Genomic DNA, 71672 nt, shown 5'->3' with positions numbered 1-71672 from the left:
TTGTTATAATGTTTGAGTCACTCAGATAGATTGCATAAGCCATGGCAAAAAGTGTAGAATTGAGGAAAATTAACATTAAAACTGCAATTTCTCAGCCCCATGGCAAAATGTGTAGAAGAATTTAAGGAAATTAGCTTTAAAACTGAATGTTCTCTCTCTCAGCCTGTCAAGATTGACAAGTTGTGTAGAATTGCAGAAAACTAGTTGTAAAACTGTAAAATTCTCTGGATCACATAGTTACTTTTGGACAACAAGTCAGGAATATTATATGAAACCAGCCTATGATGTTCTTCTTTTCTACCAAACAACTTCTCACCTTCTTGCTGTAAATGCATGCTGAGCCTTGTATGAGCAGCGCTGCCTCTGCAAAGTTCAGAGTGGTTTTGCCCCCATCGAACGAGATGCACATCTCATCCAACTGCCAGACCAGAGAGACAATATGACAGTGGTAAGTGCAGTGTATATCAATGTGTGAGAGGACAAGCTTTCTTAACAGTCTACTCCAGCCTTGGTCTGTGTGATTTTCAACCCGCTTAGTGACTCAATTCAAGGCTGTTTGTGTGTTGACACACAACATTGTTGTTGATACAGTACTTTAAGTCTATTTTGTTTACATGATTTGCCCCATAATGCATGTCACGGGCTCATTCCTACCTCCTCTAGATAATCTGCCAACTCCGAGGCCACATCTATGTCCCAGTTTTTCGTGAGCTCCCGGATAGGCTGCAACAAATGGGTGAATCGAGTCTCCACTGTGTCCATGGCTCCCCTTAAAATGAGAGATCAAATCATGTCAGATTTGAATCGGTGTTATTTTTAGAAAAGCTAACACTTTATTCAGTAGCTATCTACAAAATAGATTGGTTGACATTTAGCTATCTTGCTAGCGAACGTTTAAATTCACAGAAAAGTCTAATTTGGTTTATATAGTTGCTAACGGACTAACCGGGGCTGCAGGTAGCCAAGTTTAGAGTGTTGGACTAGTAACCGAAAGGTTGCAAGATCGAATCCACGAGCTCACAAAGTAAAAATCTCTCGTTCTTCCCCTGGACAAGGCAGTTGAAAATAAGAATTTATATAACTGACTTGCCTAGTAAAATACAAAAAATAACCTACTAGTAGTACTGACGTATACACCATTACGGTAACGTTAGCCAGCTACCAAAATGTTTTAACACAGACATACATTAAATGATATTACACTCACAATCACTGTAGGCGTTGATTCACAAAATGCGACGGTGACCCAAATAAAAAATGTAATATGTGTTGATAAACTTGAGCCCTTTCAAAAAATCCGCGCGTCCACCATTTTATTTTATATTAGCGCGAGATTTTCTTATTCGCCGAATAGTTTCCTCTCTGACGTCAGCGTCAACAGAGCCAGGGTTTATGCGGTTTGCTGCCATCTACTGGCGGAAGTACCACTAAAAAACAACCTGTACCCTTTTTTTGTATTTCACCTTTACTTATCCAGGTAGGCTAGTTGAGAACAAGTTCTCATTTACAACTGCGACCTGGCCAAGATAAAGCAAAGCAGTGCGACACAAACAACAACACAGAGTTACACATGGAATAAACAAGCGTACACAATAGAAAAAAAGAAAGTATATATACAGTGTGTGCAAATGGCGTGAGGAGGTAAGGCAATAAATAGGCCATAGTAGCAAGTAATTACAATTTAGCAAATTAACACTGGAGTGATAGATGTGCAGATGATGATGTGCAAGTAGAAATACTGGTGTGCAAAAGAGCAGAAAAGTAAATCAAAACAATATGGTGATGTGGTAGGTAGATTGGATGGGATATTTACAGATGGGCTATGTACAGCTACAGCGATACGTTAGCTGCTCGGATAGCTGATGTTTAAAGTTAGTGAGGGAAACATAAATCAGCGATTTGTGCAATTCGTTCCAGTCATTGGCAGCAGAGAACTGGAAGGCAAGGCGGCCAAAGGGGATGTTGGCTTTGGGGATGACTAGTGAGATATACCTGCTGGAGCGCGTGCTACGGCTGGGTGTTATGGTGACCAGTGAGCTGAGATAACGTGGGGCTTTACCTAGTAAAGATTTATAGGTGACCTGGAGCCAGTGGGTCTGGCGATGAATATGTAGCGAGGGCCAGCCGATTAGAGCATACAGGTCGCAGTGGTGGGTGGTATATGGGGCTTTGGTGACAAAACGGATGGCACTGTGATAGACTGCATCCAGTTTGCTGAGTATAGTGTTGGAGGCTATTTTGTAAATGGCATCGCCGAAGTCAAGGATCGGTAGGATAGTCCGTTTTACTAGGGTATGTTTGGCGGCGTGAGTGAAGGACCCTTCTCACCGAAAGATGGAGCACTTGGATTTTATATTTACAAACCATCCTTGAATAAGTGTGATGATGTTCGATGATTGTGGCCAGTAAGGCTGCGTTTACACAGATAGCTCAAATCTGATATTTTTCATAATCAGATCAAATATCTTGTCAATCATTTGAACATGTTTATATCAGAATTTGGCAGCCTGTGGAAACGCAGCCTTAGTTATCGTTTTGGATCAAAGGAGTGTAACGGATGTGAAATGGCTAGCTAGTTAGCGGGTACGCGCTACTAGCGTTTCAATCAGTTACGTCACTTGCTCTGAAACCTAGAAGTAGTGTTGCACCTTGCTCTGCAAGGGCCGCGGCTTTTGTGGAGCGATGGGTAACGACGCTTCGTGGGTGACTGTTGTTGATGTGTGCAGAAGGTCCCTGGTTCGCGCCCGTGTCGGGGCGAGGGGACGGTTTAAAGTTATACTGTTACAGGAGCACCTGTGTGTCATATTAAACTTATGATGTTTTATCGAAATACCAAAACATCAGCCAATGTGTTGTCTCTCTTGTCGTGATGTGTGTTTTGTCCTATATTTATATATATATTTTGTATTATTTTTAATCCCAGGCCCCATCCCCGCAGGAGGCCTTTTGCAATTTGGGAGACCATCATTGTAAATAAGAATTTGTTCTTAACTGACTTGCCTAGTTAAATAAAGGTTAAATTACATTTTAAAAATATCAGCAATGCAACATTTCGTTTTATGCAAAACTTCTCCAGTTGATGTATACATTTTCAACTTTTATTGGACAAATTCACAATGTTATTTGACTTTGCCTCTAGCATGTGCTCTATATAAACCATGCATCAAAAACATTTATTGTGGATCAGTTTTTAACCAGTGGTGGGGAAACTATTCTAAAAATATAGTTTACCAAGCTACCAATTAGGCCTACTTCACACTGCAAGAAGTAAAGCAACTAAAGTCACTACATTAAAACTACTTCGTGAAAAATTGTCATATCTAAACATGAAATGTCAGACTACAAATTTTAAAAACAGATTACTCGGGAGTCAGCTGTCACAGAACATGTAATTTAGCCTATTGCAAAACACGGTTCATGTGAGAATTAGTCAGGTTTGATGCCAAAGTAGTAAGACAATTTTTGCTTTTTAACTCATATTTTATTTTTGTTAAAAAGGCTAATTAACTACTGAAAAAATACTAAGATTTTAATTCGCTCAATACCACCAAGCGCCTGCAAAATGTAGTGAAATTACTTGTTGAACTAGTCTACATGTAGTACGCTAATCGCCACTCCCCAACACTGTTAACCCTTGCGTTAAATTCTACGTCGGGCAGAAATGTGTGTTTGAACCCATACTTTTGTACATAGCACAGAGAATGGATAATGCACCCATAACCTTTTTCAACTACTTACTATATAGGGACCGCCAGCATACCCCCAAGTGATAGCGATAGGCTAGACTAGCCTATGGTGCCCAAGCATTGTCCACAGAACCATAATACCTTTTCGACACACATATATATAGTGATGCCCTTCAGGGCCTTTATAACAGTCTATGTGAGTTATATTCTCCTTTCAGGCTTGACCTTGACACAATGACCTCTCTGTGGCTTCCCTAGGCCTATTGCATGTTTGACCCTTGCAGATGAAGCCAGCAGGAGGCCTATTTGTCAAAGGCTATCAAGGATCCAGGCCTAATTGCTAAGTAAGGTCATACATTTGTCAAATAGCATGCACTTGTTGTGTAAAGTGATTTGAGGCCCTGGACCTGCTCGTCTTCCCTGCTGCGTCAGCACCCCATCCATCTCTCTCCTCTGGGGCGGCAGTCCCAGCGGACAGCGCGCCCATTTTGACTAGGACCCTACATCTTTAATGACCATCATTAATCAATGTTATACCTGCATAACATCACGTGTTAGTCACCAACAAAGACTCGGTATATTCAAAGGCAAACAAATAAGGTGGTTAATTAAAAAGTGAGTTAGACTAATTATTCGGGCACAATCCCATTTAAATGGGATTTGCGTGTTTATTGTAGCCTATAGCAACAGGCGGGTTAGGGTTTAGAACTGGACACTTCATGATTTCTATGAAAATGACGTTTCTTCGAAAGGATTTTCTTGGAATTTTGTATCTCTCTCCCGCTCTCCCACTCGCTCTCTTTCTTCCATTCGCTCTCACACACACACGCACGCAATTGTATTCATGAGGTGCAGCTGGCTTGGCAGTTGGCACTACCTTAAAAATGGTTGCGCTCTACACCACGTGACGCGATTCCTGGAAAGTTCTTGGAAATCGGTATTTTGTGTGTAGCTGTGGGTTTAATGGGGATTTGGTTATTAAAAACACATACCGAAGGAAAGAGATTCAACGCCGCGGAAAAGACTGTCATTGGGATCTGTACCAAAAAACAAGACATTCTGCATGGTATTTTAAATCTTAACATTACCAGCAGTGAGCGCGTCGTGGCGACTTGCCTCGGTCGCGAGACGTTGTCATTGCCTGTTTTGCACCACGGGTTGGAAAAATATTCGGAGTTAGTTTGCCATCTCGCCAAAATGACAACTGATTGATTAGCCCGCCAGAACATAAATAATACGACATGGAAATCCCTAACTATGTAATCTGTCATCTTTCAGTGTGATCGACATGGCTAAACTAGCTAGCTGTTCCCTGGAAGTGTATAGCTAACGAGCGGTTTTGTGTTTTGTTTATTCATCTTAGTCCCATTTTCTTTAGGGAGAAGTGGTTTTGAATTATCATCGGTAGTCGTTTGGTGCTGGATCCACTCGCAAATAGGTGAGATTTCATTCATATAACTATCTTTTCAAAGTATATTTACTTTGTAAACTAACTAGTCAACATTAGATAGCTAAACTGTAATGTTAGAAATTTGTTGTGAACATACGCAATAGTCGATGGCACGTGCTTTATTGGCTTTGAAACAGTGGTTATTTAAAAACGTTGCACATTTACACGACCACAATGGAAGCTTTAATGTAGCCTACACAAAATAATCAATGAAACATTGCTACAATAGACACGCTGCAAACACCGAACAAGGCTGATGGGGATTTATCTGTTTTCAGTATCCCCTGCCCTGCATATAGTGAGTTAACTGCCATTGCAATTTCCGAGAAGTAGTCGATTTCGCAGAACGTTCCGTAATCTGTTTTTATTTATTTATATTTGAATGCAGACGACAAACGTTTCCTAATCTTTCATCTACACGCAGCAATTGTAATACCTCGAGCATTTAAGTGAACGGTAAACATCGAGCCTATTGCACATTGTTTTATTGAAGATTTATCAAGTGACAATTAGGCTTTTCAGTGTGCACCTTGTTTCGTGCTCCCTTACTTTCCATGTTAAAAAAAAAAATGCTTTTGCAAACGTAACCCCATTCATATACATCAACTACCTTTAGCGCCTACTGAAGTATCTTCTGGCAAGGGAGTTGGATCCCCGACGCTCGTTCTGAACGTTAAAACGCGTCACATGCTGTACGATTTGGAAACATCTTTCATATCAGCAAGAAATTCAATTACTACACGCCTTTTTATAGGGTTCTCACACGGCTATATTTCCATGTTACAGGGGTACCAGTACCGAGTTGATGTGGAGGCTGTACGAAGTAATTGAGGTAGATGTATATGTTACTTAGGGGTAAAATTACTAGTCAACAGGAGAGGTGTGTGTGTGTATGTATGTATGTATATATATATATATATATAGTTTGTGTTGCGTTAGTGCAGAGGTGGGTCAATGCAGATGGATGGCTATTTGGCTTGGGGGTAGAAGCTCTTCGGGGTACGGTTGGTGCATCGTTACCGCTTGCGGTGCGGTAGCAGAGCGAACAGTCCATGACTCGGGTGGCTGGAGTCGAGCACCTAACGGATATGTTATAGTGTAAAGTTAGCTGTTATCTAGCACGAATGTCAGTGACTTAACTGCATTAATTTACGTGTGTTGTATTTATTAATTTACAGGACGATACATACAATTCAAGAAGAAACTTGCTGAAGAAACTGGTTTTGCGACTGTGGGGAAACTGCCTGTCTTCTGTGGAATATTTTTTGCATTTGTCGATGACTTTTGGCCTACGGCTGGGCAATTTCGGGTGGTTCCCCAATGACCTGCCACTCACCCGAATCCACGGAGACCATCGAAAACGAGAGAAGAACGGATACCGAGTCACGAGTTTTAGATTCCGACGAGACACGCATCGCTCAGACCATGAAAGACCTTAAAAATACAGGTGAGTGCATGTCCTCATTTTATAGTTTTAGATTACATCTACACACATTTCGACATTATTACTAATGTTCCTATTTTCAGCGTTCTAGTACAATTTTACTAGTACCGTTCCATACATACGAGCATGACAGAATGTCAATAGCATTTATGAATTACATATAAACGAGAGAGCTTAACTTTCAAAATATGTTTTGGTAATAAAACTCAAAAGTCATGTATCTATGGTCCTGAAAACGAGTGATTGTAAAGCAAACTAGTTTGAAAGTAACCTTATCTACATGCTCGTGCCCATATCTAGCACGATATGCATGCGGTCATGCAGTACGCACTGTTTGTACTCATTATGCATGGTTGAAAATGACAACTAAACAAAGCACACTTGGTATTTCATCGTACAATGAATGCATTTCACCCGTATTTATCCGAACAGTAACTTGTTTAGTGTCTTGAAATTCGTAGTAATTCGTGCACGAGGTACTGTTAGACACTGCACTCTGTTTTCAAGTCGCAGAATGTATATTAAGTTTTGTTATAGGCTATTGTGAGTTGAAGACGACTTTTCTTTTTTTACAATTAGACGCATTCAAATGAGAATTTTCAGAACATGTCTATGAATTAATACAATTTGCCTTCATTCATATGTTCGGCATTGATGTACATTTTTCTTAAATTACAAGAGTTGTGTTAATTTACTTTCTAATGAAACGTATGTTTCACTTCAAATGCTGTTAATGGATTTATAGAATTGCCATTATGGGAATACTGTGGAGGGGATCAGTCTTATTTTTAAGAGATGCACAAAAAACTGGTCCAATGCTGTGCTCTTAAATTGGAGGTGTTCATTTATTAGGCAGAGGTGTGGGCTATTCAAAGAGAAATTATCTTTAATGTATTATCATTAAAGAGAAGAAAAAAAATGTAACTTCATATTCATCTCCAGCAACATCAACATATGTGAAAATAAGTATTTCCAATGACATCCCCAATTATTAGTAGGCATTGCTTACTAATTGGTTTATGTCATTGGAAACACTTTTTTTTTAACTAAAAACATAAAGTGCACTTTTCACATGTTGGTGAGGAATATGAAGTATAATTATTTATTTTCTGAGCAAAGCACATAGCACAGCTTCCCCTTTATTTATTTTATTGCCTTAGTCACAGTAATAAAGAAACGCATAGTTGCGTGTTATCGCTTTTCAACATTAAAGTTATCTCAAGTATAAATAGAGTACACACACTAAAGCGGGGATCATCAACTCGATTCAGCTGCGAGCCGATTTTATAAAACATTTTCTTGAATGGATGGTCGGGGGCCAGAAACATAGTTACATATTAGTTGACTGCAAATTGACCTCAAGAAGCCCAAACAGATATTTGACTAAAACATAATAATTAAAAACTTTGCATATGATCATGTTTCTCTATACATGGGAATAAATCACTTGGTGCTGAGTTCCTGTTTTTACTGTCTTTTATGTCCAATAAATTCTATACATAATATGTATACTGAACAAAAAATATATGCAACAATTTCAAATAACTGAGTTACATTTAAGGAAGTCAGTCAATTGAAATAAATTCATTAGGCCCTAATCTATGGATTTCACATTAATGGACAGGGGTGTAGCCATGGGTGGGCCGGACCCCAAGTGGGTGGGCCAATATCCTCCCAGGCCCACCCATGTCAAAGGGTGTCTACTTTGAAGAATCTGAAATATATTTAGATTTGTTTAACACTTTTTGGTTACTACATGATTCCATATGTGTTATTTCATAGTTTTCATGTCTTCACTATTATTCTACAATATAGTAAAAATAAAGTCCCTTGACTGAGATCTCCAAACTTTTGACTGTGTATACAGACCCCTTTGACTTTTTCCAGATGTTACATTACAGCCTTATTCTAAAATTGATGGAAGTAACAATCTACACGCACTACCCCATAATGACAAAGCAAAAACAGCGAAACATTTTTTGTTGTTGAAATATCACATTTACATAAGTATTCAGACCCTTGTTAAAGGGTATTACAGCCACGATTCTTCTTGGGTATGACACTACAAGCTTGGCACACCTGTATTTGTGAGTTCCTCCCATTCTTCTCTGCAGATCCTCTCAAGCGCTGTCAGGTTGGATGGGGAGCAACGCAGCACAGCTATTTCCAAGTCTCTCCAGAGATGTTCGATCAAGTTCAAATCCGGGCTCTGACTGGGCCACTCAAGGACACTCAGACTTGTCCTGAAGCCACTCCCGTGTTGTCTTGGCTGTGTGCTTAGGGTTGTTATCCTGTTAGAAGATTAACTTTAGCCCCAGTCTGAGGTCCTGAGTGCTCTGGAACAGGTTTTCATCAAGGATCTCTCTATACTTTGCCTCGATCCTGACTAGTCTCCCAGTCCCTGCCGCTCAAAAACATCCCCACAGCATTATGCTGCCACCACCATGCTTCACCATAGGGATGGTGCCAGGTTTCCTCCAAACGAGATGCTCGGCATTCAAGTACAGGAGAATTTCTAACCTCCACAAATCCAAACTTAAGAGTTTTTGTGTTAAGGGGGGGGTGGCGATAGCTGATGCAGTGTACACAAACTGCAGAGATTCCCCTCATACATTTTACTGCAAAAGTCACTACAGAAATTGGGAATTTAACATGTTAACCCAGTGGAATTTGTTTTAAAATTTCTGTGGACAGTATAGAGATTTTTTTTTTTTTTAGGGTAAAGGCTTAGTTTCAGGTTTAGTATTATAGTTTCTGACTGCGCATGTTCGTGCATGACATCTTGATTTGGATTACCGTCTGTTATCATTAAAAGGGATCTTGTTTTGTTTGAGTAGCCCAGTGTTTTGTCCTGTCTCCTTGTGCTAATGCATGTGTGTTTCTCTCCTAACAGGCTGGTACTGGGGCAGCCTGACTGCCAACGAAGCCAAAGAGATTCTCCAGGATGCATCGGAGGGCACCTTCCTGCTGCGAGACAGCTCCCAGAGGGACTACCTGTTCACCATCTCTGCCATGACCTCCGCCGGCCCAACCAACTTGCGCATCGAGTACAAGGAGGGGAAGTTTAAACTGGACTCGGTGGTGCTGATCAAGCCCAAGCTCAAACAGTTTGACAGTGTGGTGCACCTGGTGGAACACTACGTGCAGCTGTCCAGGACTACCAGTAAAAGGCCGTTGTCAGGGGCGTCGCAGTCCCTGGCCCCACCCAACGGGACAGTTCAGCTGCTCCTGACCAAGCCTGTGTACACTGCCACGCCCTCTCTACAGCACCTGTCCCGGATCGCCATCAACAACGCCACCAGGCAGGTGCAGGAGCTGCCTTTACCCAACAGGCTAAAGAACTACCTGACGGACTACAGCTACAATGTATAGTAGGACTACAAATCCCAGATGTGGTGTGGGATATAGAGCACTGCACCTGCCATGTAGTGGCTGTCAGACTATCACCCAGTCTGAAGTCTACCTTTAGCCCCAACCACTAGACATGGCTTGATGGCCCCCGTACTTCTGGAAGGATTGATGTTGCGCAATATGGTTAGAGCCAAGTCAGTCAACTAGTCCTCAGGAAGCTAGGTGGAATTTCTCCCATATTACTACACCCTTCCAGTTCATTTAGAGCTACAGTTGTTCATCAAAAAGGGCTTAGAAGTTGGGAGCTAAGGGTTGATTTCAGACCCGGGTCATGTTCATAATCTCTGAAACTGCTACAATTTTTTTTGTTCAAGTGGTGGTATACCCTGCCTGCAGACCAGCTCAGGTAACAGTGTTTCAGACCCTTCTGAACGAGACCCAGGAGGGGTGGCAGTTAGCACACTTCTTTTTTTTTTCTCCTTCTTGTTTCAAAGCTTTGTTACTTTTCATAATCTTCCTCATGTCTGTGACATGAGCATCTGACACGGTGTCCACTTTCATTCTGAATTATGTTTTAGTTTGTTCATATTCTATTTTTTTTGTACTGTAATCATAAGGTGCGGTGCTGGGGTGTCGCACTACATGTAGGGGAACTAACTACTACATTTTTCAGTGGCTTGGAGGTAGTTTCAAATCTTGGTAGTATTTTCAGTGGTTAATTACTTTTTTTTTTTTTTTTCATGTAGCTAACTACTGGAACTACACACAACCCCTTTTTTGTGTAAAATTGGCCAGAATTTCTCTTTTTGCATCAGACCTACTTAACTATCACTTGAAAGCGTTTTGGTGTTTAGGGCTGAATATTTGACTCCAGGGTGATTTTTCACGTAGTAGTTTGGATGTAGTGAACACATTTTTCAAAATCACTTTCGTTAAGTAAGCTATAAGTGTAGCTTCTTCCAGTGCGACGTACTTGGTAAACTATTTTCAGACTAGCTTCCCCAACACTGAGAATTATAATATTTTTTTTCTCACTCCGTTCAGATTTTGGTTTTGATAAAGCACAAGCAATTTACAGGCTTCAAATCTGACGTTGGTTTCTCTCACACTGTCTCACTCTGCCTCCTCCTGCTAAGAGGTTAAAAATAATTGCTTTTAGGAAGTGCTCAAACCTGGATGTTGCTCCCACTACGCATCAAGTATTCTGTGAAACATCTACTTCATCACTGCATTTTCATTCAATAGAAAATGCCCTTGAGCAAGTCAATGCTCACACCTCAGAACTAGACCTTGGTTAGACACCGGCTGTATCTAATGTCTAGCTATTACGGCTGTGTTAAGGAATTAGCTTTCCAAGCGCATATTGGATGTTTGCCCAGGGGTTTTCATTGGATCAACGTGAATCTTATTTTAATCAACAATTTTGGAAGTATTTATTGATTGTTCGACTGTGTTTCCTATAAAAGTTACAAATAAATCCTGAAAGCATGTTTTATCATAGCCTCTATTCTGCAATTTGGGAGGCAATAATGAATGTGATGCAGGGCTGTCATGGCGCTCCTGTGTATTGTTTGAGTCATTCTCTCAATTTATAAAAGGTTCAGTGTGAACAATTCTCGCAGAATATTCCAGAAATCACTCTTGATACTAGAGGTCGACAGATCATGATTTTTTTCAACGCCGATACCGATTTATTGGAGGACCCAAAAAAGCAGATGCCGATTATTATTTATTTATAATAATGACAATTACAACAATACTGAATTAACACTTAACTTATTATAATACATCAATAAAATCAATTTAGCCTCAAATAAATAATGAAACATGTTCAATTTGGTTTAAATAATGCAAAAACAGTTTGAGAAGAAAGTAAAAGTGCAATATGTGCCATGTAAAAAAGCTAACGTTTAAGTTCCTTGCTCAGAACATATGAAAGCTGGTGGTTCCTTTTAACATGAGTCTTCAATATTCCCAGGTAAGAAGTTTTAGGTTGTAATTATAGGACTATTTCTCTCTATACCATTTATATTTCATATACCTTTGACTATTGGATGTTCTTATAGGCACTTTAGTATTGCCAGTGTAACAGTATAGCGTCCGTCCCTCTCCTCGCTCGAACCAGGAACACATTGACAACAGCCACCCTCGAAGCATCGTTACCCATCGCTCCACAAAAGCCGCGGCCCTTGCAGAGCAAGGGGAACAACTACTCCCAAGTCTCAGAGCGAGTGACGTCACCGATTTGAAACGCTATTAGCGCACACCCCGCTAACTAGCTAACCATTTCACATCAGTTACACCAGCCTAATCTCGGGAGTTGATAGGCTTGAAGTCAAAAACAGCTCAATAGTTGAAGCATTGCGAAGAGCTGCTGGCAAAACGCACGAAAGTGCTGTTTGAATTCATGCGTACGAGCCTGCTGCTGCCTACCATCTGTCAGTCAGACTGCTCTATCAAATATCAATCAGACTTAATTATAACATAACACACAGAAATACGAGCCTTTGGTCATTAATATGGTCGAATCCAGAAACTATCATCTCGACGACAAAACGTTTATTCTTTCAGTGAAATACGGAACCGTTCCGTATTTTATCTAATGGGTGGCATCACTAAGTCTAAATATTGCTATTACATTGTACAACCTTCAATGTTATGTCATAATTACATAAAATTCGGACAAGTTAGTTCGCAACGAGCCAGGCGGCCCAAACTGCTGCATATACCCTGACTCTGCGTGCAATGAACGCAAGAGAAGTGACACAATTTCACCTGGTTAATATTGCCTGCTAATCTGGATTACTTTTAGCTTAATATGCAGGTTTAAAAAATATGTACTTCTGTGTATTGATTTTAAGAAAGGCATTGATGTTTATGGTTAGGTACAGTCGTGCAACGATTGTGCTTTTTTCACAAATGCGCTTTTGTTAAATCATCCCCCGTTTGGCGAAGTTGGCTGTCTTTGTTAGGAAGAAATAGTCTTCACACAGTTCGCAACGAGCCAGGCGGCCCAAACTGCTGCATATACTCTGACTGTTGCAAGAGAAGTGACACAATTTCCCTAGTTAAATAAAGGTGTAAAAAAAAAAAAAAAAAATGCCAAATCGGTGTCCAAAAATACCGATTTCCGATTGTTATGAAAACTTGAAATGGGCCCTAATTAATCGGCCATTCCGATTAATCGGTCGACCTCCACTTGATACATGATCATGACATTTACTGTTTTCATAAGGTGCTTAAACAAGTGTAATGTTTTCTCTGAGGAAACCAGAAAAATAAAACTTAAGACTTCCTATCTCTGTGTGAAGGTTATTTTTAGTTTAAATTTAGCTGTATGCTCTGGGGCAAGAGGTTGGGTCGACTTTGAGGGGGCATAGGGATGAGGCCCCAGTCTATTGTTTTTGTTTGAAATTAAACATAATAGAACCTTCCCACCGGCCACTAAAACAATCGATTCCTGCTACTGAGACCTGGCTTGGCTCGCAACAAGCCGGCACACACAGCGCTGGTCTCTGTGGGTTAGTTGGTTGCATTCCTGCGGCTTCTACAGCAGGATGCGCCGTTTAGACTTGGCTGGGGCAGATAGAAATGGAGCGGATAGAATTTGATGCAAGACAGAGAATCATCAATCATGTCTGTTCTGCAGAAAATATTTCTGTAAATGAATGTTCTGTAATGTTGAGTTGTCCTGAAATAATATGCCCCTTAGCAGCAGATGCAAAATGCTGTTCAAAGGTGCAGATTGGAGCAGACTGAATTGAAGCAATTTCCTATGACTCAAAGAACTGAGTGCTTCAGTAGGCTATATGTTAAATTTCCACCTGCAGCATTGTTCAGCTTTATGTAGTGCATGTTGGATACATCCTTGCTCACAGTACAGTGGCTTACCCTCTGAAAGAACACACTGTGTGTGGGGCACAGGGGCTGCAGCCTGCTTGGCTCTGGGCCGTCCTAGCTAGCGCTGGTTTGATGAGATCAGGCTGGGTATTAGATCGTATTCTGCTTGTGGTGCAGAATGAGACTTAAATCCCTGTGCCCATGCCTACACTTTCTATAGGGACTGTTCATTCTGTAGCGGTCGCATGATGGAAAGGCCGGTAGTGTAGGGATGTGTTCTGCTGTACCTGCAGGTTATCACCTTCCTCAGTCCAAACACCATTATCCCCAGTAAGCGGGGAGAAAGGTTTAAATTTAGCAGGCTGGAAAACCTGCCTGTTTGGTAACACTACCTGAACACTCAATATGGACTGATTTTCTGTGCAGACAGTAGCAGAAATAATTTTTCTGAGAAATCTACTGGGTCCAAGAACAAACCTTGATAAGGGGCAAGTAGTGCTATTGGAGAGGCAGCTTTGGAATATGTCAATATGTGTTGCATTCATAACTGATTACTAACCAATTACATCTTGATAATGTGTGTGCCTTGTCTCTTTGTGTTATATACTTCAAGTCACCTGCAAAGCACATCTACTGTCAACTACTTTTATAATACATCACTAAGAGGCATAACACTTGCTTCATTACATGACAGAGGAACAGGTTATATAACAGGTTTGTTTTACAGAAATTGTCAATTTCCCTCCACATTGCTTCCTGCTTTCATAATCCGAGACAGCTGCAGACTTCAACAAAGTCTTGTTGTAATGGCTGAAACGGAAGAGCTACTGTATCAATCAGGACTCAAAGGTAAGACCGTTGATGATTGGTTGAATATGAAGAATACTTGGAACAAGGTTGTCAATTGTCATATCGACCATGGGTTAGGGCCAGGGTTTCCCCTGCTGAGCTGTAGGGAAGCTATCTGACACTCCCTGAAGGGAGAGTAAGTAGACCTACTAGAGCTGATGCCTGTCGTTGACTACAAAGCTCTCACCGGGTCACTAGGGCTTTTTTTTTCTCACTGTAAACCTGTCAGTCGCTTTCTGTTATCAATCACCGGTCCAACCTGTTCTGGTATCCGTTATTATTACTGGGATATTTAAAAGGCAAATACAGCATACTTATTCTTGTCATTCATATCCAAGTCTACCATGCAAATATGAAGCCTGGTAACAGCCTCAACAGATCAGTTGGGACATGAGTTTCAGAGCTGATCTTATATCTGGACATGGTTCAGTAATGCAGAACTGGGTGCAGCTAGACACATTTGAAAGTTTTATATTAATTGTGCAGTTCATCTCTATTATTGTAGTATTATAAACACCGTTAAGCACCAGAGATGCAGAAATGTTCCTTTGTCTCTGTTTGCATTCTTATGTAATTATGTTGGCTTGGCTCTGCAGCCATATAGGTTTTAGACTGGACACTGTTCTGAGAGTTAAAATGCTTTGCACTGGCACTGCACATTGCCACACGGATGGGACATGAGGTTTCAGATGTAACTGAAAATGGCAGGTCAGATTAACATGACAATGATGACATAGAGGCCTGCCTGTCAACATGGGTTTAACTCATTAACTGATGTCACATGGGATCCCATCAGGGATTTATACTCAAGGCTTCGGCTCCCTCACCTTATACCTTTCAAGCACAACTTACACTGTTTTTAGTTTAATAAGAATGAAAACGGTTTTGTTTTATTGTTGACACAGAAATCAGTCTAAAGCTGTTTATTTACACAGACAGCCCAGTTCTGATCATTTGCTCATAATTGGGCAAAAGACTCGAATTGGGCTGCCTGTTTAAAGGCAGCCATAAAAGCAAAAAATAATTGTAGTTTTTTTTGTAGAATCTATTTCTTATCAAATAGATCCAGTAGCAATGTTGTTTTTCAGAAGTAAAAGAAAAAAATTGACATTTAGTAAATGCATTGTTTGCAAGACAAACATGAGACATGTTAATTATGCCACAGACAGAATATTTTTGGGAAGAGCCATCAGAGAGGAAAGACCACTTGGCTCAAGTTTAGTCAGACATTACATAGCTGTGCCCCTGATGAGGAAGTAAACGGGCCGGCAATTGCATTGGAGAACGTTCCTCCGTGGCTGTTTCCGAAACCAAGTTTAGATGTGGATATGATTGAGGGCAGGAGAGAATGGGGTGGGGATGTTATTTGGTGTGTGGAGAGATATATAGATAATCGGTATTATTTGTTTTTAATAAGGATAGATACAGATGGTTCAAAGGATCCAGTCAGTGGTAGGGTGGGGGCTGGGGTGTATATCCCAGGTTTCAATGTTGGAGTATGTAAGCGGTTAACTGACTATGTGTCAGTGTATGCGGCCGAGTTGATGGCCATGATTCTAGGTTTGAGATGGGCGGAGGAGATGAAACCACTCAGAGAGGTGATCTGCTCTGATTCGGCTGCAGTGTTGAGTGGTGTGAAGACAGGCAGGTCAGATAGGGGAGACTTGTTTGTGGAGATGATGGTGCTGTTAATAGGATTGCAGAGGATGGGAGTGGTGGTAAGCTTTTGCTGGGTTACCGCCAATGTGGGTGTGGTGGCTAAATGAGATGGTCGATGTGGTGGATAAGAGTGCTGTGAGGAGAGCGGGGGTAGATATTCAGGTCCCGCTGGGCTGCAGGGAAGTTAAATCCTTGATCCGGGCAAAAGGGCTTGATTTTTGGCAAATGTAGCGGGATGCTAGTGGGTAATGGGAGGCAATTTTATCTTGTGCATGGGTCAGTAAAGGAAGAGGTGGAGAGAGAGGATTTAGGTGAGAGGATGATGTGTGGCGTAGACTACCGTCTGGGCACACGGATTTGAATGCCACGTTGTGGATGATAGGGAGACATGGAACAGGCCTGTGTGAGTGTTTAGTGGAGCAAACAGTGGAGCATGTGTTGATATTTTGTGAATTGTATGACGTAGATAGGGAGAGATTATGTGAAATGGTTAGAGAGGCTGGACGGGGTTGGGGTATGAGTGGTGTAGTGAGGGGAGGAAAGTGGTGTCTAGGGTTCTATGTTACTTTCTTAAAGGAACAGGACTAATGAAGCTAATTTTATGTAGTTAGGCTGTGACTGTCCTCACACTCCAGAACAATAAGTGGCGCTGTATGCGCCGTAAAAGTTGGGTGTGATCCGCCAACCCAATCCCAAAGAAGAGGAACTAAGCAGATGAGCGTGCCGAAAGTTATTGTAAAACAAGAGGAATGACAGTTGACATGAAATTAATCATGTAATAAGGTTAGTTTTTGTTCACGTTGTGACAACAAAAACAAGAAATCTTTGCGTATATGCTGCAGTTAACGTTAGCAGCAAACCAACGTCGCATGAAGGCGATCTAGCTGGCTAGCTGATGTAGCTAGCTAATGTTTGCCAATAAATATTGGCTATGGTGGGTTCATTTGACGAAATATATGTTTGTAGACATTATGTACGACTAGCTAGTTATTTCATGACAACTATGGACCCGAGGCACAAAGAAATACTCAGGAAACACCGGCTGGACCTGTCCAATCAAATTTTAATTGATGACACCATAGTTCAATTCCTGTACCAGGAGAACATTTTAACAGAGAGCCAGGTGGACGAGATTCAGTCCCAAATAGGCAACAAGAAGAAGACGTTGAGACTGCTGGATATCCTTCCCACCCGAGGTCCGCGGGCGTTTGGTACATTTCTGAATTCCCTGGAGGAAGAGTTTCCTTGGGTGAGAGACGAGCTACTCCAGAACTTGGAGCAACCCAACGTACCTGGGCAAAGTCCAACAGGTGAGACTGTTGCCAGGTGTTTGACGTCAAACTAACGTTAGGCTAGATTTTCAATGGCCATTTATTAGTACAGACAAAATACCATAGAAATATAATAGGTAGCTAGAACCAACCAACATAGTTCAAACCAGTGCTGGGCTTGGACTGATGGGTGCTGGTACTTATTTTTGAGTGCAGGTACTGTTTATGTTTAGGTGAACTCTGCAATACTTTTATGCTAATATTCTATAAGACGTGCAGGAACTCCAGTAGTAGAACATTTGAGGCTTCTGCCCAAGTCAAGCACTAGTAACCATAGAAATATAATTACTATAAAGAATTTAACAATATTAATGTATTATCTTTTGTAAAGCACTTTTTACTATACACTTTTAGATTATTCTTGTATAAAATAAATAAACTTGATAATATAAAGAACAGAAATGTTAAAATAAAATATAACCATATCATGAAAGCAACAATTAGATAGGAGGAAGGGTAAGCCAGCCCATAGAGATTAGTCTTAAAGGCCTGCTTTGAATTCCCCAACATGTTGACCAGTCCTGAGATTGTCAGGGAGTTTCAAAGGCATAGTGTGTGGGTGGAAAGGCCCTTAATTAATTCCCATAATTCTGTGGTTCTAACATTGGTTTGCAGTTTTATGCCTATTTCCCTAAAATGTATCTGTACAATAACTGCAATATGTCATGCATAGTACACAAAAAAGTGACTCTTCTTTGCACAAACATTCCATAATACCATTCTGGTTTGGCGTCAACATGGCATCCATCCAAAATTCTAACTCTTAAAAACATAGAAATCCATTGTATTCTGAGAAACTATAGAAAATAGCTTTGAAATTGAATGTTGCTCCTAATCACATTTTATCCTTCAAATGCTTTGTAAACTGGTGTAGACTAACTAGGGCTGTGACGATAATTGAATAAAATAACCGTCAGAACTGTTTAAATAGGCCTACATTCATTTTAGGATGAAAAGAAAAACAATTATTTTCATGTAGATACATTTGACCTAATAGCAGGAGTTTTCACTAATGATTATAATAAATTGTTTAGCTAAATTAGTCTATTAAACGTTCTACATCTCCTCCTCTTTCCAACGGTCCTTTGATGTTCCAGCAGCTAATCTGTTAGATGTGCAGGGGGTGTAGAGCTCTATAGGCTATGGTATTTCAGTACATTAATATTTATTTTATCCAATGCACATTTTCATTGCTTGCTAGTAAATAAATAAATTGGTGTTCTTTTAAAAAAAAAAAAGGTTGGATTTGTCTCAGTCAAGGTTGTTCTGGATCTGAGGCCTATAATGCGCTAATGTTGTGTCAAATGGACCATGTGCCAATTCTCTCCAACCTGGCATGGTATAATTTGATACGGAATCTTTTCTTAATTTATAGACTAATCAACGCTGATCAGGCCTGGTCCTGGACGAATTGCCACCCTCCTATCTCCACAAAGTAGAATAGTAGCCTAGGCTATACAGTGTCGGCCCCCAATGCACTTTTATGGATGCCCATGTTGTTAAAACTTCTTAGGGATCAAATCCCTTTAGCGGGATCGATTTGACAACATCCGGTGAAATGGCAGAGCGCCAAATTACTATAATTATTATACAAAATACTATAAATATTTAACTTTCATGAAATCACAAGTGTAATACATAAAAATAAAGCTTAACTACTTGTTAATCCAGCCACCATGTCAGATTTCAAAAAGACTTTACGGCGAAAGCAAACCATGCGATTATCTGGACAGCGCACCATCATACAAATGCATGACAAACATTTTTCAACTAGGGAGGTGCGGCACGAAAGTCAGAAATAACGATATAATTCATGCCTTACCTTTGAAGATCTTCTGTTGGCACTCCAATGTCCCAGAAACAACACAAATGGTCCTTTTGTTTGATATTTGCTTCTTTATATCCCCAAAGTGTCCATTTATTTGGCGTGTTTGATTCAGAAAAACGCCGGTTCCAACTTGCCCAACATGACTGCAAATTATCTAAGTTACCTGTAAACTTGGTCCAAACATTTCAAACAACTTTCCTAATCCAACTTTAGGTATCCTAAAACGTTAATAATCGATAAAATTTAAGACGGAATATACTGTGTTCAATAGCGGATAAAATCAAAGTGGAGAGCTTTTAAGTCACCGCCACTAATAAATTGAGCTTCTCAGTCTTTTTTCTTTTTTTACATACATTCACATTTTTAATAGTTCCTCACAGTATTTGAAAAATCTTTCCAAACACTCTCCCCCTTGATAATCATTGTCGCTGATAAATAGGCTATGGTCGTTGATTTGTTTCTATTTTAATGATGGTCAATTTCCACTTCATACAATAGCGTAGCTTGTCCCCTTCATATTTTCCTTGTCAATTCATTATCTTATAGCCTACTTTCAGAAAGCCTAAGGCAGGCCTACTGTAGTTTTATTAAATTTTTTACACGTTTTAAGGAAATTAGTAATATTTGCTCTTGTCTGGCATATGCTGTTGTCTTTTATTGACGGGTGCTTTTACAGGGATGTGCATGTGAGAGTTCACTGACTCCTATAGGCCTATATGTCCATTCAGAAAGTAGCCTGTCTGGACTCCAGCTCTTTAATATAGGCCTATAGAGTGGCACAGCGGTCTAAGGCACTGCATCTCAGTGCTAGAGACGACAGTACATACACCCTGGTTCGATTCCAGGTTTTATAATCGGCCGTGATTGGGTGTCCCATAGGCGGCAAACACTTGTCCCAGTGTCGTCCGGATTTGGCCGGTGTAGTCCGTCAATGTAAATAAGAATTTATTAATTGACTTACCTAGTTTAAATAAAAGTTACATTTAAAAATGTAAATAACAATCAAATGCTCCTGTCATGATTTTAATCTTGTAAAAATCAGATTTTCAGTAGCTTAGGCTATATTATTTCTCTCATTACGGCGTCCTCTTTGAAGAACATATGCCAATGCCACGACCTTCGAATGACCACAGGATCAGGGTTTGTGACATTATGCTAATAGTTCTGCAGAAGTGGGAGAGAATCCATCAGACTTGGTTTGAATGAAATAGGACTGTGTTAAAAAAAAAAAAATGATTTGCAGAAAAGTTGACACGGTAAATGCGACATCCTCTCCAACCTGGCATTTCTTAATTTGTTGATTAATATTTATACGTAATAACATGAATGATAATAACGAAGTGTAATGGCTTGTTTCAATAGGTTTTATTAAGACACATATCCATGTAAACAAGTGTGCAAACAGAATTGTGATCTCCCTTTTTTGAAACCCCCCTCATGAACTGTTATGACGATGTACAGTCGTGGCCAAAAGTTTTGAGAATGACACAAATATAAATTTTCACAAAGTCTGCTGCCTCAGTGTCTTTAGATATTTTTGTCAGATGTTACTATGGAATACTGAAGTATAACTACAAGCATTTCATAAGTGTCAACGGCTTTTATTGACAATTACATGAAGTTGATGCAAAGAGTCAATATTTGCAGTGTTAACCCTTCTTTTTCAAGACCTCTGCAATCCGCCCTGGCATGCTGTCAATTAACTTCTGGGCCACATCCTGACTGATGGCAGCCCGTTCTTGCATAATCAATGCTTGGAGTTTGTCAGAATTTGTGGGTTTTTGTTTGACCACCTGCCTCTTGAGGATTGCCCACAAGTTCTCAATGGGATTAAGGTCTGGGGAGTTTCCTGGCCATGGACCCAAAATATTGATGTTTTGTTACCCGAGCCACTTAGTTATCACTATTCCCTTATGGCAAGGCGCTCCATCATGCTGGACAAGGCATTTTTCGTCACCAAACTGTTCCTGGATGGTTGGGAGAAGTTGCTCTCGGAGGATGTGTTGGTACCATTCTTTATTCATGGCTGTGTTCTTAGGCAAAATTGTGAGTGAGCCCACTCCCTTGGCTGAGAAGCAACCCCACACATGAATGGTCTCAGGATGCTTTACTGTTGGCATGACACAGGACTGATGGTAGCGCCACCTTGTCTTCAACTGACAAGCTTTTTTCCAGATGCACCAAACAATCGGAAAGGGGATTCATCAGAGAAATTGACTTTACCCCAGTCCTCAGCAGTCCAATCCCTGTACCTTTTGCAGAATATCAGTCTGTCCCTGATGTTTTTCCTGGAGAGAAGTGGCTTCTTTCCTGCCCTTCTTGACACCAGGCCTTCCTCCAAAAGTCTTCGCCTCACTGTGCGTGCAGATGCACTCAAACCTGCCTGCTGCCATTCCTGAGCAAGCTCTGTACTGGTGGTGCCCCGATCCCGCAGCTGAATTAACTTTAGGAGACGGTCCTGGCACTTGCTGGACTTTCTTGGGTGCCCTAAAGCCTTCTTCACAACAATTGAACCGCTCTCCTTGAAGTTCTTGATGATTCGATAAATGGTTGATTTAGGTGCAATCTTACTGGCAGCAATATCCTTGTCTGTGAAAACCTTTTTGTGCAAAGCAATGATGACGGCACGTGTTTCCTTGCAGGTAACCATGGCTGACAGAGGAAGAACAATGATTCCAAGCACCACCCACCTTTTGAAGCTTCCAGTCTGTTATTCGAACTCAATCAGCATGACAGAGTGATCTCCAGCCTTGTCCTCGTCAACACTCACACCTGTGTTAACGAGAGAATCACTGACATGATGTCAGCTGGCCCTTTTGTGGCAGGGCTGAAATGCAGTGGAAATGTTTTTTGTGGATTCAGTTCATGGGCATGGCAAAGAGGGACTTTGCAATTAATTGCAATTCATCTGATCACTCATAACATTCTGGAGTATATGCAAATTGCCATCATACAAACTGAGGCAGCAGACTTTGTGAAAATTAATATTTGTGTCATTCTCAACTATTGGCCACGACTGTACATTGGCCTGGACAATTACCTTAACCTCAAATTCCAAGACTGTCACGGCCCAATGACTAATAATGAAATGCTTAGTTCTACTCAACAATGCAGATATATGCATTAACTCAGCAAAAAAAGAAACTTCCTCTCACTGTCAACTACGTTTATTTTCAGAAAACTGTCTGAGCACTGATGGAGGGATTGTGCGTTCCTGGTGTAACTCGGGCAGTTGTTGTTGCCATCCTGTACCTGTCCCACAGGTGTAATGTTAGGATGTACCAATCCTGTGCAGGTGTTACACGTGATCTGCCACTGCGAGGACGATCAGCTGTCCGTCCTGTAGCACTGTCTTAAGCGTCTCACAGTACGGACATTGCAATTTATTGCTGCAGTCCTCATGCCTCCTTGCAGCATGGATAAGGCACGTTCACACAGATTAGCAGGGACCCTAGGCATCTTTCTTTTGGTGTTTTTCAGTCAGTAGAAAGGGATCTTTAGTGTCCTAAGTTTTCATAACTGTGACCCTAATTGCCTACCGTCTGTAAGCTGTTAATGTCTTAACGACCGTTCCACAGTTGCATATTCATTAATTGTTTATGGGTCATTGAACAAGCATGGGAAACAGTGTTTAAACCCTTTACAATGAAGATCTGTGAAGTTATTTGGATTTTTACTAATTAACTTTGAAAGACAGGGTCCTGAAAAAGGGACGTTTCTTTTTTGCTGAGTTTATAACTATACAGAACAAAATTATAAATGCAACATGTAAAGTGTTGGTTCAATGTTTCATGAGCTGAAATTAAAGATCCCAGAAATTCTCCATGCGCACAAAAAGCTTATTTCTCTAAAATATTGTGCACAAACTTGTTTACTGTTAGTGAGCATTTCTCCTTTGCCAAGATAATCCATCCACCTGACAGGTGTGACATCATGAAGTTGAATAAACAGCATGATCGTTACACCGGTGCACCTTGTGCTGGAGACAGTAAAAGGCCACTCTAAAATGTGCAGTTTTGTCACACAATACATTGCCACAGATGTCTTAAGTTTTGAGGGAGTGTGAAATTGGCACCCTGACTGCAAGAATCTCCAGAGCTGTGGCCAGAATTTTATGTCAATTTCTCTACCATAAGCTGCTTCCAACGTTGTTTTAGAGAATTTCGCAGTACGTTCAACCGGCCTTACAACCGCAGACTCCCAAGTGGGTGGGCTGCGGCCCTGCCTGGTCATGTGAAATCCATAGATTAGGGCCTAATGAATTTATTTCAATTGACTGATTTCCTTGTATGAACTGTAACTTAGTAAAATTGTTGAAATTGTTGCATGTTGCGTTTATTTTTGTTCAGTGTAGTAATAAAGTGACAGATAATAAAGGGCCATACGCAGTGCAGGTCAAAAAGGGGAATGAAATAATAATATACATATTTACAACTGTAACAATGATAAATGTCTGAAGGGGGGTAGAATATCCATAGGGGGAGCAGCAGGTGGGTAGAAGGTCCATAGGGGGAGCAGCAGGGGGTAGGATGTCCATAGGGGGAGCAGCAGGTGGGTAGAAGGTCCATAGGGGGAGCAGCAGGTGGGTAGAAGGTCCATAGGGGGAGCAGCAGGTGGGTAGAAGGTCCATAGGGGGAGCAGCAGGGGGTAGAAGGTCCATAGGGGGAGCAGCAGGTGGGTAGAAGGTCCATAGGGGGGAGCAGCAGGTGGGTAGAAGGTCCATAGGGGGGAGCAGCAGGTGGGTAGAAGGTCCATAGGGGGGAGCAGCAGGTGGGTAGAAGGTCCATAGGGGGGAGCAGCAGGTGGGTAGAAGGTCCATAGGGGGGAGCAGCAGGTGGGTAGAAGGTCCATAGGGGGGAGCAGCAGGTGGGTAGAAGGTCCATAGGGGGGAGCAGCAGGTGGGTAGAAGGTCCATAGGGGGGAGCAGCAGGTGGGTAGAAGGTCCGTGGGGGGAGCAGCAGGTGGGTAGAAGGTCCGTGGGGGGAGCAGCAGGTGGGTAGAAGGTCCATAGGGGGGAGCAGCAGGTGGGTAGAAGGTCCGTGGGGGGAGCAGCAGGTGGGTAGAAGGTCCGTGGGGGGAGCAGCAGGTGGGTAGAAGGTCCGTGGGGGGAGCAGCAGGTGGGTAGAAGGTCCGTGGGGGGAGCAGCAGGTGGGTAGAAGGTCCGTGGGGGGAGCAGCAGGTGGGTAGAAGGTCCGTGGGGGGAGCAGCAGGTGGGTAGAAGGTCCGTGGGGGGAGCAGCAGGTGGGTAGAAGGTCCGTGGGGGGAGCAGCAGGTGGGTAGAAGGTCCGTGGGGGGAGCAGCAGGTGGGTAGAAGGTCCGTGGGGGGAGCAGCAGGTGGGTAGAAGGTCCGTGGGGGGAGCAGCAGGTGGGTAGAAGGTCCGTGGGGGGAGCAGCAGGTGGGTAGAAGGTCCGTGGGGGGAGCAGCAGGTGGGTAGAAGGTCCGTGGGGGGAGCAGCAGGTGGGTAGAAGGTCCGTGGGGGGAGCAGCAGGTGGGTAGAAGGTCCGTGGGGGGAGCAGCAGGTGGGTAGAAGGTCCGTGGGGGGAGCAGCAGGTGGGTAGAAGGTCCGTGGGGGGAGCAGCAGGTGGGTAGAAGGTCCGTGGGGGGAGCAGCAGGTGGGTAGAAGGTCCGTGGGGGGAGCAGCAGGTGGGTAGAAGGTCCGTGGGGGGAGCAGCAGGTGGGTAGAAGGTCCGTGGGGGGAGCAGCAGGTGGGTAGAAGGTCCGTGGGGGAGCAGCAGGTGGGTAGAAGGTCCGTGGGGGGAGCAGCAGGTGGGTAGAAGGTCCGTGGGGGGAGCAGCAGGTGGGTAGAAGGTCCGTGGGGGGAGCAGCAGGTGGGTAGAAGGTCCGTGGGGGGAGCAGCAGGTGGGTAGAAGGTCCGTGGGGGGAGCAGCAGGTGGGTAGAAGGTCCGTGGGGGGAGCAGCAGGTGGGTAGAAGGTCCGTGGGGGGAGCAGCAGGTGGGTAGAAGGTCCATGGGGGGAGCAGCAGGTGGGTAGAAGGTCCATGGGGGGAGCAGCAGGTGGGTAGAAGGTCCATGGGGGGAGCAGCAGGTGGGTAGAAGGTCCATGGGGGGAGCAGCAGGTGGGTAGAAGGTCCATGGGGGGAGCAGCAGGTGGGTAGAAGGTCCATGGGGGGAGCAGCAGGTGGGTAGAAGGTCCATGGGGGGAGCAGCAGGTGGGTAGAAGGTCCATGGGGGGAGCAGCAGGTGGGTAGAAGGTCCATGGGGGGAGCAGCAGGTGGGTAGAAGGTCCATGGGGGGAGCAGCAGGTGGGTAGAAGGTCCATGGGGGGAGCAGCAGGTGGGTAGAAGGTCCATGGGGGGAGCAGCAGGTGGGTAGAAGGTCCATGGGGGGAGCAGCAGGTGGGTAGAAGGTCCATGGGGGGAGCAGCAGGTGGGTAGAAGGTCCATGGGGGGAGCAGCAGGTGGGTAGAAGGTCCATGGGGGGAGCAGCAGGTGGGTAGAAGGTCCATGGGGGGAGCAGCAGGTGGGTAGAAGGTCCATGGGGGGAGCAGCAGGTGGGTAGAAGGTCCATGGGGGGAGCAGCAGGTGGGTAGAAGGTCCATGGGGGGAGCAGCAGGTGGGTAGAAGGTCCATGGGGGGAGCAGCAGGTGGGTAGAAGGTCCATGGGGGGAGCAGCAGGTGGGTAGAAGGTCCATGGGGGGAGCAGCAGGTGGGTAGAAGGTCCATGGGGGGAGCAGCAGGTGGGTAGAAGGTCCATGGGGGGAGCAGCAGGTGGGTAGAAGGTCCATGGGGGGAGCAGCAGGTGGGTAGAAGGTCCATGGGGGGAGCAGCAGGTGGGTAGAAGGTCCATGGGGGGAGCAGCAGGTGGGTAGAAGGTCCATGGGGGGAGCAGCAGGTGGGTAGAAGGTCCATGGGGGGAGCAGCAGGTGGGTAGAAGGTCCATGGGGGGAGCAGCAGGTGGGTAGAAGGTCCATGGGGGGAGCAGCAGGTGGGTAGAAGGTCCATGGGGGGAGCAGCAGGTGGGTAGAAGGTCCATGGGGGGAGCAGCAGGTGGGTAGAAGGTCCATGGGGGGAGCAGCAGGTGGGTAGAAGGTCCATGGGGGGAGCAGCAGGTGGGTAGAAGGTCCATGGGGGGAGCAGCAGGTGGGTAGAAGGTCCATGGGGGGAGCAGCAGGTGGGTAGAAGGTCCATGGGGGGAGCAGCAGGTGGGTAGAAGGTCCATGGGGGGAGCAGCAGGTGGGTAGAAGGTCCATGGGGGGAGCAGCAGGTGGGTAGAAGGTCCATGGGGGGAGCAGCAGGTGGGTAGAAGGTCCATGGGGGGAGCAGCAGGTGGGTAGAAGGTCCATGGGGGGAGCAGCAGGTGGGTAGAAGGTCCATGGGGGGAGCAGCAGGTGGGTAGAAGGTCCATGGGGGGAGCAGCAGGTGGGTAGAAGGTCCATGGGGGGAGCAGCAGGTGGGTAGAAGGTCCATGGGGGGAGCAGCAGGTGGGTAGAAGGTCCATGGGGGGAGCAGCAGGTGGGTAGAAGGTCCATGGGGGGAGCAGCAGGTGGGTAGAAGGTCCATGGGGGGAGCAGCAGGTGGGTAGAAGGTCCATGGGGGGAGCAGCAGGTGGGTAGAAGGTCCATGGGGGGAGCAGCAGGTGGGTAGAAGGTCCATGGGGGGAGCAGCAGGTGGGTAGAAGGTCCATGGGGGGAGCAGCAGGTGGGTAGAAGGTCCATGGGGGGAGCAGCAGGTGGGTAGAAGGTCCATGGGGGGAGCAGCAGGTGGGTAGAAGGTCCATGGGGGGAGCAGCAGGTGGGTAGGATGTCCATAGGGGGAGCAGCAGGTGGGTAGAAGGTCCATGGGGGGAGCAGCAGGTGGGTAGAAGGTCCATGGGGGGAGCAGCAGGGGGTAGAAGGTCCATAGGGGGGGAGCAGCAGGGGGTAGAAGGTCCATAGGGGGGGAGCAGCAGGTGGGTAGAAGGTCCATAGGGGGGAGCAGCAGGTGGGTAGAAGGTCCATAGGGGGGAGCAGCAGGTGGGTAGAAGGTCCATAGGGGGGAGCAGCAGGTGGGTAGAAGGTCCATAGGGGGGAGCAGCAGGTGGGTAGAAGGTCCATAGGGGGGAGCAGCAGGTGGGTAGAAGGTCCATAGGGGGGAGCAGCAGGTGGGTAGAAGGTCCATAGGGGGGAGCAGCAGGTGGGTAGAAGGTCCATAGGGGGGAGCAGCAGGTGGGTAGAAGGTCCATAGGGGGGAGCAGCAGGTGGGTAGAAGGTCCATAGGGGGGAGCAGCAGGTGGGTAGAAGGTCCATAGGGGGGAGCAGCAGGTGGGTAGAAGGTCCATAGGGGGGAGCAGCAGGTGGGTAGAAGGTCCATAGGGGGGAGCAGCAGGTGGGTAGAAGGTCCATAGGGGGGAGCAGCAGGTGGGTAGAAGGTCCATAGGGGGGAGCAGCAGGTGGGTAGAAGGTCCATGGGGGGAGCAGCAGGTGGGTAGAAGGTCCATAGGGGGGAGCAGCAGGTGGGTAGAAGGTCCATAGGGGGGAGCAGCAGGTGGGTAGAAGGTCCATGGGGGGAGCAGCAGGTGGGTAGAAGGTCCATGGGGGGAGCAGCCCTGTCCATGTGAATGGGGGTGTGCTCGGTAGTCCACAATCAGCTCCTTTGTCTTGCTGATGTTGAGGGATCTCCTGTGACCTCCCTATAGGCTGTCTCATCATCGTCGGTGATCAGGCCTACCACCGTGTCGTAGGCAAATTTAATGATGGTTTTGGAGTCGTGCACGGCCACGTAGTTGTGGGTGAACAGAGTACAGGAGGGGACTAAGCACCCACCCCTGTGGGGCCCCCCCATGTTGAGGGTCAGTGTGGCGGCTGTATTGTTGCCTACCCTCACCACCTGGGGGCGGCTTGTCAGGAAGTCCAGGATCTAGTTGCAGAGGAAGGTGTCCAGTTCCAGGGTCCTTAGCTTCATGATGAGCTTTGAGGGTACTATGGTGTTGAACGCTGAGATGGAGTCAATGAACAGCATTCTCACAGGTGTTTCTCTTGTCCAGGTGGGAAAGGGCAGTGTGGAGTGCGATAGAGATTGCATCATCTGTGGATCTGTTGGGGCGGTATGCAAATTGGAGTGGGTACAGTGTATCTGGGATGATGTTGTGTGCCATGACCACTCTTTCAAAGCATTTCATGGCTCTAGATGTGAGTGATATGGTGCTATAGTCATTTAGACAGGTTACCTTGGCATTATTGGGCACAGGGACTATGGTGGTCTGCTTGAAATGTAGGTATTACAGACTGGGTCAGGGATAGGTTGAAAAATGTAAGTGAGGACATTTGCCAGCTGGTCAGTGCATGCTATGAGAATGCGTCCTAGTAATTCTTCTGGCCCTGCCGCCTTGTGAATGTTAACCCATTTAAATGTCTTACTCACGTCGACCACGGAGAGCGTGATCTCAGTCATCCGGAACGGCTGGTGCTCTCATGCATGGTTCAGTGTTGCTTGTCTCGATGCAAGCATAGAAGGCATTTAGCTTGTCTGGTAGGCTTGTGTCACTGGGCAGCTCGCGGGTGAGTTTCCATTTGTAATCTGTGATAGTTTGCAAGGCCTGCAACATCTGACAAGCATCAGAGCCCGTGTAGTAGAATTCAATCTTAGTCCTGTGTTGACGCTTTGCCTGTTTGATGGTTCGTTGGAGGGCGTAACGGAATTTCTTGTAAGCGTCCAGATTTGTGTCCTCCTTGAAAGCGGCAGCTCTAGCCTTTAGCTCAGTGCGGATGTTGCCTGTAATCCATGGTTTCTGGTTCGATATGGACATATGGTCATGACCCCCTCATGACCATATGTCCATATCGAACCAGAAGCCATGGATTACAGGCAACATCCGCACTGAGCTAAAGGCTAGAGCTGCCGCTTTCAAGGAGGACACAAATCTGGACGCTTACAAGAAACGTTGTCGTTGTCGATGCACTTATTAATGAAGCTAGTGACTGCTGTGATAAACTCCTCAATGCTATCAGATAAATCCTGGAACATATTCCAGGCTGTGCTAGAAAAACATTCCTGTAGCTTAGCATCCGCTTCATCTGACCACTTCCGTATTGAGCATGTCACTGGTACTTAGTTTGAGTTTTTGGTTGTAAACAGGAATTAGGAGCATAGTTATAGTCAAATTTGCCAAATGGATAGCTTTGTTTGTGTTTCTGTGTGTAGATTAAAGGTGGTCTAGAGTTTGTTTTTTTTGTGTGTTTTTTTTCTCGCCTCTAGTTGCAAAGGTGACCGGCTGGTAGAAATTAGGTAAGATGGATTTCAGTTTTCACTGGTGACTAGGAGCGCCGCCTCTGGATGAGCATTATCTTGTTTGCTTATGGCCCTATACAGCTCGTTGAGTGTAGTCTTAGTGCCAGCATCGGCTTGTGGTGGTAAAATGATAGCTAGGAAAAATAGATAAACTCTCTTTGTAAATAGTATGTTCTACAGCTTATCATGAAGTATTCTAACTCAGGCGAGCAGAACCTCGAGACTTCCACTAATTGGAATCCTGCGTGACACCACATTTCTTCTATTATAAACGCGATAGACAGCACAGGCACAATTGCAACACATTAAATGACGCTTATAGAGTGGACTACTCTGTTCTAAAGCCATCCTAGATTGTCCACATGGCAACAGCATTACAACCTTAAAAGGTTGGCGCCAGAAATACGGCACAAACATCGTCTTTGGCACTTGATCAAGACGTGTAAACATCTCATTCTGGTGGATGTTTACTCTAGCTCTGTTTTGTTAAATCGATCCTCATGTTTTTCTCTTGCATGCAACTTTTTGTGAATAAAAGGTCAGTAAACTCACTATAAAACCATCCTGGAGGTCACTGGCATCCGTGTCCTTATCTGAAGGCCACTAATACCAAAACGCCATGGTTTCATTCATTAAAATGTTTTTTTAAAATGTATGGTAGTTGGTATCACCAACTATTCATGATTTATTTAAAAAATCCCAAATTCTATTTAATGGAATTTAACTACGTGGTTTCCAGTAGCAGCTAGCTACTGCCAAGAATGACGTTAGTATGTTAGTTGACTGTGTTGTAATGCCTGCAGACTAGTGACCCAATCAGTAATGAGGATCAGAGGACTGAGGGCCACTACTACTTTTGTATAGGGCTGGGTGACATCTAATTAATTAAAATTAATGTTTTAGCGCAATGTTTCAATTGTGTCACAAGAATCTATGTTTGTTTTTGAGTTTTCTGTGTCTTTTTGGTCTAGTCTCCTTTGCTCCTTCTGTGCTGTGTGCACTGTGTACCTTCCCACTCTCACAGACACCAAGCCCCTGCCACTTGCAACAAATGCGAAAGATAACTAATTCCTCTCTCACGACATGCAGTTTAAACTCGCTATAAGCATTTGAGGTTTGGTCCAACAGAATCGGTCATATTGACACCGAAACGCTCAGACATTATTTTACTGTAATAGATGACCTTTCTAACAATACCTTTTTTATGTCTCAACTACCAAAATGTAGAACAGAGCAGAACCTACTAAAATGAGAATATCAATGAGCATGTTTTGGGAAATGTATGCTCAGTTTCTGCCGCGTGTGGTATTGTGGTACCATGTACCGCTAGGAGCTTTTTAGCCACATACTTTTGTGTGCTAGCTGTCTAGTGTATGTGTTTTTATGAATGTGCAATGAGCAAAATACACATAAGGAATTGGCAACTCATTCTCATTCTGAGAAATAAGTATGTTCTTATCCCGGTAAGACACTTGATTTCAACATCTAAACAAAATGAACAGGCTGTTGTTCAAACAGTTGGAGACGGACCAGAGGGTGTGTTCATAACAGTTCAACTGTTCTACCTTGTTAGCAAGCAAACATATCCAAGTTGCCTAGACTTGAAATATGAAGCACATGGGCTTGTGCTTGGGAGAGTGTTACTTTTCTATAATGCCTGCTACAATAAATGTATTAGTGGATGTGCAGGGTTCTGGTTAAATTTGTTACAAAAAATTGCATTTTCATGAAAGTCAGAAAAATAAGCAGGTTAAAATATTAAAATGATTAGTGGGTCTTATGGTTGTGGAAGGCTTATAGTTAGCCTAGGTATACTTTCACAACCACTGAATTAATTTGATTATTCCTGACAGTTTGAAATAGTGTTTTTATCTTTAATTGTGCATCAAAGCTTATTTAGCGAAAACGTCGACGTACACAGTAAATCGTGAATCGGCCATAATAAAATAAAAATTAAGAAGATTTTTTGGGCCATATCGCCCAGCTATACTTTTGTATGAATTGTTTGGACAAAACAAATGATTTGTAGCTTTTTCTTTGGCACATACTAAACATTTCGACATTTCAACATGTGATGGTGTGGAACACATGTAGGCCTAACCATATACATTATAACTGGAAGCCTTCATTTTATTTTGAATGTACAGTATCTGTGCAGAAAAGGGAAGATGGCGAGGAAAAAGTCTGTTTTTGGGACTGTCTAAGGCGTGATTGTGTCGAGTTTCTCGCAGGCCTGGTTTCCCTGAAAGCTGTTTTCATTCTCAGCGCTAGCACTGAGGTCAGGCACACACTGCATCCTCCTTTCTAGGAAAAATATTTAATCAAAGCCATTTGTCTTTTCTCTCTCTCGCCCTCCTGTGCTGACCCCCTCCCAACTTTTCAGATTGTAATAAATAGACGTGGGGGGGATGGACAGGGAGGGGGAAGAAAGAGAAAAGAAGCTGCTCAGATTTCCTAGAAGCAGCAGCACAGAGAACTGAGTGCAAGTAGAGCGTTTCAGGTGGAGGAGAGAACGAGAGCCTTCACTTTCTAAAGGCTTTTATTCTACCTGATTGAACACAGTGGGGAGAGTCTGGCGTTCTGAAAAGGATCATTTAGCCTGAAAAGGATTTCATGCATTGTATACAGGCCTCTCTCACTGAATCATTTGGCCTAATTCACATAAATGTATGGATGAGCTCTGCGTTTATCCCCAGCTTCCCCCGCTCCTGTTATGATGGCAACAGGGGACATTGGTGGGTTGCCTTGGAAACCATGATGGTATTATCTGTTTTTCAATAACCCTTACCTCGTCTCTGCTTCACTCGCTGCCCAGTACACACACACACACACACACACACACACACACACACACAGGGTTGTATTAAATAAATGTTATTGCCATCAGTGTATTTGTTTGGATCACATGCTGTCACTACCTGTTCCCTCCTGCTCCTCTGCTGATGCAGTGACACAGAAGACATGCATCCCTCTATCAGCTCTCAGGTTACCATGGTCTCTGGTCTCCACCAGTAAGGGATTCCTGTAAGCACCTGATTGGATAGATGCTGGTACTATATGTCCTCTCATCATAACTTAACATGTCGTTAGAGCAGAAGTGGGCAATTCCAGTCCTCGAGGGCCTGATTGGTGTCACCGTTCTGCCCCAGCTAACACACCTGACTCCAATCACCTAATCATGATCTTCAGTTTAGAATGCATTTTGATGAATCAGCTGTGTCTGCTAGGGATGGAGAAAAAGTGTGACACCAATCAGGGTTGCCCACCCCTGCATTATAGCTTTACCTCTTCCTGCACTGCCTGCTAAGAGCCAATGCTGTGTAGGTTCTCTCTTACACAGAACAGTGTGTGACAGGAGAATTAGACTAGCTGTCTACCAGGGTTTCCATTAGGACAATTTGGTGCCGGACAACCTGACCGGCAAGATTTTTAATTTACCGGACATTTGAGAAATTTACCGCACGTCCCATAAATTTACCGGACATCCATATGTATTGGGGGCGTAATGCATTAGGGCGTTCAGACAAGGTGCTCAACACAGTTTTTTTTTGTTTATTGTAAATCATAACAGAATAGAAATGAGCCTGTAAATAGAAATGTGCATCTTCATCTCTGCTATAAATCAAATGAATATCATTAAAAAAATTAAATAACATTTAGCCTAGAAGAACAAGTCACCTACACCGTAATTAAACACAACTTCAAAGTATAATATAACTTTCGAAAGACCTGTCTTGATGGCTATTTGCATTAACATTTTAATTAATAAATACCAAAACACAGCGGTTTTCAAATACAATCTAGGCCTCTCATTTAATTTAGCATGAACGTTTTAATTAGGCCTAATCAACAAAGTGAAGAAATTATAAAACCGGCAATCATTGAGAGCTTACTTTACAATGTTCTTGTGAAATGAGGCCCGCGCCATGCATTTATGAAAGCACTTGTTTCCAAAGCTCAAATGATCTCTCTTTTTACAGTGCTTCTGGATGATGTTAAATGTTTATTGTAATTTGAAATGTCGTGACTTGTCATGTGTGACATGCTCTTTCCATGACGTAGACTGACCAGGTGAATCCAGGTGAAAGCTATGATCCCTTATTGATATCACTTGTTAAACCCACTTCAATCAGTGTTGAAGAGGAGACCGGTTAAAGAAGTATTTTTTTAAAGCCTTGGGACAATTGAGGCATGGATTGTGTGTGTGCGCCATTCAGAGGGTAAATGGGCAAGACAAAATATGTATGTGCTTTTGAATGAGGTATGGTACGCTGATAGGTTTTTCCCCGCTCAACGGTTTACCATGTGCATCAAGAATGGTCCACCAGTCAACTTGACACAACTGTGTGAAGCATTGGAGTCAACATGGGCCAGCATCCCTGTGGAACGCCTTTGACACCTTGGTCCTAATGTTTGGTGTACTTGGCTTAATGATAACAACTGTTTCCTAATATAGGCAGTTGGCTGCCTAGTGATTGCAACTCTCTGATGTGAATAGTTGGCAACGATGTTTTGTTACCAAGTGCTACTGAATAAGGTCAACTGGAGTGCACCAATTGCGCATGATACACAACATTATTCTAGTCTATCAATCCATTCCAAATCTTCACACTGTACAGTTGAAGTCGGAAGGTTACGTACACCTCAGCCAAATGCATTTAAACTCAGTTTTTCTCAATTCCTGACATTTAATCCTAGTAAAAATTCCCCGTCTTAGGTCAGTTAGGATCACCACTTCATTTTAAGAATGTGAAATGTCAGAATAATAGTAGAGTGATTTATTTAAGCTTTTATTTCTTTCATCACATTCCCAGTGGGTCAGAAGTTTACATGCACTCAATTAGTATTTGGTAGCATTGCCTTTAAATTGATTAACTTGGGTCAAACGTTTCGTGTAGCCTTCCACAATAAGTTGGGTGAATTTTGGCCCATTCCTCCTGACAAGGCTGGTGTAACTGAGTCAGGTTTGTAGGCCTCCTTGCTCACACATGCTTTTTCAGATCCGCCCACAAATTTTCTATGGGATTGAGGTCAGGGCTTTGTGATGCCCACTCCAATACCTTGACTTTGTTGTCCTTAAGCCATTTTGCCACAACTTTGTAAGTATGCTTGGGGTCATTGTCCATTTGGAAGACCCATTTGCAACCAAGCTTTAACTTCCTGACTGATGTCTTGAGATGTTGCTTCAATATATCCACATATTTTTCCTTCCTCATGATGCCATCTATTTTGTGAAGTGCACCAGTCCCTCCTGCAGCAAGGCACCCCCACAACATGATGCTGCCACCCCCGTGCTTCACGGTTGGGATGGTGTTCTTCGGCTTGCAAGCATCCCCCCTTTTCCTCCAAACATAACAATGGTCATTATGGCCAAACAGTTCTATTTTTGTTTCATCAGACCAGAGGACATTTCTCCAAAAAGTACGATCTTTGTCCCCATGTGCAGTTGGAAACTGTAGTCTGGCTTTTTTATGGTGGTTTTGGAGCAGTGGCTTCTTCCTTGCTGAGCGGCCTTTCAGGTTATGTCGACATAGGACTTGTTTAATTGTGGATAAAGATACTTTTGTACCTGTTTCCTCCAGCATCTTTACAAGGTCCTTTGCTGCTGTTCTGGGATTCAAGATATTTGTGGAGTGGTTGAAAACAAGTTTTAATGACTCCAACCTAAGTGTATGTAAACTTCCGACTTCAACTGTACATGACGAGGGCGGAATATGATGATCTTGCCTAAGGCGGCAGCAGAACTGCTAGGTTGGGGCCGGACTAACACAATTTGCCTCAAATTTACTTGCGTTTGTGCCAAACCTTGGCCTTCTCAAAGTGAGCCACTGCTGTTGGGAAGTCAACACTGTCAAACTCCTTGAAGCAGCTTGCGATGTGCATCAGCCTCGTTACTTTGTCCTCAAGAAGGCGCCATCTTTACTCTGTTTTGGAAAAAGAATCCCCTCTCGCCGGGCATACTGGAAACGGGGATAATCAACACTATCTTCACCAATTTTTATCCAATCAGGGTACACTTAGCTGAAGTCCCCTATGAGGACCTTGTGTCTTTTGCATGAGTAAAAATAAAGCACACTCTCGACAATTTCCAAGAAGCTTGAGGATTTATTAGCCTATGAAGTATATTTTCCTTTGAAGTTAGTGTAAATGGACTGGTATTTCCATCAATTAATTAAATCCTTTGCCAAAATAATGTTTTTTTTTTTCTTGTCCCGGACAATTTGGCCAGCAACATTATCCGCTTTTCATTTTTTTTATCTGCCAAAAGCCAGCATTAACCGACTAACGGAAACCTTGCCGCCTACCTTATCATGTACAGGAGGCTATGGCTAAATGGGAGCAGATTTGAAGATGTTTGACTAAAATGTTTCTTCTCCCATTGTTAGTCACCTGTTGCCATGGTGATCAGATATGACCATCGGGAACATTATCTAATCTAGATTGTCCTTTTTATCTCCTGTGCCATTGAAAACATGTTATTATCGTACACCGATTATCAAGACGACAACCTTCACAGTGGTACAACCCTGGCCAGCAAATAGATTGTAGTGTGTTTGTAGAAGTACCCTATCTATTTGGCATGTTTAGGGCATTGTAAAGTGAGAGTTAAAAATATATTATTGCTAAGTCATTGTAGCTTGTTCTTAGAAGGACCTTATCTAGGCTATTTGGCACGTTTAGCCAGGCCATGATAACGTGAGTTTAACTGTATTCTTCATTGTAGCTTGTTCTTAGGAGCTTATCTATTTGTCTCATGGAGGGTGTAGTGTGAGTTAAAGCTGTGAACATGGAAGGCATTGTATAGTGAGAGTTAACGCTGGGGCCATAGTCTGAGGCTTCCCTGACTGGGAGTAAAGAGGTGCGGCTGTGGCCTGATAAAGAGCAGTAAATTCATGCTGGGACAGGCCGAGAGGGAGAGCGCCTTGTGCTGCTGCCTTGTTTTCCTTGGTCGTGCGTTGCCAAGGGTGGCCCCCCCCCCTCTCCTTTAGTGCCTGCTGTCTGCTTTCCAGGAATCTTGGCAGGAGGAGTGTCTTCCCGTTCAAATGGTGAAACATTAAAGTCAGAGGCCCGCTGCTCCGCTCAGTGGTAGCCAGGCGACCAATCACACGGCCAGGACTAGGGCTGTGGCGGTCATGACTTTTTTGTCAGACAGTTATTGTCCTGCAAAAGACTTCCTGTCTCAAGGTTAATTGACCGTTAGTTAACATAAACAGGTTAAGCATCTCCAGGCCTCCACACATACAAGCTGCCCTTTTAAAATGTAGATGTACCAAATTATAATAAATACATTTAATATACACCATCGCAATAAATCCATTATTTATTTTAGTCCGGTCTAAAGAGAAACTATGATTTGAAGAAAATGAATTTCAGGTGAACAGAATGAGTTGAATAAAATAGAAAGGATATTTTTCCTATTACAGACCCAGTGCGCATGAGTGGCTATGGGGTGGCAGGTAGCCTAGTGGTTAGCGCATTGGGCCAGTAACCGAAAGGTTGCTGGATCGGATCCCCGAGCTGATAAGGTAAAAGTCTGTTATTCTGCCCTTGAGCAAGGCAGTTAACCCACTTTTCCCTGGGTGCCGACGACAGTTAAGGCAGCCCCCTGCACCTTTTTGGATTTCGAATGACCCATTATCTGGGACCAGGGAAGGGGGAAAAAATCATCTGTATGCACTCAAATAGTGAATGGAGGCCCTGTGCCTTCCCGCTGGTTTGTTTTGTAGGCTACTTCTGTTTTTATAGCAGAGCATGTGCTTAATATGAGCAGCTGAGAAGTAAATATAAGAAGTGATTTCACTCCTCCTTTAGCTTTAGTCAAAAGGTCATGGCGGTGACATTACAGGTGACATTTTTACCTGGACTCGTGGATTAGCGGCGGAAAAAGCTAGCACCATTAGCCAGGAGCAAGAGGACCCCCCCCCCTCCCAGGCCCAACAAATGCCAACCTCGCGCTCTGTCGAAGACATCCTTTCTGAGCTGAGATCCCAAAGTACAGAACTCGACATCAAATTAATTAACTCTCAGCTCAGTGTGATAGGGAGCAAGGTGACAATCCTGGAAAATGCTTTGCCTGACATCAACAACAAGATAACATCAACGCGGGGCGCCTGGATGAGGCAGAGGGGCGAATCCTATCCATGGAAAACTCACTCACAGATGCCATGGAAACAATAGCATATGCTAAAAAGAAAATGGAGCATCTGGAAGAGAACAGGACCTGGAAAACAGGGCGAAGGAATAATTGTGTTCTATTAAATCTGGGCGAAAAAGAAGAGGGAAACATGCCACTGATGCGCTACCTGCCAGACAAACTTCTAGTGGCTCCACCTGTCCACCGACAGGCCCATAGAACTCGAGAGAGCTCACCGAGCCCTGAGGCCCCTACCAGCAGCCAGACAACCACCGCGCCCAATCACCATACTTTTCCTGAGATTCACCGACAAGGAACGAGTCCTACAGGCGGCAAAAATCAACACCATTACAGTGGGAAACGCCAAACTCAATTTACACCAGGACCTGTCAGCTGGAATACGCCGAGAGTTTGACGAGGTGAAGAAATGCTCCATTGACCGAGGCATCTTTTAGGGGATTCAAATACCCATCGAGCTCAGGATTCTTCACCAAGGAGCCCTGCGACACTTCAAAACGCCCGAAGAGGCAAAACGTTTTTTGAAGGACAATCCTGGTCACTGAGAAATGGACCAATGACTAAAAGCGATTACTGCTATTACTGAAGGAGGTAAGACAACATATAGCCGCCATCCAAAGACACACCCGCCCCGCTAAATGTCATTATAGCCAGCTAATTTATATTTATTTTATTTTAGCTGAGAGGGATAGGCTCCACAGCAGAACCTAGGCCTACTAACGTTTCAGTGTACTTTTATTTCCTTTTTTTTATTTTTTATTATTTGTAGTTATCATTTTCACATAGGCATCCACCAGTGATAGGTCTGTAAATGTGTCGTAAGTTGACAAACTAACGAGAAGCTCAATGTGTACATTTTATTCTTATGGCCTTATCCTGTTGATATTACGTTTTAATAAAAACAAACAACTTATCCTATAGATCCCTCTTAAGGATTTGCCCCAACATTTCTGTTTTATTTGGTCCAAACGATTAGCCCTATGTCCTTTGGGCGAGGTATATGTAGGCTGGGCTATTGATTTTATTTTCTCCCGCTTTTTTAATGTGGTCTGGACGGGGGCTACGTTGTCATTTACTCAATGCGGGGCAGAGAGGATGAGGCGTTTCTTTGGTGGGGAGGGGGAGACGTTGTGCGTTGCTAACTGTTCCCGTTTTTTTCCGGAACACAGAATTGAGACTGAGCGGGGGGATAATAGATCCAACGGGATATGTCGTTGTTTGGGAACTCGTCTGGGGTGTTCAGAGATTGTTCTTTTATGTACACCATTTATTTTTATTTTGTGATCGCAGCTGTAATTATTATCCACCTTTACCCAGAGATGACTTGCACTAGAGTTCGATTACTGTTCGATGACGTTGACTAGTACCTTAAATCTATTGACATGGAACTGCCATGGTCTAGGTCATGCAATAAAACGGAAAAAGATACTATGTGCTCTAAAAAAGGAAAAGGCAGACATTGCACTATTACAAGAGACACACCTCTGTGATGCCAAACTCCGCAGAGCTTGGGTGGGACAGGTGTATTTCTCATCTTTCAAATCAAACAGTAGAGGTACAGCCATACTTATCCACAAGAATGTTCCGTTCATAATTGACAAAAACATATCTGATCCGGAGGGGAGATTTATTTGGTAACTTAGTAATTGGTTGCCCATACAGTGACCATCTTAAACATATACGTGTACAATCGGACCCATAGCACTTTCAGATCACGCCTTTGTCCACCTCCCCTTTGACCTCTGCAAAAACATCCCGAGGTCAAAGAGCTGGAAATTCAACACCTCCATGTTATCAAACAAAGCGTTCCATACATTGGTAACTACATGGATAGACAACTACACACAAGACAACAAAGATTCTCCTGTTTCTCCGGCCACAATGTGGGACGCTGCTAAAGCCACACTAAGAGGTGCATATGCTTCCTCTAAGAAAAAAGCAATGGAAGCACACAGGCTAGATCTTGAGAGGGAGCTGGAACGCTGTGGAAAAAGTACATAAACAATCCCCAGACAGCACCTCCTGGAGTCAACTTAAAGCAGCCAAACTGAACTTGGACTATACTCGGGAGATAAAAAAGAAAGTTTTCTTTACGAAACAGAAATACGATGAGTATAGCAATAGGCCTAGTAGATTGTTTGCTTACCAATTTAAAAAAAGAGCAGTCAGAGCAGTGCGTACAATCATGGCTATCTGAACAGCAGAGGACGAGGTCACATATGACCCAAAAAATATACATTTAACTTTTCATGATTTTTACTGCAAACTATATATTTCTGAGAGAGAACATACGAAGGCAGAACTCCATTCCTTCCTAGAGGGAATCTCACTACCTAAACTATCAGAGACCGACCAAGAAGATCTCAACTCCCCCTTCACTCCTGAGGAGGTCCTGGAGGCAATTACCTCCATGCCATCTAATAAGTCCCCAGGCCCAGATGGATTCCCCAGAGAGTTCTACAAAGCTTTTTGGCCCCAGCTTAGCCCTATTTTCATGCCAATGCTGGATGATTTTTGCAAAAACAGAGCTCTCCCAGACTCTATGCTCACATTAGTGTTGCTCAAAAAAGACAAGGACCCTCTATCCTGCTCGTCCTTCCAGCCCATAAGCTTGTTGGATTTCGACTACAAAATAATTACCAAATTGCTCGCCAAAAGACTAGACTAAACACTTCTTCCCAAAATAATAAAAGCGGACCAAACTGAATATATTAGAGATAGATACTCTTCTGATAACATTTGCCTTTTTTTATATTATAGATCAAGTAAATGCACAGGAGACCCCTGTCCTGCTGGGTTCACTGGATGCTGAGAAGGTGTTCGACAGGATGGAGTGGAGCTTTCTGTTCTCAGTCTTAGAAAAGTTCAATATGGGCTCAAACTTTATTAAATGGATCAAATCACTATACTCTCATCCAAATGCCATGGTGACTACTAACGGACTGAACTCTGACAGATTCCCTTTGGGGACGGGGCACAAGACAAGGGTGCTCGCTGTCCCCCCTGCTCTACTTGTTGGGGGCGGAGCCTCTGGCAGAGTTGATAAGGAGCAATCCAAGTATTATGGGTGTTTCTGCAGGCGGCCTGCAGCACAAGATTTCGCTTTACGTGGATGATGTCTCGCTCTACATATCCAACCCTGAGAAATCCCTCCCATTTTAGACACAATTGCTCAGTATGGCAAGTTTTCAGGATATAAAATAAATTTTAACAAATCCACTGTTTGCCCTCCTCAATCTTACTCACCAGCTCTATGAAGACACTCTCTGTCCATTCCAATGGAAGACACAGGGGTTTCAATACCTTGGGATCTTCGTAACACCAGATCTGAATAGCCTTTTAAAGGAATATTAGCTTCCACTCCTGGATTGAATCGAGAACGATCTCCAAACCTGGATCTCCCTCCCAATTAGCTTAGTCGGAAGAATTAATGTCATCCGTATGAACATCCTCCCTAGACTGAACTATTTATTTCAGATGCTCCCATGCTATCTCCCAGTTTCCTTTTTCAAAACAACTAACCAAAACAACTAACCAAAGCATCACAATTTATATGGGGCAATAAAAAACCTAGGATCAAGTTCTCCACTCGATCGAAAACCTGAATCTAAGGGTGGTCTTGCCCTTCCCTCCCTTCAATTGTACTACTGGTCTGCCCAAATCTGCAACATGCTAACATGGATCACAAACAGACAAGACTCAACGTGGATTCAGATAGAAGCCCAATCCTGTGGTTCATTGCCCCTAAGCTCAATTATATTCATTAATAACTTCAGTGAAGTGGGCAACACAGCCAAAACCTTTTGTGATTTACAGCACCCTACTAGGGTGGAGGGACTAAGAAATATCTGGGCATTTCCTCCCAAATATGTTCTCACTCGCCTATAGTATGCAACCCAGACTTGCCAAAAGCCCAGAGTGATGCCAACTTTAATCTTTGGCATCCTCTAGGAATCAGGACCTTTTCAGACCTATTTCATCAGAAAACCACTACACTGAAATCCTTTCAAGAGCTCTGCAGTGAATTCAATGTGCCAAGATCCATTTTTTTTTTTAAATATCTTCAAATTAGTAATTTCCTCATTTACTTCCAAGAGGAGGTTTAGAGCTCAGCTGAATGAAGTTGAAACCCTTCTTGCTACATACAGCACAATCCATTAAAGGCAAAATCTATCTATAGACTTCTTTCTGAGGAAAGGGGGCTCCTCCTTTACTCCTTTGAAAATAATCTGGGAAAAGGACCTTGGTCTGACTATCAGTGATGAGTTATGGGCGGAGGTTTGCGACAGGGTATACTGCTCCTCTACTAATGTAAAAATGAAAGAATCTAATTACACATTTTTGTACAAATTGTATTACACTCCAATGAGACTCCATAGAATGAAAACAGACATTTCTCCTAACTGTAAAAGATGTACCTCTGAAAGTGGAACCTATATGCATATATTTTGGAGCTGTAGAGAGAGTGCCAGATTTTGGCAATCTATACATACTGCTGCACAGAAAATACTAGATGTACAGTTTGATATGACACCGTGTATCTATCTTCTTAATGCCCAGCAGGACTTTGTTCTTGATCCTGACAGAGAAAATTTGTTTATGACTATTACGTACTTTGCTAAGAAATGTATTCTTCTATTGTGGGCCTCTAATACCTCTCCTACATTTAAAATGTGGATTGACCAGATTGTTGACTTTCTCCCTCTTGAAAAGCTCACTGATGACCTCCACAAGAGACAGCCCAAGTTTGATAGACTCTGGTCTCCACTACTCAACTATATTTCAAATTGGACAGAGTGAAGGGGGGGATTAGGGAAATGAGCAGATACATGTTGTGTAAGGTGTTGTAAAAACTAATTATTTGCTCGTCGTCTCAGCTAAGGCTGGAAATAGCTAATAAGAACCTTGATAGTGCTATTGCAAGTTATTTTTTATTGTTATTGTTTTTTAAAGTCTGTCATCTGTGAATGTGTTTTGTGGGTTGATTGAAAAACAAAAACTTAACTTTAAATTGAAAAAAAAAAATTATCCATTATTGTGGAGGCTACATTTTAAATGCAGCTGTTACAAACATACAGTACATTGTGCTGAATAGTTTAATAAGCTGCGTGTACGGCCAGAACTAGTTTAAATGGCCAACTGTGCCCAAATTGGCAACACACAGCTGCACTGGCTGCCATGAAGTCATTTTAACTAAGATAAAACCATTTTTAAAAGGCAGCACCAAACATTTGTGTCCTGACAAGGCATCGGAGTCACATGAGGACACGAGAAACTTTCCTGGAAACAGCCCTCTGCGCTAGAGGAGAAAATCATGATTGTTTTAGGCCTCCACACAGGGGTTACACACACACACACATTACTCCCACTCACTTTGTCTCTGTCGGTCTGTCTAGCCATGAACCAGGTAGTTTGGTGAGAATCCTGTACCTTTTTGGATTGTTTTCTTTGACTACTCAGGTTTTGGGTTCAGGCTTTTAGTCATCGTTCATCCCTTCGTTATTACGTTGCAGTGTAGGTGCTAATAACTGAGATAAAAATGGAATTGAACAAAATGAATGGAACTATTTGAACTTAGATGAATGGATCTGAGTTCGTTGGTTATTAAAATATGGAAACAGTGTGGTGATGTTGGGTTTTACTATGTAGAATGAACTAGGCATCGCTACACACCCCTTACCTACCGGGACTACTGTCCAATGGCCTCATACACTTCCAAATACTCTGGTTTATTTCAGTTACACGTCAGCATGCCCTGCCCCCCTCCTCATCAGTGTGTGAGAGAAGGTAAGGTTGGACCGCCTGCTCTTCTCAGAGGCGATTCCTAGAAAAGTGTTCAGTTTTTTTTCTCCCATAGCGCCTTATTTGGTTACAATCTCTCTTGCTCTCCCTCTCGACCTACTCTCTTTCTCTCTCTCTCTCTCTCTCTCCAGTGAAGGCCTATTTCTCAAAAGCTCCCAGCATCTTAACTGTTAGCCTAAGCGCCTTTCAGCAAATGGGTTTTCAGGGGGAAAAAGGTTTTGTTTAGTTGTAACAGCCGTCTCTCACACAGCCCTGTCAGAATCTCTCCCCTTTTGCCCTCCCTCTGAGTTTCTGTGTGTGTGTGTCCCCTTTGTTAGCGAACAGATGAAGGCCTGGCTTGGTTGGGCCGAACCGTTCTTGGCATGCATTAGGGAACATGATGTACTTCAGAGTCCTACTGTCTCACTTGTGACACTGTGTTAAAGGTGTTCCCGGGCGCTGTTACCCAGGTTTGAGTTGCTTAGCCTAGTGTGTCAGCTGCTAGCTATCCCACGAGGCCTCTTCTTCAATAGTAAGAAATGTTGATCAATGAAAGATCTTTGAAAAAGAAAGTATCATTATCAGATGCAGTGTCCTAGCAGGAGCATTAGAATGCCTACTCTCATTAACTGGCAGTGTCATGTTTGGCAGTTCCGTCAGCCACTCTTTTGGGAACTCGACACATGACCTCCCGTGACCTTTAGGAACTGGAACCCCCCTCCAGCTTATAGGAGTTAGTAGTATTAGCTCAAACTCTGTCGTTTCTTCTCAGCATGTTGGATTCCCAAAGCGGATGATGGCATGGATGGATGATCATGGGTGAAATCCTAATTGTCCCTCTGAGCTGCTTGGCCATATCATTTCAATAGGGGGACGGGGGTCAGTTTGTGTGTTGCCCTTATCGCGCCTCAGTGAGTTCTTAACTGTCCATTAATCGGATGACAGCCAGACATGTCATGGGCCTGGCCCTGTGTGTGTTGGGGAAATTTAAGATAGATAAGCATTGTGTTTAATTTTATTAATGTTTTCCTTTTGTGTAATATGCATGATTTTCAGTGTTTTTTAAAATTTGGGACACTCATTTGTGTTCTGGTTGATGGTCACTAGACTTGATACTGAATTATGGATTGTTCATATCTGATAGTGATTGACGCCAGACTGGAGGTATGAGGACAGAGGACGCTGATTGTTATTGTATTCTGGGACACTGATTCTGTAGCAGCTGATGTTGTGACTTCCTACAAGCCTCTCGGCAGGTGTTTACAGAACATTGGTGCTGTGAGATTAGAATATAAGGGCCTGCTTCTCTGCTGGAGGTGTCTCCCTGTTGCAACTGTATTAAACCACATTGATTTACTTTATCTGTAACTTTAATTCACCTGGAAAATCCCCATTTACCTGTGTGTGTGTGTGTGTGTGTGCGCGCGTAATCTGTGATGAGTTGATCCGACATGTACTTTACTCGCATGAAAAAGGTTGGATGGAAACCTGGTTTCGGATAGATGAATATTGTGGAGAGAAGAAGATTTGTGTTGGAAGAAGAGGGAGAGAAATGAACGTGGGGAGAAGTGTATAGCCCAGGTCTACAGAACTACAGGACAATTTTTTAAGAACACATGTATTTTTAAACCTGCCTGCTCTCCATCTCCCCACCTCCTCTCAGCCAGAGGAAGATGACCAAGTATTTGATGTGGTTTTGGTGTGACTCTATTATAAAAAGTGGTTTCCAGGAACAGCGGTTAAGTGTTCCTGATCTGCCCACCTCTGTTATGCAACACGTTTCAGATGAAAAACACCACAATATCTCGCTCTGTTTTCTTTTTTTTTTCTCCCTAACCCGGACGACGCTAAGCCAATTGTGCGTCGCCCAACGGACCTCCCGGTCGCGGCCGGCTGCGACAGAGCCTGGGCGCGAACCCAGAGACTCTGGTGGCGCAGCTAGCACTGCGATGCAGTGCTCTAGACCACTGCGCCACCCGGGAGGCCCCTCGCTCTGTTTTCTAGGCCTATCTCGCTCTCGTTCCCTCTCTCCTAAATGGAGGTCATTATCAGTCAACAAATTAGCTGATAGTATTGTTTTTTTCTTTCATGTCCAAAAAATGGACATGGAATTACGTAACGTCTAGTCTTATTTTCACAACCTATTGTTGTAACATTACGTCACAATAAATCAGCGACGTGGTTTTATTAAATGGAAATTGATACTGTCTCTCTCTCCCTCCACCCATTTCTCCCTCCACCTCGCTCTTCTTCCCATCTCTTTTCTCTGTGTTTCCCTCCTTCCCTTCCAAAGATGAGTGGAACATTCCAGAGGTGACGCTCCGAGCAGTCCCGTCCGACAGACAGTTGTCCCGGCTGGCATCACGTCTCGGTTCGGAGTGGGAGTCGGTTCTCCTCGACCTGGGCCTCTCCACGGGGGCGCTGTACCGTTGCCGTGCCGACCACCCTCTGAGCTTGCACGGGCAGGTGCTAGCAGGGCTGATCCAGTGGAGGCAGCGCCAGGGGAGGAGCGCTACAGTCCACAGGCTGCTCCAGAGCCTGAAGTCCACTGAAGTCCACCCCTCTACCCTGGACGAGGTGTTCCAGTGAGGGGAGAGGACACACTGTATCATGGATGAAATCCTAATTGGATGACAGCCATTAGCTCAGCCAGACCAGGGTTTCTGATAGGAAAATGTGGCGCATGTGACCGGCAGCTTTTTTTTACCAGACATTTGAGATCTGCCGGACCCATATGCATTGGATGCATAACCTGATTAGGGTGTCCAACCACAGTGCTCAGAATGACACACATCACGGTAATTCATATTAACAGAACATGCAAGTCGAGGATACAACAATGAAGTTATAAGTGTCCACATTTGCTTTTCCTCAGCCAACAAGACAACTAACAGCAACATCACTAGCCTGTCAATCTACTATCCCCCATAGTAGAATAGTTAACCTATTCTATTGGTCAGGTGGTTGAGAAATAGTCTATTCCAATCTGAATCTGGGACAGTTGTGAGATGGAGCCCAAAATCATACAACCAGTAGGCTTAGGCTACATAAAAAAACAACGTTAAAAACAATGAGAGTGACGCAACACAACAAAGTTTAGCTTATAATGCGGGGGAACTATTATTTCTTCACATGATAAGCTCAGCAATGTGCACAAGGCAGTAGGCTACTCATGAACGTTCCTTCCATAATGCAATTAGCGGGAAAACACCGTTGTCAAAAGGGCACCACACACTTGAGCAGTTTCATGTGACGGAGATGAAAAATGTCCATTAGAAATGTAGAAAGCGATGGAATAGGCTACTTTGAGGAAAGGTAAGACGTGCCTCATATGTATTAAAATGAAATGCATAGCGCCTCCAGCTCATTGCCAAGTGGTGTGTGTGTGACGCGGCAGCAGCTCAAAGGCTCTATATGCTGTACGGGTGTGATAAATAAGATGCATAACAAATATACTGTAGCCTACACATTTTGCCAACATAATTCCACTAAATTATGCGAAATAACCTAGAGAACGATAAATATGACCAGTCAAATGTATTTCCATCAATGAAGAGGCTAAAAAGCATTATTTCGCAATGGGATTTTTTCTTATTTTCCAGGACAATTGACCAGGGATATATTATTTCAGCTTTTCAACAACAACAAAAATGTATAGGCCAAGAGCCGGCTATTACCGGCTAACAGAAACCCTGAGCGAGATGTGTCATTGGCCTGGCCCTGTGTGTGTGTTGTAATAGGGACATGTAAGATTAATAAAGTTAATATTCAGTTTAGAGTAATTAACACAATGCTTAGCGTAATTATGTTTTTACCTTTTCTGTAATACACATGATTTCCAGTGTTTTATTTTGGGGAAACTCTTGTGTACTGTTTGATTGTCACTAGACTTGATACGAGAATAATCCGTAACGTTCAGTATCTCTTGATAGTGATTGATGCCAGACTGGAGGTACAAGGACAGAGGACACTGATTTGTTATTGTAAGATTAGAATAAGCCGATTTTGAAACCATGCAGGCCTACACACACTCCTAAAGACACGCCTTTTCTCAGTCACTCAGACCCTGAAAAGTAAACAAACACGATGGCGTTGCGACATTCACTCTGTGGAAAACAAATCCACTGATAGTATTTTAGTATATAGTATTGCATAACGTCTGGTCTTATTTTCACAACATATTGTTGTAACATTACGTCACAATGAATCAGGGACATTAATGGACCGCAACAATAGCCACTGCTGCAGTCAGTTTTTATCAAATGGAAATGCCTCAACAAGGTCAAGGCTGCATGCCCAACAAGCACTCTCCAGGATTTTTTCCCACGTGGAGCTGAAATTAAAGGCGTTTGTACATTAACTATATCCTTGTACTTTTTGTGTATGATTTGCCTTGAAAAAGCATCCTATATTTGTCTGCCTTTTTTTAAGATGTAACTGGAATGGGATTTGTTTTCCTCTTCAAATGGCATGCTATGATTGTACATTTCTCTGTGATTACTTCCTTTTTTATGTAGTACTTTATTGGTCTTGATGTCATGTTGCCATTTGTTAATGTAGGGCCATTTCACAAGATGTTTCATTTGCAAATGTTTAGTTGTAAAAACAAAGACCATACTGTTTCATCTGCAGGTGTCTTGCTGTTCATGACCGCAAGGTTAATGCCAAACAAATTCTCTAACTATAAAGTAAATGTGAGAACATTTTTTAAAGCACCCGTTCTTCTCTGACTTGCACGACGTGGGAGTTCTGTCTGCGCCTCGGCCAATGCTAGTATAATTCTTAATAGGATCATTTATGATAGGCTTAAGGTAATTCATAGCACAGTCAGATACACAAATGAATGTCTGTTACATTTTAATTTTTTTGTGAATGAAAAGCCACAGGGTTCCTGGGAAAGCTTTGAAGTACAACTCAAGTGCCGTCTTGGACTAGGGGACTCGCATACGTACACTTACACACCTCGCTGCAGGGAGGTTTCACATCTGTTTTTGTGCTAGCCTAGTTTCCCTGGCTCTGTGATTCTGGCCCAGAAACACACAGCCAGGGAAACTAGGCTAGCACAGGTAGGCAGCAATCAAATCAATCAAACTCTTTTTTTTTACAAAACACTAGTCACTGAGCAAGGCTCAAGGGGGAGAGGAAAGACTACCTACCTCTGTATTTGTATTTATTAGGCACCAGACTGAAAGTGGGAGGGACTACCTCCCCTGAACTTGTCCATTAATAAACACTTGTTTTTGGCTGTGCCCTAATGACTACGACCCAGTTGTGTGGCAGTCCTCTTGAGATATCTACATCCAACCCCCATCTTTTTCACCCTCCTTTTCTTTCACAGTCTCCGCTATCTGCTGGTCTGGTTGGCGAGTGGTGGCTGTGGAGGCGAAGGTCAGACACCCCACACAGCCTTTGTCCGCCGACACATCACGACCACAGAGGATCACAGGCCATGAACCACGTGGCCTGAGCGTAAATCCATCTCCTGGTTGGTTGAGACAAAGCCACGGTGACCTCTGACCTATCCAAGGGCATTCTAGGCCAGGGATCAACTGTGTCTACTACATTCCCGGATGCTCTTAGGAACGCTGCAGGCTGACATCACTCCAGCCAAGCATTTTGCCTTACATTTGTGTCAGTGCAGACGGAACAGGAGGAATGTTGGGTAACTCTGTGGGGGAGTTGTTAGATGGGAGTGTTGAATAATGGAAGACGTTTTGGCTGCTGTTGTCACAACACAGCACAAGCAGGTTACTACAATTTAGTCTTTAGTGACTTTGTGAAGAGGGTTGTGGCCCATACAGTATGTGAACGGTATTGTTAAAAAAAAATGTGCTCACCTCCCCCTCATAAAGTATAATTGTTGATGAGACAGTTGATGCCACACAGGGCTAACAGGACAGAAGGTTGAGGGATCGCGGATCACCACGGACAAGCTCACCCTTCCTGCCTGTATCGTTACATTACGATCAGGGCCAGCTGCAGACAACGATCAGCTATATTTATATAATGAATACAACATTTCCACCAACAGGTTTCTGTGCCAATGCACCACACAACCAATAAGCAATGCATAACTGCATACCAATTACCGACTTTGAACGCTCATTATGTTTTGCGTTTTCAACATCACAATCAAGTATGACGTACTCGATTGTGGGATTGACAATCTTGACAAACAGAAAATGTATCCAGACTCAGTATTGAAGGCTTGGTTTGACAGTCCGAATGTCATTAAACTGTTTGGTGTTTTGTAACAGATTAATCGAATGGCCGTTGCGCAGTTTGGATGCTGGAGTTATTTTTGAGGGGAGTGGATGAACGTGAGCAGGTAGCCTACATGAGACTTTTGAAGTAGCTTAATCAGATTAAAATATTTTTACTAGTGTTAATGCCACAAAAAAGTAATACATTTTTCAAAGTTAAATGACAAACTCAGCAAAAAAAGAAACGTCCCTTTTTCAGGACCCTGTCTTTCAAAGATAATTCATAAAAATCCAAATAACTTCACAGATCTTCATTGTAAACAGTTTAAACACTGTTTCCCATGCTTGTTCAATGAACCATAAACAATGAATGTACATGCACCTGTGGAACGGTCGTTAAGACACTAACAGCTTACAGACGGTAGGCAATTAACGCCACAGTTATGAACATTTAGGACTCTAAAGAGGCCTTTCTACTGACTCTGAAAAACACCAAAAGAAAGATGCCCAGGGTCCCTGCTCATCTGCGTGAACGTGCCTTAGGCATGCTGCAAGGGGGCATGAGGACTGCAGATGTGGCCAGGGCAATAAATTGCAATGTCCGTACTGTGAGATGCCTAAGACAGCGCTATAGGGAGACAGGACGGAGAGCTGATCGTCCTCGCAGTGGCAGACCACGTGTAACAACACCTGCACAGGATTGGTACATCCAAACATTACACCTGTGGGACAGGTACAGGATGGCAACACCAACTGCCCGAGTTACACCAGGAATGCTCAATCCCTCCATCAGTGCTCAGACTGTCTACAATAGGCTGAGACAGGCTGGACTGAGGGCTTGTAGGCCTGTTGTAAGGCAGGTCCTCACCAGACATCACCGGCAACAACGTCGCCTATGGGCACAAACCCACCGTTGCTGGACCAGACAGGACTGGCAAAAAGTGCTCTTCTCTGACGTTTATCTTCGAAGGAATGAGCGTTACACCGAGGCCTGTTCTCTGGAGCGGGACCGATTTGGAGCTGAAGGGTCCGTCATGGTCTGGGGCGGTGTGTCACAGCATCATCGGACTGAGCTTGTTGTCATTGCAGGCATTCTCAACGCTGTGCGTTACAGGGAAGACGTCCTCCTCCCTCATGTGGTACCCTTCCTGCAGGCTCATCCTGACATGACCCTCCAGCATGACAATGCCACCAGCCATACTGCTCGTTCTGTGCGGGATTTCCTGCAAGACAGGCATGTCAGTGTTCTGCCATGGCCAGCGAAGATCCCGGATCTCAATCCCATTGAGCACATCTGGGACCTGTTGGATCGGAGGGTGAGGGCTAGGGCAATTCTCCCCCAGAAATGTCCGGGAACTTGCAGGTGCCTTGGTGGAAAAGTGGGGTAACATCTCACAGCAAGAACTGGCAAATCTGGTGCAGTCCATAAGGAGGATATGCACTGCAGTACTTAATGCAGCTGGTGCAGCCCCCCCCCCCCCCCTTGTTCAGGGACACCATTTATGTTAGTCACATATGTGTGGAACTTGTTCAGTTTATGTCTCAGTTGTTGAATCTTGTTATGTTCATACAAGTATTTACACATGTTAAGTTTGCTGAAAATAAACGCAGTTGACAGTGAGAGGACGTTTCTTTTTTTGCTGAGTTTATTTAGGCTATATTGAACATTAGGTCGAGGAATAGCCGCTCTGATCGGAAAGGAGGCAGAACGCTTGTTAAGCTTTCCTGAAAGCTGTGCCTGCTGGGAGCGTAGGGCCCCACATAGGCCTATGCTAGGACGACTTGGGAGAATGATGATCGGCAGCAGACAACACATCATTATCAGAAGCAGAAATACTACTGTGCCTTAATATAATATGTTGAGAGTAAATCCACAACTGATCCAAATGGAATGAAAGGACTTTTGCACCATAATTCAAATTAATCAAATCACATTTTATTTGTTGCATGCTCTGTAAACAACATGTGTGGACTAAAAATTAAATGTTACATCCAACAATGCAGGGAGAATGGAAATAGATAAATAATAGAAAAGTAAAACCCTTAATAAGAAAAGATACACAATGAGTGACGATAACTTGGCTATATAAAAGGGGTACATTTTAGTCATTTAGCAGATGCACTTATCCAGAACAATTTACAGTAGTGAGTGGATACATTCTTTTTTTTCATACTGGTCCCCCGTGGGATTCGAACCCACAACCCTGGCGTTGCTAGCGCCATACTCTACCAACTGAGTCACACGGGTACCAGTACCAAATTGATGTGCAGGGGTATGAGGTAATTGAGGTAGATATGTACACATTACTAGGAATAAAGTGACCAATAGTGAACAGTAGCAGCAGCATATGTGATGAGTCAAAGTTTGTGCAAAAGGGGTCAATGCAGATAGTCCAGGTAGCTATTTGATGAACTATTTAACTAACTATACTGAACAAAAAGAAACACAACAATTTCAAAGATTTTGCTGAGTTACAGTTCATGTAAGGAAATCAGTCAATTATAAATGAAGCCCTAATCTATGGATTTCCCATGACTGGGCAGGGGCGCAGACAAGGGGGTGGCCTGGGAGGGCATAGGCCCACCCACTGGGGGAGCCAGGCCCAGCCAATCGGAATGAGTTTTTCCCCTCAAAAGGGCTTTATTGCAGACAAAAAATACTCCTCAGCTCCCCATCTTGACGATCCCGCAGATGTGGTTACACGTGGTTGGTAGTTGTGAGGCCGGTTGGACGTATTGCCAAATTCTCTAAAACGACAGTGGAGGCAGTTTATGGTAGAGAAATTAATATTAAATTCTCAGGTAACAGCTTTGGTGGACATTCCTGCAGTCAGCAGGCCAATTGCATGCTCCCTCAAAACTTGAGACATTTGTGGCATTGCTGTTTAATCAGCTTCTTGAAATGCTACACCTGTCAGGTGGATGGATTATCTTGACAAATGATAAAATGCTCACTAACAGGGATGTAAACAAATTAGTTCACAACATTTGTGAGAAATAAGCTTTGTGCGTATGGATCATTTCTGGGATTGTTTATTTCAGCTCATGAATCATGGGACCAAAACTTTACATGTTGTGTTTATATTTTTGTTCAGTATATTTAGCAATCTTGGGGGTTAAAGCTGTTCAGGCCAGGGCCATGTTGGTTCCAGACTTGGTGCATCGCTACAGCTTTCCATGCGGTAGCAGAGAGAACTGTATGACAAATGTCATTTTCACTGCAGTTTACAGCCTAGAGTAGAAATTTACTCAACTGTACTCACTTGAAAACAATAATGCAATTTATTCATTGGATTCTGGTGTTGTAGGGTAGTCTAGGTAGGATCATGTTATGGTCCCTAAACAAGATCAATAGGGGAGCTTTTTGAGCTGTGTTTCTTCCCTGTTCTTTCATGCGCAATGAAGCACATGGCCTCCACTGCCTATCAGCTATTCTTCTATCTTGTGTATTTATATAGAACATTTGGTTCAGATTTGAAGGATTTTACAGAGCCTTCGGAAAGTATTGTTACGTTACAGCCTTATTCTAAAATGGATAAAAATAATAATAATCCTCAGCAATCTACACACAATACCCAATAATGACAAAGCAAAAACAGGTTTTGTATTTAATTTTTTTGCAAATGTATAAAAAAATGAAAAACAAATACCTTATTTACGTGTGTATTCAGACCCTTTGCTATGAGACTCAATTTAGCTCAGGTGCATTCTGTTTCTGTTCATCATCCTTGAGATGTTGTAAATCCTGTTGTAAATCCTGTTGTAAATCCTGTTGTAAATCCTGTTGTAAATCCTGTTGTAAATCCTGTTGTAAATTCAATTGATTGGACATGATTTGGAAAGGCGCACACACCTCTCTATATAAGGTGTCACGGTTCATATCAGAGCAAAAACCAAGCCATGAGGTCGAAGGAATTGTCCGTAGAGCTCCGAGACAGGATTGGGTCGAGGCACATATCTGGGGAAGTGTACCAAAAATGTCTGCAGCATTGAAGGTCCCCAAGAACACAGTGGCCTCCATCATTCTTAAATGGAAGAAGTTTGGAACCACCAAGACTTCCTAGAGCTGTCCTCCCGGCCAAACTGAGCAATTGAGGGAGAAGGCTCTTGATCAGAGAGGTGACCAAGAACCTGATGGTCACTCTGACAGAGCTCTAGAGTTACTCTGTGGAGATGGGAGAACCTTCCAGAAGCACAACCATCTCTGCAGCACTCCACCAATCAGGTAGATGGTAGAGTGACTAGACAGAAGCCCTCAGTAGAAGGCACGACAGCCCACTTGGAGTTTGCCAAAAGGCACCTAAAGACTCTCAAACCATGACAAACAAGATTCTCATGTCTGATGAAACTAAGATTGAACTCTTTGGCCTGAATGCCAAGCATCACGTCTGGAAGAAACTTGGCATCATCCCTATGGTGAAGCATGGTGGTGGCCACATCATGCTGTGGGGGTGTTTTTCAGCTGCAAAGACTGGGAGACTAGTCACGATCGAGGGAAAGATGAACGGAGCAAAGAACAGAGAGATTATTGATGAAAACCTGCTCCAGAGTGCTCAGGACCTCCGACTGGGGCGAAGGTTTACCTTCCAACAGGACAACAACCCTAACCACACAGCCAAGACAACGCAGGAGTGGCTTCGGGACTCTGAAAGTCCTTGAGTGGCCCAGCCAGAGCCCGAACTTGAACCCATTCGAACATCTCTGCAGAGACCTGAAAATAGTTGTGCAGCAACGCTCCCCATCCAACCTGACAGAGCTTGAGAGGATCTGCAGAGAAGAATGGGAGAATTGTGTGTAGATTGATGAGGGAAAAAAGCTATTTAATCAATTTAAAATAAGGCTGTAACATAACAAGGTGGAAAAAGTCAAAGGGTCTGAATACTTTCCAAAGGCACTGTATGTGTGATATGATTGCTAGTTAACCTAATGCAGATCTGGACAAACGATCCACCTAACACCATTGTCACCATGGATAGAGGGCAGGATAGATAGTTGACTGGTAGACCATATTGACCTGTGGTATAGTAAGCACACGGAAAAGCATAGTGCATAAGGGAAGTACCAAAACACCTTGATAGGGGAGGTGCATGCAAGCAAATGAGGAAATGTTTCTATAAGGAAGACATTAAATAATAAAACCTGAAAAATGGTGAATGTAAATCAGGGAAAAAGTGCACTACCCTCCCAAAAGCCCCAAAAAGTCAGAGAACCGTCTCCTATTTTGGACCAGCCCCCCCACCCCAGGACATTTCAAACTGTCCCTAATCTCAAGTTAGGACTTGGGCCTTGATGTGTTTATTGACAGGGATTTTGTGTGAGTTCGTTTGAGGACACAAGCTTCAACGGGTATCAAAGGTCCTTTCACAGAGAGGAAAATCATGTGGGCACACACACACACACACACACACACACACTCTCTCTGAAACACATCCACGTTCTCTGGATCAGTTGTGTCAACTACCCACACACACAGAGGCCACACTTACGAAGCTGAGGAGAGAAACCTTAGTTCTCCCCACCCTGTAATTAGAGAGAAACCAACAGGGAGCACAGCTCTAGAATAACAGGAAATAAGACCCGAACCAAGAGAGAGAGAGGAAAAGTGAGAGTATCTGTGCGTAACCGGACCCGGCTCAAAAACAAACAAGATAGCTAAACCGGCTCAAATTGTAGAGCATGGCAAATGTCCAGAGTCAAGTTTCGACATTTGTGCCACTCTCACATGGACGCAAACTTTGCTCTTCTCAAAGCACCTGTTCACACTTATGTTTGCTTTGCACTGCAAGGTGCAATTCAGCAACTGGACAAATAACAAATACAGTACCTCGTGAAGAGACGCTTCGTAAGCTTCATTCATACACAATACACACACTCAGCTATGTGTGTGTGCGTCTCTGTTCTGGGTTAAGGCGTGTGTGTGTCAGTTCTGGGTGAGACTGGCTGATCGGAGTGTTGGTTTAGTGTGTGGTTTTAAGGGTGTGCCTCACCCCACAACCCATTCCTCTACTTCTGAGTACCTAGCTCTAGTCACCCCACCACGTGGCCGTGTGTTTGTGTGAGCCCAGCATTCTTTCCTGGACCATATCTCCCATCTCTGAAGAACTCATCCACTCCCTCCATTACGCATCCCTCCCTCAGTGGCACGGCTGTATATCAGTCTACGACTGCGGCTCCCGCTGGTGTGCACTCTGTTCTAAATCACCGTCTAAATCATAGTCGTCCACTGACACCGTGTTATTTTCTATACATTAGACCTGTTGGAGATTTGCTTCATGATTTATGCACCTCCCCACCCCTTCTACTCCACACATAAGGCCTGAATGAAGTCTAGAGTTCAATGAACTTTGCGTCGTATACGGTGTGTATACGGTGTGTATACAGTTCAGGATGGTTTAGAAGCAGTCATACAATAACCAAACACACATAGAGGGGACTGTTTTTGTTTGAGCGGATATTCATTCTAATCTGTTCAAAGCTGGAGGCTATATTTAAAACCTCCCAACCCAGGAAGTACAAGGAAAAAGAGGGAGAGTACAAAGAAGAGGGGGAGGGGTGAAGGAGTTAGGAGAAATGTTACGCAACACCTCTTCAGATCTCCTCGTGTGTTTAATGAGCAGTAAGCACACTCACAGTCTGTACAATACCTCGGGCCACATGACCGAGCACATGCCCAAAAACGGAGATGAATATTTGCTTTGTTGTGTCTGTTTACATTAACAAATAATGCAGTAATTTCAGTCATGCTTCCTCTAGGATTTACAAAATACAAAATGGACGGGGAGAAACTCGTTTTCAGCGGCGGACTCTAGATCTCGAAAAGAAGCAGCAGAATAGATGTAAATGAATTCGTGTTTTGTCTTCAATGCTTGTTTTCTGGTCCCATGCCACCGCGAACCCAGCTTCCCAGAAGTGCATCTGCCTTCCCAGTAAAACTCTGTGCTGAAGCAATACTACAGTGTCTCTTAAACACTCACCCCCTCACATATACATGCATACATACACACACACACACTCGCATTCACATTAAATTGAAGCTGAAGTTGGGATTTTATTTGAGGAATAAGGCCTGTTTTTCTTTTGAAGCCAGAAGGAGGCTAGTATCAGCTACATTTATGCCTTTACTAGACTGTGGGGATATTTTATATATGAATGCTTCCGCTCAGTGTTTGAGATCAATTGACACCCTTTACCATGGGGCACTGAGATTTATTTTAAACTGCAAAACCCTTACGCACCACTGCACTTTATATACCAGTGTTGGCTGGCCTTCTCTAGTCACTCGTAGGCTCAGTCACTGGTATACTTTTATTAACAAAGCCATTTTGGGTTTACTACCATTTTATTTGGGCATTTTTATTGTTGTGGTGGGTACTCTCTTTGTTCGCAGGACTTTATCCTGCTAACTGTTCCAAATGTCCAAACTGAATTTGCTTTTATGTTCTCTGCGCCATCTGCTTGGAACGCCTTACTTGTAGTTTTTCATGTTGTCTGTCTGCAATTGTGTACTGACTTGGTGCTGCCTATCTTGACCAGGATGCTCCTGAAAAAGAGATGTAAAATCTCAATGAGCCCTTCCTGGTTAAATAAAATAAAATAAATAAATAAAGTGCTCGTACAGTACAGACCGAAACACAGCTACTCTACCTCTCATACATGCGCACATACACACACCGCTGTCTTGTTGATTAACCCGGGCCAGGAGAGGGTGTCTCCTTACAGTGCCGAAGGAGGCCAGAAATCATGAGAGGAATTTCAGCGGGATTACCTAGCGACCGCTTCCCAGAATGCCCTAGTCGGCGCCTGGAAACGGCTTTCCCAGAAGCCTGATTAGAGGGAAGTGGCAAAGTGCCAGCCAGCCAGAATCCATCCACAGGCTACGCTGCCATGCGGCAGCTAGGACATATACACACACACAGTAATTCAATCACACACTCTGACAGACACACACATTAAATCATACCTGATTCCACGTATTTTCAACCACCCGCACACACACAAATGCACTCATACATTTGCATCATTTACGTACACACACATCGCCATCACACACACTCACCCTAACCTCACAGAGACAGACAGACAGTCGGTGACAATCCGCAGTCCAATCATGTCTCTCTATCTGCCCTGTGGGGGTGACCATGATACCATGACACAACACTAATAAGAGTATTATAAAGAATCCCTATCCCCTGAGTAAGAGTATTAGTAGTCTAGTGTGTACACAGAAACACAGTCAAGCACATTAGCCAGGTATGTTTACATGTGATGTGTGTTAGTTGTAGGTAGCCTGGCAGGTAGGAGCGTTGATCCAGTAATCAAAGGGTTGCTGGCTCAAATCCCAGAGCTGTCAAGGTCAAATTCTGTTGTTCTGCTCCTGAGCAAGGCAGTTAACCCACTGTTCCCCGGGCGCCAAAGACGTGGATGTCGATTAAGGCAGCCCTCTGATTCAGAGGGGTTGGGTTAAATGCGAAAGTCACATTTCAGTTGAATGCATTCAGTTGTACGACTGACTTTCCTGATGCCAAATGTAACTGTAACTGAACTGAACATATAGCATAACCACATGTACTGTTGCCATGTAATGGCCCCGGGTAGGCACACTGCACCTACTTTTCTCTCAGGCACGGATGACCAAATTCGATATCTTGTTCATGACGCCTCTGATGATACCAGACCCATATCAAGTAGTGTATTTAAATGTAACTCGGCTAATTCCCTGTAAATGAGTGGCTAGCCTAAACTAGGTTAGATGGACCCGGGCCATGTTGAGGTATCTGATACCACAAGGCTTTCCCTCTAAATATTTGGCAGTGGATTTCACTGAGATGGGACACAGAGATTGCCCTCTCTCCTTTTTCCCCTGCCCTCTCTTTCTCCTCCCTTTTAGAGATCAACCATATCTTAATACTGGATGTGAGTTTTGCCAGTCATGAATCGGTTCATACTGTGTTCTCTTTCCTGTCCCCCTGTCTCTCCCTTCCCTCACTCTCTCCTCCTAATCACTTTCATATCCTCTGTCTCCTTCCCTCTCTCCTCCACTTCACGTGCCTTGGTTTTGGCATTCATCAACCCCATTGTTCTTCCAAACCGTTCCCTTCTTTCTCTCTCTCTCCATCTGTTCTTTGTGCACAAGGCAGACTGAAGCGTCACTCCCTCCTCCTCCTTTCTTACTCTCCCTGTTCAGAAGATTGCGGGCTCTGAAGGATCTAACCCTATGAGGTGTGATGGAGAATTATTGAGATTTAAATTGGACGTCAGTAAAAACCTGTTTGTTGGCTTCCAGACAAGCTCTCGCTTTAATTGGTGCGTCTGTCGGCTCCTGGCCTGCTTCCCTGACCCCGAGGGAAAGGGAAAAGAGAGAGGGGGGATGAATAGAGGGAGGAAGAGGAAGAGGAAGAGAAAAGTGGCTGCGTGTTAGACACGTTTGTCTCAGTGTGCAATTACGTCCTCATCTGTTTAAATCCCAACGGGATGTTTTCTCCGAATTAGTCAGCTTTCCAACTCACGTTTTATTATCCTGATAGGTTTCAGGGAACAGTTCCTTCTGTATCTGGAAAAGACTCAGATGAACTGCTATCTGATTAGTGATCCAGCTGAATGAGTTAGCTTGATTGTGCGGTACAGACGACTCCTGATAAGTGTGCTTGCCTTCGGGTAAATACAAACTCAGTTTTACAGTCCCAATTCAATTACATTATTTTCTTATTTTATCTTCAAATGTTTTCCTGGAATCTACATGTCCCAGTTCAATTCGTGCGACCACAACAGTCCCAAGAACGTGTTTGAGTATCTATGAATTTGTTGTTTAGGTTACACACCCACACACACCCTATCTTCACATAGAGTGACAGACGGTGACAATCCTCAGTCCTCTGGTTCTCCCCTGTGAGTGGGGGTCAATGATGGGGTACACCATGATACTAAACACTAATAGGAGTTTAATAAAGAGGTCCTCCCGAGTGGCGCTGCAGTCTAAGGCACTGACCGGGAGTCCCATAGGGCGGCGCACAATTGGCCCAGCGTCGTCCAGGATAGGGGAGGGTTTGGCCGGTGGGGCTTTACTTGGCTCATCGTGCTCTAGCGACTCCTTGTGGCGGGCCGGGTGCCTGCAGGCTGACCTCGGTTGTCAGGTGAACGGTGTTTCCTCTGACACATTGGTGCGTCTTGCTTCCAGGTTAAGCGGGCGGGTGTTAAGAAGCGCGGTTTGGCAAGTTTTTTTTCGACCTTTACCTTCCAAGCCTGTTGGGGAGTTCCAGCAATGAGACAAGATCGAAATTGGGGAGAAAAAAATTGTATTATAAAGAATCCTTATCCCCTGGGTAAGAGTATTAGTAGTCTGTGTACGATATACACTGCACTTAGCATAGGCTACACAAACATTATTAAATAGTAGTGTCTATTTATTTTTGTATCTTCTTAATTGTATGTTGTGTTATGACTATGTTTTCTGATTTAAATAGGAAAGGGTGAATTGTACAAGAAGAGAATATTCCATATGGTGCCGTAGCGTGAGGAAGAAGGGAATCTTTATTCACCTCTTAAACTTGACAACACACACCACTGGGGTAACCACGTCTCAGACAGCACTGTTCTACACTCCCACGTTTCCACCTCACATAAACTACACACACACACACACACACACATTGACCGACGGGCTCATATGCATAATTGATCCTGCATTCTCTCACACAGACATACAGTACTGTGCATAAATAACATCCTCACAGACACTCAGACAAGAACGATCACACACACAAATCCAAACGTATGCAAAGGTGACAAATGCATGAGAACACACACCGACATCTACAAACACACACACACACACACACACACACTTATTTATAGATTTTGTAACTGGAGGAGATCCATTGTTGATGCTGTGTGTCAGTGGGTCACACAGCTCAGCATTGATAGAAACCCAAACCTCAGAGCATCTGAAGAAGGTCAATTTTGAGGCCGTGCACTTACATCAGGGGAAAATGTGTGTGTAATGGTTATGTAAGGGAAATTTGAAAATAGAAATTACAGTAAGTGAATAATGAATCCCTCCTCCTGTACCAGGGACATCTGAGAAATACTGCAGCAGAGCAGCAAGGAAAGGTAGAGAAATCATTGACCAGTAGCCCTTATTTTCAGAAGAAGCATAGGCCTACCCCAGCCTGCCTCAGCCCCATGGACAAATTACAGGTATTATGTGGAGTTATTGGAAGCAGCTGTCTCTCTCAGCAGAGGGATTTCTCCACTGGGTCAGGGTGAGAGTTGTCTTCTCTCTCTCTCTCTCTCTGTTTCTCTCTCTGAGGAGGCTGGACCCACGCTGCCCTGGCTGCCGACGGACCTCCTTCCCCCGGCTGAGTTCCCTGAGAGTAACACTTTATATGGTGGGCTATAACTACTGTTAAGTGCCTTGAAAAGTGTAGTCTGCCCAGGCGATGAAATAGGCCATTAGGACTGGAAGGAACCTGCGTCATCTGAGATCAATTTCGAAGAGTGTCCTTTCTGATTCACTCATTCAGGCCCTGGTTTGTGCTGGAAATACATGTAGCCTACAAAATGGAATAGTGGATAAGAGTTTCATTAGAACAAATAGACTAATGTTGCAGATCTAATGTTATCTCCCTCACATATAAGGCTTAACATCACAGTTAAACAGGTGATTCATCAGGATCTCAATGTAAGCCTACGTATATTATAATAACCTTTTTTTTATGGTGAACTCTGGGAGAGTAGGCTACATCTGTCACATGGGTGAACACATCTTTAGGCCAAGGCCTGTGTGTGTGGTTGTTGGCCTCCGTGCAGCCATGTGTGTGTGTGTGTCTAGTCTAACCTGGACAGCTACTCTAATCAATGCTCCATTTCAGACACTGTGATGGCCGGCGACTTCCTAGAACAGCACTAGAATGAAATAAACATTTGAAAACTCCTTGGAATCTCAGAACGAGGCAATCGTTCCCGTGTTGATCTTTCCACATAGGGAGAGTCCTGGGATGTGGTCATTACTGTTGCCATGGTGACTGCATCGCTCCATGGCTGGGTGGATAGGTATGGGAAATTACAAAAGTCGGAGACTCCACAAATAGCCAACTGATGCCCCATTCCAAATGGACCCTGGTGGTGGCAGGTAGCTTAGCGGTTAGAGAAGTGTGCTGGCTTAGTTACTGTGCTGGTTTAGTTACACATCCACCATAGTTGCTGGAATAGTGCAGGAAAGGTCAATGTGAAAGGAAACTATCTGAGCCAGCATGGTACGGTTCAGGTCTTTATGATAGTGTGAAAAGGGTCCTAGTAGAGCACAGATTCAAGACCGTATGAAATCACACAGCCGAAGACACGTGTGATGTATCATAAGGGCTGGCTTACTGTAAACTCTAAACAGTTTACTGCGTGGGAAACAGCTCAGTAAGGATTCCTTTCTCACAAAGGCACATGTATAATCTAATGTTATGGAGCCTCCCTAAGAAGCCTACTGGTCATGTGTGGGTTGTTTCATTCTTATGATTGGCTGAGCTGTTGTCTAAACAGTACACTGGATGTGACATCACTTGATTGGTTACAGGTGAATGTTTATTAACTTGGCCGTTAATGACATCTGAGCTGCTATAAAAGCTGTGGCTTAGAATATACAAATGTACAAGTGCTTTGATCACTAGGACATACCCCTAGGGACTTCACATCCTGTAGGGGCAAAGAGATTTAACATATACTTTACTGTCCATGAATAGAAATGTGCCTTTATACTCAACCAACCCCCCCAACACACACACTGAGTGGCTGGAAGCAATGGGTCAGCTGCAGTGCAGCGCCCCTGGAGCAATTGTAGGTGATTAAGTCCCTTACTCAAGGGCACAATGGCAATGATGATGTCAGCAACCCTCTTGTTGCCGGCTCACTCTAAGCCCGGTTTTTCAGTCGGAGCTGGGATTCGCACCAGCAACCCTGCTGTTGCTGGCCCGCTTCTCTAACCGCTAAGCTACCTGCCACCACCAGGGTCCATTTGGAATGGGGCATCAGTTGGCTATTTGTGGAGTCCCTATAGGACCTTGTGAGTGTTAGATTACAGTGAGCTATAATGACCCAAAATCTAGAGCTGAGAGAGTTGCCTTTAAAAATATATATATATATATTCGGATTCCATTAGATACAGCCAAAGCTGCAGCTACTCTTCCTGGGGTCCACACAAAACATAAGACACGACATAATACATAACATTAATAGACAATTACAGCTGAAGGACAGAACTACATAAAAGGAAATGTTTAAATGCAATGGGCCATTCTCAACTTTAAAGGTGTTCTCCAGTGATTAAAAAAAAAAAATTCTGTTGAAAAGCAATATCCTAAGTATAAATACAGTAAAGTACACGCACTAAAGGGAAAAAAATGTATTTTAGACACAACTGCAAACTTCAAGGAGTTGGTCTGATGATGACTTTGTGATGTCATCGGCCTCCACCCTTGCTTGAGGAACAATACAGGAACAAAAGAGGAAAGGCCCCCCACTTGTGCCATGTCATGAAGATACATGGAACACATATTGAGATGTGCCTTTTGTTTAAGGCCCAGCACAGTCAAAAACGTGATTATCCTCTGTTTTATCTATATTTTTACACTATGTTTGGAATAATACTGTGAAATGAATAGACTAATAAGAAAGAGAGTTCCAAACCTCTGCCAATAACAGCTAGTTTTCAGTTTTCCCCTGCCCACTCTGGTGGTCTACCAGACAGTCCTAGCAAAATTATTGCTTGAGAAATTGGTCTTTGCTAAGCTATTTTTGTTACTTTTTGACCATTTTAATTGAAAAGAAATCACAGTAAGGTACTTAATTGTTACCCAGAAATGATTTGATATTAAGATAAAAACGGCTGCATTGAACCTTTAAGTAAATTGAGCGTTAAATGAGGTGAAAAGGAGACTGGAGACTTGACTTGCAACTACTAGTTGGGACTGTCGGAGGCCCAGGCGAGGAAGATGGCGGATGGCGAGAATCTGTGAAATACAAGCAGAGTACTTTCTCCTTTGAGTCAAGTACAGAAGAAATAAATACATGTTACACTCCTGAAACCCTGAACAGTCGACGGATAGTGAACTTTAAATTGAACCTGATAGAAGTGAAGAAGAACCTGCACCGACAGGTGAGGTGAAGGCTTCCAAGCCTCACGCCAATGATCAGGAAAATGCCCGAGATGACTCTGGCCCAGTGGGAGTACTCTGTACTGACTCTGTTGCACCGGCTCTATGCACACTTACTGGACTACCCACACACTCGCACATACTACACTGACACTCTAACACACACATACACACACACATGTAAAACAAAAACACGCATATTGACGCCACACATAGACACAGTTTCACACTCAGACCCAGTGGCAACATCGAGACTAAGAAGACCCTGTCTGTCCTTCTGAGTTTTGATGCAGAATGTTTATTGCTATGGTCATTCATTGTACCGAACAGATGAAAAGGAAATCCCAGAAGATTGAATTGGTAGTAGCAGCAACAGAGAAGTTTTTGGTGTGTCAGAGATTTTAGTGCAGAAGAGAAGGGGTTCCAGCCTCCCATGCGGACGGCCTGGTGTGTGATCTGTAGTGGGAAGGGGTGGTGGGGTGTATTGGTGATAGTGGTATTTGGGTTAGATTATGGTGACGTTTCCTTTTTTCCCCATTTCCCTTTTCTTGTGAACGAATGTGCAATGCACTTTCCGAACTGTGACAGGTAGCAATACAGCAACAAAGCATCTAGTCTGCCGGAAAACCACAGGAAGAAGAAGAAAGGAGACTGGAGTAGGACTTTAAGTCCTGGTTTAACATCTGGAGTAGGACTTTAAGTCCTGGTTTTAACATCTGGAGTACAACTTTAAGTACTGGTTTAACATCTGGAGTAGGACTTTAAGTCCTGGTTTAACATCTGGAGTAGGACTTTAAGTCCTGGTTTAACATCTGGATTAGGACTTTAAATCCTGGTTTAACATCTGGAGTAGGACTTTAAATACTGGTTTAACATGAGGAAGCTAGAAGTACCAGAGCCTCACAGAGGCTACTTGCGTTTGGGATCTATTATTACTGATATTAGACCGCCATCTTCTGGTCCAAAGTTAAAAACCTTTACAGAGGTTTCTGCTGCAGTATACGCAGAGGGCACAGATGAATGAATGTGAGCGTACACGTTTCAAAAAGTATCATCATAATGAAAGATTTCAATTTTTGTTACATGTATTGTGTGTGTTGATTGATTGATTGATTGGTAGGCCTGTTTAAAACTAGAACCACAAACAATATAATACGTTTTCTTAGATGGTTGTTTTTTTAACTAAATCTAAATTCAAGACCTGGTATGTGAGTAGATTCTGGTGTACATAATGCCAGCAGTGGTATTTAGTGAGATCCCCAGATCAGAAGCAGTAGGGATGACCAGGGATGTTCTCTTGATAAGTGTGTGAATTTGACAATTTTCCTGTCCTGCTAAGCATTCAAAAGGTAACCAGTACTTTTGGGCATCAGGGAAAATGTATGTAGTAAAAAGTATTTTCTTTAGGAATGTAGTTGAGTAAAAGTTGTCAATCATAAATAAAGTACAGATACACCCAAAAAACGACTTCTGTTGTATTTTTACTTAAGTACTTTACACCACTGCATGCCAGTCTTTAGGGTGGTATTTTGTCTAGTAACATTTTCACCACCAGAATACAGTGTAGGACCGAACAAAAGGTGTCCCCTTGGGATAGCCCGTGATGACATCAAAAGTAAAATCTCGATAATCATATATGTGATGGTAGGCAATATAGGCATTACCACAAATGCGCGTTTGGACACCTTTTGTAAACATTCAAACAACGATAATACTGATACAACCTCTGAAGAGATTGAAAGGTAGGGAACTAACGTTAATTTCGATATCACAGTAGAGAGTTAAACACGGAAGTCGGAGTCTCAGAACATAACCGCCGGAACTAAATGTTATGACATAGTTGCAGCATCCATCCACTGTGCGCTTTTACGCAATCCTCCTGTTGGCCTTCGGCACAGTATGACAGTGGCATCAGAGGCGCAGAACGGAGTTTACCATGCGCTCTCCTCTCAGGCTTGACTGACTACATGATTTACGAGATGAGGACTGTTTTCTGGGGAGTACTCCTCGCCTGTGTGGACTGGAGTCGGGGCCAGGAGACTCACTCATTCGATGGCGACGTCCGCGACTTTGCCATTGGTGACAGCTCGGTATACGTCGTTACGGATGACCGACTCTTCCAGCTGAACCATGATTTTACCAAAGTTATAAAGAGGGATAATCCGAACGTAGTTTATCCTAACCAAGAAGTACCTCCTTCCGATGAAACGTATCCATTTAAGGTAAACATTTTACTGCCATTCATCAAAAACAAGACATTGATCACCTGTGGAACCACAAAATGCGGTTACTGTGAAATACTGGATCTCAACGAAATCTCGAAATCTGTGCATTTCGAGGATTTTGAAGTGGGTTCATTGGACCCTGGAGATTCAACCATTGGCTTTATTGTTGATGTCGGGAAGAACTCCTACATTATGGCTGGAAGGTTGAAGAGCCGTGTGCGTAACGCGTGTTCCAATTCAGGTCAGTTGCTTGTCCTACGGAATACACTAGAAGGACAGAAGGGAGGAATCTTTTCTGATTCAGATGAGAGTGCGACTCCGTATATTGACGCCAGACAAAAGGAGACGTTTCAGTTTGTGGACGGCTTTCAGAGAAATTCACACATCTACGTGTTCTCGAACGTTCCCAAAGAGCCTCAAGTTCGACTTATTTGGTTCAAGAGCGAGAACAATAAAGCAGATACTTTGAAGTCCCTCGAAGGTGCAACACTCAAATGCTGTGGAATCATGGAGCGCCGGCGGCTCCTGTCTTCCTCTGTGATTCAAGGTTCTGGTGGGCTCCATGGGCAGGTGCTCTGGGCAGGTGTGTTCACGGCTGGTAACACAAGCGACCCCATCAACACCATGCTGGCCATCTATAACATCAGCCACTCTACAGGGCCTCAACTCAAGAACGATGACCCAGACTTCTGCTATGAAGACTGTGCAAAGGTTGGTGAGATGATAATGATTATATGTATGGTTTATAACCAACACCATAGCAAAGACGCTGTCATTATCGTTACCCTAATTTCTTAGCAAATGTGTTGAGATTGTCTGTAACACTGTTTCAGTCATAGGGAAAAGGTACCACCCCGGAGCTGCAGCCAGAGGCAGTGGTGTTTAAATACAGCTCCATGACATCAGTGTTGGCAGTGAGACACAACTCCTGGCTGGTGTTCTTCATCGGGACAGGAGACGGACAACTCATCAAGGTCTGTGGAACACAGTTATGACAACTCTTAACACACACACACACTGGCCTCAAAACACCTCTCTCGTGTCATTATTTCTCCCTTGAACACATAGATACTCATACAACAGAATTACAGCATTTTCTACCAAACGTGGCTCACATGAGGGAATTTGAGGTCTAAATTAGCCTGGAGAAACCCCAGAAGTAACCTTATTAGACACAATAGTCTCCTTCATGCAGTGTTGTCCCTGGAAAACTTTAATAATCCAGCCAAATCCTCTGCATGTTTCTAACAGAAATATCACAGCCATGCAGTACACTCTAACAAACCAGACAGGGGTTTGGTCACCACTACACATCAATGATTGTTAGTCTATCATGTATCATCATCATCAAATTCATACTCTTCTTGACAGAGAGAAATGTGTGCAGTCAACTGACATTTACAACTGCAATATAGGTGATTTCCTCGGGCCATGTTATGTATTGTGGTTTGTTAGTGTGATATGTCACCTCTACATAGAGATGTTATTAAAGTGTCACTCTCTGTCCCATGTCAGCTTGCTGTAGACAAGGCCTACAAACCTGCCTGTCCCAGAGTGCTCTACAAGTCAGATGACGACCGCCGTGTGTTTCCCAAGATGCACCTGGATCCAGTGGACCGCAAACATGTGTACATGGCACTGAGGAACCAGGTAAGTTCTACTGTGCACAGAGATACATATTATACAGTACAACCATTCTGAAATAGGACCCAGGACATAATATTGTGTGTTTGTTGTAGTTGATGCGTGTGCCTGTGGCTCAGTGCAGTGAACACAAGAGTCTGAAGGACTGTTGGTCTGCTCAGGACCCCTTCTGTGGCTGGTGTGAGTCAAGGTCAGTCACAAGAACCACAACTACACACTTCTACAACTTACAGTTCAATCGAGTACAGGCTTGTTCAGTTTACGTCGTTACGGATGACCGACTCTACCAGCTGAATCATGACTTTACCAAAGTTATAGAGGGATAATCTGAACGTAGTTTATCCTAACCGTCATCGGTTGTAGATACTGCCATATAAATAAATACCTGCTATGCTGATGAGTGAGAGAAAGCGATGTGAGTTATGAGTTTACTAGATGAATGAAAAGTGACGATCCATTCAGTCCAGCCTTACTGGTTGAATTTTCATAACCACAATACAGGGAGATGTCATCATTATATCTTGTCTTATTCTTCTAAAATGTACTTTTTTGATCATTTTATGAAAATTAACAATGGCAGTCGTTTCAATGTAATTAAGTGAGGACGGTTACCTGGTTTGTTTGTGTTAATGTCATACCCCAGGGTTTCATATGATCTCACCACATAATATCTGTGTTTTTTCACACTATATGGTCTTGTTGATGTATTTATTTTCTGTGGTAAAACATAGAGGTCAAAAGGCATTTCCTGTATCACCCACAGCTTCTTAGAATCAACATGCCTCTATAGATGAAACTTCCTGTGAACATACTTCTATGTCCTGTTTATCTGTGTCACCCTAAACCTGCTCATCCTCACCCCTTTATGTGATGTGTTCTAGATGTTCGTTTCAGGATGACTGCCTTCAGCCTTCAGCCTGGATCTCCATCTCTGAGGACTCCCAACAACAGAACATGGTCTCTTACCAGGTGGAGAAGAGCAGCAGTGGAGAGAAGATCACACTCACTGTCAAGGTCCACCTGAATGTGCATGGGACAGGAAGTCTCACCTTTACCTGCCACTTCTTCAATACAAGAGGTGATCTGTGTGACAGGACAAGCCCCGCTCTAGCGTTGCCTCGATGCTCCTGTCTGTTCTCCAGCGACCAGCTTCCTGTTGAAGGTGACCTTTCACCTTCTAACTCTCCTGTAGATTTCTCAATTAAAAAATGTAGCATCTTGCTTAGAGATTGTTTCCCTGTGTTTTTCCACATAGGTCTGGATGTCACAGTGAAGATAGGAGTGGGGAAGCAGAACCTTACTGAGAAACTGATGCTCACTAACTGTTCAGACATCACTGGACCACCTACCTCTGCCCTGTCAGTCAGAAATCCCAGATCTGTCATGCTACTCCTCAGCACCTTGATATGGCTATGTTTCAACCTACTTGTTTAGACCTACTTCAATATTTACTATGATAACATATTTTAAATTATGTTGGGCACTTTCTGTATGTTATAGATTTGTTAGTACACATTTTGCATAAGTAGCAGATGGTACACATGTTAATGATTAAACTCACTGTAGTTTTGTTATTTGTGTCTCTCAGGTGTTCTCAGTGCATGACAGCTGGATGTAGCTGGAGTAATGATGCCTGCTCCTGGACACCCAGGTCTGCCAACTCAGACTCCATACAGGTATGACACGCACACGCACACACACACACACACACACACACACACACACACACACACACACACACACACACACACACACACACACACACACACACACACACACACACACACACACACCTTCTTCTTTGGGGGTGTTCATCTCACAACTTCTTCACCCATGTGTGTTCCTGTATCTTGTTCATCAACCCTCTCTCACTTCTATCCCCAGGACGTGTGCAGACTCAGCCAGTCAGGAATGACCTACTCTGTAAGTCCATCCTACTGATCACAGCTTTTTCCTCATCCTCAGCATCTCTCAGTGGATCTTCTGTCCCTTATAGGGAAGTTTGATCTCAGAACAGGGAACTAAGTGTGTATGTTTGTTTGTGTGTGCGCGAGTGTGCGTGTGTGTCTGCATGTGACACAGATTGGACTTGAAGTGGTCTGGGATTTTCACGGTGACATTGCAAGCACAGTCATTTCATGCTAAGTACCTATCAAATAGCTAAGGACATGTGTTCTGTGAAATGTGACAATGACAGAGCTTTCTTGTAAATTGTCAGCTCTGAAATTGTATCTGAGTTCACCACAACCCATACACTACCAAACAATGTTAAATTTTGTTCACACGTGATTCATCAGCTACTTACATACATACAGTAACTTATTTCAACAACTAAACAATGTTGACATCTGAAATCGAATAACACTGAAAGATACAGTATAGTTTCTACATTTGAGATGTTTTAATGGGCTTACTTTGTTATCATGCTCCTCCCAGTCTGAATGAAATGTGAAGAATTGAATTAGATGTGATGAATATAACGTAAACTCACGTAAACTCGTACATCGCCTTGGTCCGTACAATTGCCCTTATTTTAGCGCCCCCAAAAACGTAATACTTCCAGATCTACTGTACTGTCAATACCATTGTAAAGCACAATTTCTCCCCTTTCCAACAGAATCAATTACATGACCTAAACGCTGCCTGTTTCTGCATAATTCAAGCAGGCAATGAGCCCCGTCGGGTCTTTTTAAAAATGGCGGGTGGGGAAGCGAAACTAATGCGTGATAGTGAGAAGGAGAGATGTTGTGCGGAATGGGGTGAGTTTACGTTAGCTGTGTGTGTTTGGTGGTGAAGGAAGTGTTTGCTCCTCATAGGGTTTGGTGTTTGTTAAAGTTTCATAAAGTTCATTTGGCCTCATCAAATCTCTCTCGCTCTCTCGCTCTCTCGCTCTCTCGCTCTCTCACTCTCTCGCTCTCTCTTGAAAGATAAGACTGAGGACAAAATGAAGAACCTCAAATGGATGTCTGCAAATGCCAAGATACTATATTCAGTTATACAGAGCAATATTCATAGATCTGGGCATTTTTTGTAGTTTCGCATCCTACATTTAGATCACTCGTAAAATAGAGATTTTATCTCAACCAGAATAACATGGACCAAAAAGGTTATATATAGTAAGAAGATGATTGTGAATAGAGCCTTTGTCTCTGAGTCAAATCATCATACCTCTTACAGTGGGGATCATGGATCACATGACTGTGCCCCAGGGCAGTAGTAGTGGATTTCAAACCATCCATCATAATTACATACAGTGAGCTCATAAAGTATTGGGACAGTGACAATTATTGTTGTTGTTTTGGCTCTGTACTCAGCACTTTGGATTTGAAATGATACAATGATTATGAAGTTAAAGTGCAGACTGTCAGTATTAATTTGAGGGTGTTTTCGTCCATATCGGGTGGACCATTTAGAAATTACAGCACTTTTTGTACATAGTCACCCCCAAAAAAGTATTGGGACAAATACACTTATGTGTATTAAAGTAGTCAAAAGTTTAGTATTTGGTCCCATATTCCCTGCATGCAATGATTACATCAAGACATCTGACTCTTGGATGCGTTTGCTGTTTGTTTTGGTTATGTTTCAGATTATTTTTTTGCCCAATAGAAATTAATGGTAAATAATGTATTGTGTAATTTTGGAGTCACTTTTATTGTAAATAAGAATAGAATGTCTCTAAACGCTTCTACATTTATGTGGATGGTACTATGATGACTGATAGTCCTGAATGAATCGTGAATAATGATGAGTGAGAAAGTTACAGATGCACAAATATCATACCCCCAAGACATGCTAACCTTCCATCATTACAATAAAAGGGGAGGTTAGCATTTTTTGGGGGTATGATATTTATGCCTCTAAC

At 43.6% G+C, this 71672-nt stretch overlaps 4 protein-coding genes and 1 non-coding gene across 9 annotated transcripts in view; 3 read left to right on the top strand and 2 right to left on the bottom strand.

Moving 5' to 3' along the window:
* Window positions 1-1312, bottom strand: part of LOC120032143 (condensin-2 complex subunit H2-like) — a 13026-nt gene extending 11714 nt beyond the window's left edge. Inside the window, exons 1-3 of the mRNA XM_038978105.1 lie at window positions 1208-1312; window positions 655-769; window positions 317-418 (exon numbers count right to left, since the gene is read on the bottom strand). Coding sequence (XP_038834033.1) covers window positions 317-418; window positions 655-762 — 210 coding nt within the window. The 5' untranslated portion in view covers window positions 763-769; window positions 1208-1312. The remainder of the gene's footprint in view (window positions 1-316; window positions 419-654; window positions 770-1207) is intronic.
* Window positions 1313-4620: 3308 nt separating this feature from the next.
* On the top strand, window positions 4621-11487 carry LOC120032239 (suppressor of cytokine signaling 2-like). 5 transcript variants are annotated; one of them, XM_038978237.1, is made up of 5 exons: window positions 4621-4752; window positions 5065-5124; window positions 5923-5968; window positions 6315-6583; window positions 9474-11487. In XM_038978237.1, exons 4-5 carry the CDS (start codon window positions 6457-6459, stop codon window positions 9950-9952), a joined length of 606 nt encoding a protein of 201 aa, XP_038834165.1. In that variant the 5' UTR covers window positions 4621-4752; window positions 5065-5124; window positions 5923-5968; window positions 6315-6456; the 3' UTR covers window positions 9953-11487. The 5 variants fall into 5 exon arrangements, with proteins under 5 accessions (XP_038834165.1, XP_038834164.1, XP_038834167.1 ...); XM_038978236.1 differs by having other exon boundaries at window positions 5050-5124; XM_038978239.1 differs by lacking the exon at window positions 5923-5968.
* A 5477-nt stretch (window positions 11488-16964) lies between these two features.
* LOC120032142 (death domain-containing protein CRADD-like) lies at window positions 16965-47957 on the top strand. Its single transcript, XM_038978104.1, has 2 exons — window positions 16965-17589; window positions 45891-47957. The coding sequence occupies exons 1-2, from the start codon at window positions 17211-17213 to the stop codon at window positions 46184-46186; spliced, it is 675 nt and encodes a 224-aa protein (XP_038834032.1). The 5' UTR covers window positions 16965-17210; the 3' UTR covers window positions 46187-47957.
* A 4017-nt stretch (window positions 47958-51974) lies between these two features.
* Window positions 51975-52051, bottom strand: trnaa-agc. The gene has a single exon. It is a non-coding gene; the product is annotated as a tRNA-Ala (tRNA).
* Window positions 52052-66670: 14619 nt separating this feature from the next.
* LOC120031820 (plexin-C1-like) overlaps window positions 66671-71672 on the top strand; it is an 8378-nt gene continuing 3376 nt past the window's right edge. The window contains exons 1-8 of the mRNA XM_038977640.1: window positions 66671-66874; window positions 67003-67137; window positions 67679-67813; window positions 67903-67997; window positions 68689-68969; window positions 69063-69165; window positions 69396-69483; window positions 69692-69730. Coding sequence (XP_038833568.1) covers window positions 66671-66874; window positions 67003-67137; window positions 67679-67813; window positions 67903-67997; window positions 68689-68969; window positions 69063-69165; window positions 69396-69483; window positions 69692-69730 — 1080 coding nt within the window. The remainder of the gene's footprint in view (window positions 66875-67002; window positions 67138-67678; window positions 67814-67902; window positions 67998-68688; window positions 68970-69062; window positions 69166-69395; window positions 69484-69691; window positions 69731-71672) is intronic.

Source organism: Salvelinus namaycush, chromosome 38 (assembly GCF_016432855.1).
Source record: "Salvelinus namaycush isolate Seneca chromosome 38, SaNama_1.0, whole genome shotgun sequence".
Taxonomy (NCBI): Eukaryota; Metazoa; Chordata; class Actinopteri; order Salmoniformes; family Salmonidae; genus Salvelinus; species Salvelinus namaycush.
The sequence above is the reverse complement of the archived record's forward strand: the minus strand, read 5'-3'. Positions and strand labels throughout refer to the sequence as shown.

Excerpts from the sequence above, each read along its gene's own strand:
- LOC120032142 (XM_038978104.1), top strand. The coding sequence starts at position 17,211 with ATGGTGGGTTCATTTGACGAAATATATGTTTGTAGACATTATGTACGA. Across the intron at positions 17,590-45,890 it reads ACCTGGGCAAAGTCCAACAG|ATGAGTGGAACATTCCAGAG; the intron begins GTGAGACTGTTG and ends TCCCTTCCAAAG.
- LOC120032239 (XM_038978239.1), top strand. The coding sequence starts at position 6,457 with ATGACCTGCCACTCACCCGAATCCACGGAGACCATCGAAAACGAGAGA. Across the intron at positions 6,584-9,473 it reads GAAAGACCTTAAAAATACAG|GCTGGTACTGGGGCAGCCTG; the intron begins GTGAGTGCATGT and ends CTCTCCTAACAG.